This window comes from Sorex araneus, chromosome 4 (assembly GCF_027595985.1).
Source record: "Sorex araneus isolate mSorAra2 chromosome 4, mSorAra2.pri, whole genome shotgun sequence".
In the NCBI taxonomy this organism is placed as follows: Eukaryota; Metazoa; Chordata; class Mammalia; order Eulipotyphla; family Soricidae; genus Sorex; species Sorex araneus.
Genome location: NC_073305.1, coordinates 171,956,122 through 172,028,210, shown reverse-complemented (window position 1 = coordinate 172,028,210; position 72,089 = coordinate 171,956,122). Strand labels below are relative to the sequence as shown.

The 72,089-nt window shown below is 39.7% G+C and overlaps 1 non-coding gene across 1 annotated transcript; it reads left to right on the top strand.

Moving 5' to 3' along the window:
* Positions 1-36,014: 36,014 nt before the first annotated feature.
* LOC129404742 (small nucleolar RNA ACA64) lies at positions 36,015-36,139 on the top strand. Its single transcript, XR_008630098.1, has one exon. It is a non-coding gene; the product is annotated as a small nucleolar RNA ACA64 (small nucleolar RNA).
* Positions 36,140-72,089: the final 35,950 nt, after the last annotated feature.

The following is a 72,089-nucleotide window of genomic DNA, read 5'->3' as shown; positions in this document are numbered from 1 at the left end:
GAAAAACATTGCACTGAGTGTTGCAAATATCACCAAACCGAAAGCCAAGAGAAAAAGCAGATATTAGAAAGAAGATCTGATGATCATGATTTCAGTGTTCTAAATTACTTTTGATATGTTATATGAATGTTAAAACATGATGGTGTCAAAAACATTAAAGAAATCAGTCTGGTGTTGACTATCAATTCTCACTCAATTTCTTTCATGCAGTTGGTTTAGATATAGGCTAGGGCTACAGTTTTCTGAAGTCCTCACAGCCAAGGTAACTCATTCATATTGTGACAGTTGAATATAAAGGGAGACTGAATTTGACAATTTTCTGAGTAAACTATATAAGTGTGTAGGTAAAGCTAAGTCTAGCTTATTTCATGAACATAAGTGAAAATTAATTTATTTATGTCCCCCATGAACTTAAAAGAATGTTAGGTGACCTTTGTGTCAAGTTAATATTCAAAATCAATGCTTATTGTTTAGGAACCCCCAAATGTAGTAGCCAATCATTTAAAATCATTGAAACAACTTTCTCCTTTTTTCTCTCTAATCTACACTGCAACTTCATTGTTCTAAGTTCATACTAATTATTTTTTAGAACTCCCAATTTGCAAACTGTTCTTATGGATACAAGAAATCTTCACCAAATACTATTTATTGATCAGGCATCTCTTGTTTCACTATTTTTGGATTTGGATGACATGTGAGGAACTTAATACTGCCTTTTGGCCCAGAGCTCAGCTTGGTCAGTCTCTTGACTAGAGCCATTTGGCATGGTCTCTTGACTATTGTTGCATCAGCATGGTCAATCATGTAAAGTCATTGCTTTCTCACTGGTTTCCCTTTGGCTTATCATTCCCAAAATGTCAGGCAGGAGCTGGAAAGCATTTTAAACTACATCCTTGAAAATTACATAGTACGATTCACATATGATTTTTTTTTTACTCAAATAAACAAAAGCTTGTGCAGACTCAAGGAAAAAGAATTTATATTCTGCATGTCTACAAAAGAAGTACTAAAGAATTTACATTAAGTTCAAAATTTATAAACATAAACATAGATTTTTAAATAACAATAGTTAACATGATATTAGTGGAAATGGTGGTGCTTAAAAACACTGCAAGTTCATCTTTTATACAAACAAAAAGTATTGAGCAAAATAGTCAGTATAACATTTTTGAAATGCTAGAAATTAGCCAAAGATTTTTAAACTTGGAAAGCAGTTACTCACCCCTAGAATGGTATAATTTGAATAAGCTGAGCAAGTCATCAGAATTTTAACTTTTTCCAATATAATGCTACTCGCCTCAGCTGCTGGGAAGTACGAATTCCCAAATAATAGGATGCATTTTGGAACAGGTTTTCTTCTGAACCTTTCTGAAAATGTTTTGTTTGCTTCCACAAAACCTTTACCATTAAATTCTTGCCTCATTCTTTTTACCACCAACACTTGGAAGCATTTTCCCACTCACCCCTATGTAGAGTGTCCCGGCGGGACCTGTGGATGGAGGCTCTTCTTTTCATTCTCCACTTGTCAGTGCTCTGATCTACCAGCCTTTCGATATTCTGTTAGTATAGATTCACTCAGGATGCAAATCATCCCTTCTAGGATAAATTCAAACCAACGTGACTTGTTTTTTTCACTGGTGTCAGAGTCCTCATGCAGTCTGTTCCATGCTGCCTGATCCTTGTCTGCACAGACCCTCTAATAAAGTCGGTAATCCGGACAATGCTCACACAGGCTAATCAAAGCTTGTCATGGTTTCCTGTCACTTGCTTATTTTCAAAGGTCACGAGTGGCTTCATGTTGTTGTTGCCATAATGACGAGGAAAATAGATCTTTGCTCACGTTTCAAACAGGCGAACTTCAAACAGGCTAATCATGGAGAGCAGGAGCTGCTGCCTCAGGAGAAGCCGAGTCTGGGTGACGTGACGTCACCACGGAGGGCATTAGAGATGTCCTTGAGAGGGTCGTCTCATGTTGTAACCTCCGTAACCTGGGAATGTACTTCAAATGTGCTCCTTGAAGTGTTCCAGACTCTGCCTGGCAAGACAACATGCTAGGGAATTTCCATTTCTGTGTCCCCAGCCAACTGTCTGAATATGCCTCACCCCCCATCAGATATTCTATAAAACTGAGCTCTCCTCTTTATCTGGGGCCCAGACTTTGGAGCAGGCCCTCTGCTGAGTTCATTGCCATAATTAAAACTGAGTTCTCTGACTTCTCAAACATGTCACTTGGTTTTTTGCTGGCTCTTGGTAAGAATTTCTGATGCAATAATAAGTGTATTAGAGGGTGTATAGGTGGTAGAATTTGAAGCTAGTGACCACGACGAACCTCTGGGAAATCAGAATTTCTATTTTTCTTTATTTCCTGGTATCTGAAATTGAGTAGCGCTATGTACTATGGCACTATGGTCCCATTGTTCATCGATTTGCTCGAGCGGGCACCAATAACATCTCCATTGTGAGATGTGTTGTTACTGTTTTTGGCATATGGAATACGCCATGGGTAGCTTGCCAGGCTCTGCTGCGTGGGCGGGATACTCTCGGTAGCTTGCCAGGTTCTCCGAGAGGGATGGAGGAATGGAACCCAGGCAAACGCCCTATGCACTGTGTCATCGTTCCAGTCCTGAGTACTATCAAAAAAAATCTCAGGTGCACAAATCATTGTTTTAGCATTGTTTTTAAAGTGGTAATTTCATATTTTACTGAGAAAGGTATCTGAAATTAATGCTGAATTCCCCCCCCCCAATTCTGCACGTATATATGTATATATTTAAAATTTTTTATTGAATCACCATGAGAACAGTTACAAAGCTTTCCAGTCTAAGTCTCAGTCAAACAATGATCAAGCACCCATCCCCTCACCAGTGCACACCCTCCACCACCTAGAGCCCCAGTATACCCCCCATGCCACCCCTCCCCCCCGCCTATGTGGCAAATGATTTCCACCTTACTCTCTCTCCGCTTTGATCACATTCAATACTTTGACAAAAGATCCACCATTATTATTTAGAATTTTCCCCAACAATCAGACCTGCCGAAAAGGCATCATTAGATCATTTGTTTTCTATTGCTGATATGAAGAGCATTTTGGATTTCTGATATTTCAGTAATAAGCCTAGAGGGATTTCTGCCAAAAGCCACTGGGTTCTGAGATTGTTTTGTGTATTTCTGGGATCATGGCCCTTCAGGAGCCAGGGGCCATTCGTGGGTAGCAACTCAAGGCCTTGTTGGGGCAGGGAGAGGGGCCAGTTCCACCGACCCCCATGCCATGAGGCCCCAAGTGTCATGTCACTGCAGTCTCATATCTGACTATCTAATAGGCTTGAAAAGGTGGTGGCCACTCCACTGCCCGGGAGAAAAGGCAGAAGGGACAAACACCTTTCCCCACCCAGGCACAGCGCCGTAGTTTAGTGCTCAGTCCAGATGCATTTCTGCCAAAAGCTGCTGGGTTCTGAGGTTTGTCTGTGTGCCACCAGGATCATGGTGGTTCAGGAGCCAGGAGCCATTCTTGGGTGGTAACTCAGGGCCTCGTCAGGGCAGGGAGAGGGGCCAGTTCCATCCCCCATCCCATGAGCCCCATGTGTCACCGCTCTCTATCTAGTTTCGCGCAGGGGCAGACGCTAGATCATTTATTTTCCATTGCTCACTTTGTATATCAGGAAAGGTAAGAGGAATAGTCCTGTGGACATATACCAGAGCCATGCTTGTAGAAGCTCATGGTTGCCGGGATTCCATCTGGAGATGGTGGGAGACTGCACCTGCTCCACCTGGGGGTCCCGGAGATATCAGCTCGGTATGGAGCCCAGAGAATTCTCTGGTGTTGTGGTGCCCATGGGTTTCTTCACTGCTGAGTGCGGCAAGACCTGCACCTATATTTAGTATCTCAGTAACATTCAATTTGGCGGTACTTTGGTAGTTCATTTTTCATGTTCATTTTTTTTTTTTTTTTTTTTCTGCCAAGGGGTAGGATATTCTTGGTAGCTTGTTGGGTTCTCTCTTTTTTTTTTTTTCTTTGCTTTTACCTTTATTTATTTATTTATTTTTTATTTATTTATTTTTTTTTATAGTTTATTTTTAATTAGTGAGTCAACGTGAGGGTACAGTTACAGATTTATACATTTTTGTGCTCATGTTTCTCCCTTACAGAGTTTGATAACCCATCCCTTCACCAGTGCCCATTCTCCACCACCAGTAAACCCAACATCCCACCCCCCCTTCCCAGTCCCGTCTCCCCCCACCCCACCCTGTCACTATGGCAGGGAATTCCCTTTTGTTCTCTCTCTCTGGTTAGGTGTTGTGGTTTGCAATAAAGGTGTTGAGTGGCCATTGCGTTCAGTCTCTAGTCTATATTTGGCCCGCATCATCTTTCCCCCACATGACCAACAACCACATTTTACTTGCTGTTCCCTTCTCTGAGTTGCCCAGAGTGAGAGAACAGCCTCCAAGCCATGGTGACAACCTCCTGGTACTTATTTCTACTATTCTTGGGTGTTCGTCTTATAGTCTATTATTCTATATTCCACAGATGAGTGCAATCTTTCTATGTCTGTCTCTCTCTTTCTGACTCATTTCACTTAGCATGATACTTTCCATGTAGATCCACTTATATGCAAACGTCATGACCTCATTTTTTCTAACAGCTGCATAGTATTCCATTGTATATATGTACCAGAGTTTCTTCAACCAGTCATCTGTTCTAGGGCACTCGGTTTTTTTCCAGATTCTGGCTATTGTAAACAGTGCTGCGGTGCTTCTGCACCGCAAAAGAAACAGCGACCAGAATACAAAGACTATCTACAGAATGGGAAAGGATATTTACACAATACCCATCAGATAAGGGGTTGATATCAAGGGTATATAAAGCACTGGTTGAACTCTACAAGAAGAAAACATCCAACCCCATCAAAAAATGGGGCGAAGAAATGAACAGAAACTTTACCAAGGAAGAGATACGAATGGCCAAAAGACACATGAAAAAGTGCTCTACATCACTAATCGTCAGAGAGATGCAGATCAAAACAACCATGAGATACCACCTCACACCACAGAGGCTAGCACACATCCAAAAGAACAAAAGCAACCGCTGTTGGAGAGGATGTGGGGAGAAAGGGACCCTTCTACACTGCTGGTGGGAATGCCGGCTAGTTCAGCCCTTTTGGAAAACAGTATGGACGACTCTCAAAAAACTTGAGGTTGAGCTCCCATTTGACCCAGCAATACCACTGCTGGGAATATATCCCAGAAAAGCCAAAAAGTATAGTCGAAGTGACATATGCACTTATATGTTCATGTTCATTTTTAATTAAAAACAATTCCATTGAATTTTTAAAAATCTAAACTCTGAGATTATACAAAAGGAGATGAGAAAATAAATTTTATTTTATTTATCTTTTTTTAAGTACTATTGCCAAAACTTTGCCTTGCATGCTATCAATGCCACATTTAAAGCTCTCAGTTAAAAATCTTTCGTTATGGATGCTGAGATAGTTCCAGGTATGTAGGAGTTTCTTCTTTGACCCTTGTCCCCAACGGTCCCTCCAATATCACCAAGAGCACAGAACCAGGCATAGGTCCTGAGTACTGATGGATGTGAACCTCAGAAGAAAAACCCATTACTTTTATGTTTACCCATTACCTGAAGGAGATTGGTACAAATATTCAAATACTATTTCTGGAAGTTGGCTGTTGACTCTGGTTTATTTCTTTTATTGCTCTTCATAGAATTTTACCAGTCACATGGAGTTTATTTTGGTTGTGTGTGTGTGTGTGTGTTGTGTAAATTCAGAATTGTTCAGGGCTTACTCTTAGTTCTGAACTCAGGAACCACTTTTGGTCATTTTGAGGGACCATATGAGGCTGAGGATTGAAGCCATGTTGGTTGTATACAAGAAGCGCCGTACCTATTGTACTATATCTCTTACCCCAAGTCAGAACACATTTTTAAAGGCATTTCAGCTAAGTGTCAAAACATCACAATCATAAATATATATAAAATATTTTTTTTTACTTAAAAATTCTCCTGACATGGAATCTGAAGAAGAAAAACCCTTCAATTCCTGTTGGTAGAAATTTAAAATATTTTACCTTCTCTTTAAAACAATACGAATATTTCTCAAAAAAGTTAAAAATAGAGCTACCATATAACCTATCAGCTTTGCTCCTTGGTACCTATGTAAAGAATTAAAAAATGTTTATTAAAAGTATATGTACATATCTATGTTCATTGCAATGCCATTTCCTCTAGCAAAAAATTGAAAATAGCTCAAATGCCCAATGACAGATGAGTGGATAAAGAAGTGACATTTTTATATTCAACTGAATAATACATCACTCTAAGATGAGTAACCCTTCGCTACAAAAAGGATGGAACTAGAGGGGATCATGCTAAATAAAATATGTTAGCAGGGAAAATACAGTTATAGGATGATCTCATTCATATGTGGTATATAAAGAAACAAAGCAAGGAATAGACAATGGCTAGTGAAAACAAACCATAGACTCTCATTATAGAACTGGAGTTAGCAATGGGTAAGGAATGAAGTGGTCTGAAACAGTCCTATAGACAGTGAAAGAGGGGAATTTGTATTTTGATAATGGGCATGCTGTAGTAACATTGTACACTGAAAACATAGAAACACACTCTTGTAAGCCTCAGTAAAAATAAATTTTAAAATATTAAAGTATTGAATTATTCGATATGCCAAAAACAGTAACAATAAGGGATCTCATTCCCCTGACCCTGAAAGAGCCTCCAATATGGCACCATTGGGAAGGACAAGTAAAGAGAGGCTGCTAAAATCTCAGGGCTTGGACGAATGGAGACATAACTGGTGCCTGCTCAAGCAAATTGATGAACAATGGGATGACAGTGATACAGTGATTAAAGTATGGTTTAACTCTCATTTAAAAGAAGTTTAAACACACCATTTATCTTTCCTCTCACTCTCTCTGTCTCTATATCTGTATCTGTCTCTGTCTCTCTTTCTTGTGCTATGGGGCAGAGAATTAAACTGAGTCTTAAGCATGCATTTATGAGTAATGTTGGCTCTGAAGAAACTTTTAAAAACTTAGTTGACAAATTTTGGATCCACTAAAAATAAGCATGATTCCTAGAACCTATGAATACCTTTGTTCTCAGTATTGGCATTCTTTGTGTAATCTATTTCTTATTAAGAGGCATTTTTTCCCAATAGCAAACTCCCCTGTGGTAACTGGGTAGTAGGATTAGTAGGAGGAAGATTATTATTAGTAGTGGGATTACTCTGGTACCTCAGGTGACTGACCAAGCAGTATAGATCTGACAGGTACTTGTTCTTGCTAGCAGTGTTGCTCCTGCTGGCAATATTCATGGTCACCAGTGTCACTCTGATAGTTGTAGAAGCACATGTGCGTGTGGTACAGGTAGGACTGATAGAACTCAAAGATAGGACCTTATGGAAATACAAAACTGAAAAGACCAAGCATGGGATGGGGGTTGGAGAGAAGACTGAAGAGGCTGACTAGAAGTGATGTAAGGACATTGGGGGAGGGTAACGGGCTCTTCAATGGTGCTGAGGTGCAGTAACTGTACATCAAAATCATAAGCGTGACACCACTGTAAACTTGTTATCTAAATTAGAACAACAGCAATGTTCCTAAATTTATGCTGTAAACATGTCCTCACAGCATATAGGAAAAATTTTCCTAACATCTTTGCAAACACTTAAAAAATTTCTGTTGACTTGGGATCAATTAAAAATGGTAATTGACGGGAAAACACTTTAACATCTGGAAGTGCAACAAAACACTGGTGAATAACATCTTGCATCAAAGAGGAAATCAAAGAAGAAATAAAAAGAAATTTTAAACTAATGAGAATGAGAAAACAAACTACAGACTCTATGGGACACATCAAAATGGGGAATTTATGGCAATATAGACCTTCATCAGGAATGGAGAAAAAGCTGAAATAAACAATCTAAGCATGTCTTAAACACCTGGGGAAGGAACAACAAATGAATCCTTGTTAGTCGAAGAAAGGAAAAAGTAAAAACTAAACCTGTAATTAATGATGTAGAAATCAGAAAAGCAAAGAATCAATGCAACCAGGAGTTGGCTCTTTAAAAATTTCAACAAGATAGACAAACCTTTTACTAGATTAACAAGGAAAGAAAAAAGAAAATCCCAAATAAATAGAATCAGAATCAAAGGGGAGAAATTACAACAGATCCCTTAGAAATTAAACATATCATGGGAGGATACTATGAACAACTTTAGTCTGTTAAACTGGAGAACCTGGAAGAAATAGACAGCTTCTTAGAATTATATAATTTTCCAAAACTGAGAAGGAAATAGAAAACCTATAAAGGTCAATCACAAATAAGGAAATTGAAACGGTAATCAAGAATATCCCCAAGAACAAAAGTACTGGCTCAGATGGGTTCACTGGGAAAGTCTATCAAATCTTCAATGAAGACTTATTACATTTACTCCTCAGGCTCTTCCAAAATATTGAAGAAATAGGAAGTCTTCTTAACAGCATCTATGAAACCAACATTACACAAATATCTAAAGTGGATAGAGATATTTTTTAAAAAAGAAAATTTCAGACCAATGTCCTTGATGAATATCAGTGCAGAATTCCTCAACAAAGTATTGGCAAATTGGATTCAATAGCATTTCAAAAATATAAACCATAGTCAAGTGGAAGTTACCCAAGAGATGCAAGCATGTTTTGATGCAAATCAATCCATATGATGCATCACCATATCAGTTAAAGGAAAGATAAACATCATAGAATTATGCCCATTAGTGCAGCAAAAGCTTTGGACAAGATTCAACATTTGCTTGTGATGAAAACCTTCAATAAAATAGATTAGAAAGGAACTTTCTCAAATAGTAAAGCCTAACTATAACAAACCTGAACCCAATATTGTCACGGTGAAAAAACTGAAAGCATTTCCTCTGAGAGCAGACACAAATAATGATGCCCACTGTTTCCACTTTCATTCAATTAGTACTAGAAAATAGTAATAAGGCAAGAAAAAGAAATCAGTATGGTTCAAGTAGGAAAGAAGAGAACAAGCCATCACTCTACTGATGGAGGAAAGTTCATTTTGGTAGTGAAACGGTATGCCTGAAACTCAATGAACAGCTTTATAAATCATAGTGCCTATATTAAAACTATACATATTAAAAATATCCCTTGTTACAAAATTTCATTTATCAGACTTTTTCTCTGACACCATTTTATGAGTTTTTATTGTGAGTAGATGAGAGTGTTCCTAGTATATTAACAAGTACTTGTGCATATTTTTGACTCTTCTTTATTTTCTTAGTAGTTTCAAGCTGTATATAACTAAACTATTGCCTATGAGAAACATTGTTAATATTGAAGGATGATGCTATTTTTAGCCACCAACACATTCATAAAGTATTTTCTCTATACATATATAATATTAAAAATATTTTTTGATTGAGAAAAGGACAAAAATCCAAAATCTAAAATTTTGGCAATTGAATATTGCCTGTCTGTTCCCAGAACTTCATCACAAATAAGAAATTATTCCTTATGGTTGCTTGTCTTTGAGGGCTCTCATTTAACTTATAAGTAAAATAAATTATATTCTTTTGGGTATTAGTTGAGATTTTTATTTTATTTTATGTTTTTGCTTTTTGGGTCACACCTGGTGATGCACAGGAATGGCTCTGCACTCAGGAATTACTCCTGGTGCTGCTCAGGGGACCATATGGGATGCTGGGAATTGAATCCAGGTTGGCCGCGTGCAAGGCAAATGCCCTACCCACTGTGCTATCGTTCCAGCCCCTAGTTGAGATTTTAAACAGCTCATATTTTAATTCTTTGGTTCTTTCCATTAATTTGTAGCATTAGTTTAATAAGTATGATAATACCAACAAATATAAAGCAAGCAAACAAAACAGAAAAATGGACTGTATTGCCTTATACTGTGGATAAAGTGTATAATTATTATTTTCTTTATAAATTTTTAGTTTAAAAAAATTTACAGTACCACAAGATTACAGTGTGCTAGTTTTGGGGGTATATTATATTTGAGAACCTAATAATCGAAAATATTTTATTGGCACATCATTTGTGAATGATAAGCTCCATTCTTTTGATTATGAATTCTGCTGTACTGAATACATTATAGGAATGTAGTTTTAAGTAAACATTGTTTTTATTCGAAAGAAACCCTTTCTTAAGGATAACTCTGCAGTCCTAGGCACCTAGGTAACTCTAATTTAATGAAAAGAAATGTTGAAGCAAAAATATATGGTGTCTGCCCTATAGTCTTTCAAATGTTTCTCTCCTCCCACCCTTCTTCCTTAGCAGACAATAAGATTTCTGCATTGTATGCAAATATTAAGGTCCTGCCAAGTAACTTTCTTCCCTCACTGTGTTTGCAAAACAACTTGCAAAACCATCTGCCCTAGCTAGAAAAGAAAAAACACTTTCCTCAAATAAAGCATTAATGTGCATAATAAAATATGTGTGCATGGTCATACAGCATAAGTGCTCATAAATAGAATGACAGAATTCTATTTAATGTGAATAATGGCACCTTTTTCTAAAAACTGTCAGGGTGAGTTGCTTACCTTGAATGATACTTAACGTTTACCTGAAGAGAGACTCATTCATCAGGACTCAGTTACATAAAGAATGAGGTAGGTGGGGATTAAAAAAATGATTAGTGTGGGCCAGTCTGAGGGAGATGAGTAAATGTTAAGTACCTGGTCATAAAAAATACAATATACAGATTCAAAATCATAAAGAATAACTTAAACACTAAAGGAAGCATGGTATAAAATGAAGGAGGATGATATATATGATCACTAATTTAAATAACGATCTCATTTAGATCTAGAGGAAAATATAAATTTACACATGTGTGCTGTAATTTTGAGGGCCTAACTATCAGAAAAACAGGAATAAGATGCTCAAAATCCCTACTTCTAAAGCATGTAAAGTGGAAAGAGGAAAAAAGAAAAATATATGTCAATGTCAAAAATTAGGGAGAAAAACAAAATTTATAGAAAGTAAGATAAAATTGAAATTAAAAAAATTAGTGCTGGGTATTGAACCCAGGATATCACATTTTCATGACAACTGCTCTACCACTAAACTAAATATTTATCTATAATCTGAAATAAGGAGAAACACTTAAAGCAAACTCATTAAAAATTGAGAATAAATCATTAAAAAAAGAAACTTCAATATTAATGCCAATATTAATGATAAGAATGTGATTTCAGACAATTAAATTCAGAAAACCAGAATTCAAACCAAAGTTTTTATTGAAGAGGACAATTAATTAGTTATATCTTATGTTATATTGAAAAAGTGTACTCTGCCGAGAACTGCGTATTTTTCTTCATGTTTGCTTTATTTCACTCCTATAGTCTCTTAAGTGTTCTGCCTTCTCTCCTGATGCCCCAATTATAGCTTATTTCTAATAGAAAAGTCATCCCGTTGCTCATGGATTTGTTTGAGCAGGCACCAGTAATGTCTCTCATTGAGAGACTTATTGTTACTGTTTTTGGCATATCCAATACGCACGGGTAGCTTGCCAGGCTCTGCCACGCGTGCGATACTCTCCGTAGCTTGCCGGACTCTCCGAGAGGGGCGGAGGAATCGAACTCGGGTCGGCCACGTGAAAGGCAAAAGCCCAACAGCTGTGCTATTGCTCCAGCTTAGGAAAGTAAGCCTTTAAAATATCACTGTTCTATTCACCCTTCCATTGGGTCTCAGAATTCCCTGAGAGAACTCAATGCTTTACCAGCACCTGCCATGTCTGACCCTCCACCTCTGCCCAATCTCCCCATCACATCTCTATTAATCTCATATCCTAAAACTTTCCAGATTGCTCACCCTATTCTTGTCCACAACATGATTCTGCAACTCTTCTAGCTATACCCTTCCCACAGGTAGCTATCTATTTCCCTTCCCTATTTAAAATTGCTGCTAATATCCTTGACCCAACCCTAAACTCCAAATCTGATTCATTTACCTTTGCTTCTTACTCACTGGCTTTACAAGATCTCTATTAACTTGCACTAGAGATCAGACAAGAGTATTAACAGAAACTGGCTACCTCAAGTTGTCAGAGTTGGTGTAGGGTGAAATTCCAGGAACTGCACCACGTCAAAGACACTTCTATTCTCTGCTGAGGGAAATTTTTTTCAACTCCGTGAATGACACAGAGCAAAATTACCAAGTGTAGAGTAAAGCATTGCTTCTCTATTCAAAGTTTGATATTATTTGGAAGGAAATGTATATCAAGGTACTTTAACTGCTAGAAAAGAGGAAAGAATTCCTTTTGATCTATAAGGTCATCCTTTGACTGCATTTTGATGATCATTCAGATTTTTTTTAACCTGTAAACATATGATACTGTATAAAATAGTCTCTTTGAAGTCAATTAAGAAAAGGGATAAGAAAAAAAAACACAAACGTACATTATACATTGAGATGTCACATGTAAGATGTTTAAAAGATTAAAACATCAAATTCCATTTCAGTTTTTTTTCTTCTTTTAAGTTTTGTGATTTTATTCTTAAGAAACTCTAGAATAAAAGAATTTGCTATTTAAACTTTCATGTGCTATATTTGAAAGAAATACTCAGGAAAAAACTATATTCATGTATATTTTCTTCTTAGTGATTTCAAGAATGCAGAGTTATATTATTTGTCTTACACATTAAGCCTTTATTCTACCATCTCTGGATATGAAATTAATCCATACCATTAATCCATGTTAATTGTGCAATTGAATGTGAATCTGGTGTTGGGACATTGTAATGTCAAAGGAGAAAGTTGTATAGAGTTGGACAAGCTATATATGCAAAGAGAACAATATCACAACTGCCAAAATTTATTTATTTATTTAATTTTTATTTTTAGAACATTGCAAAGCCATTCATGATTGAATTTCAGTCATACGATATTCCAACACCCATCCCTCCACCAGTATATGTTTTCCAGCACCAGTATTCCCAGGATCCCTTCCATCACCTCCACCCCCTACTCCTTGCCTGCCTCTTTGGCAGGTGTTTCTCTCTCCCTCTCTCTCTCTCTCTCTCTCTCTCTCTCTCTCTCTCTCTCCCCGTCCCCCCCTTTTTTTAATTGAATCACTGTGAGATAGAGTTACAAGCTTTCATGTTTGAGTTACAGTCATACAGTGATCAAACACCCCTCTCTCCATCAGGGCACATTGTCCACCACCAATGTCCACAGTATACCCCCCCTATTCAACCCTCCCCCCTGCCTCCATGTCAGACAATTTACCCGATACTCTCTACTTTGGGGCATTTTGTATCACTGTCATTCCATTGATCAACGATTTTCTTGAACAGGTACCAGTAACGTCTCCATCCATCCTAGCCCTGAGATTTTAGCAGCCTCTCTTTACTCGTTCTTCCCAGAAGTGCCACATTGGAAGCTCTTTCAGGGTAAAGGGAATGAGACCCATCATTGTTACTGTATTTGGCATATTGAATATGCTACAGAGAGTTTGCCAGGCTTTTTGGGGCATTATAGTTTGCAATACAGATACTGCAACTGCCAGAATGCTAAGCAAACAGAGTGAAACAATAAGGGGGGGGAAATAATGACTGATTTTATCCCATCTTGACCAACTTCTGATTTAATTTTCTTTTCCATAGTCCACAGTGATTAGAATAAGCACTTACTCCTTCCACATAATATGGTACATATCCTGTAAGAGTTTATATTCACTCCTTCACTAATATTAGTAAACTTGATGGTGAAGACTACCAATACCAATTCTGGGTAAGAAAGTCTTTCTCCTTTTTTCATTTGTGGCAATACCCACCTCTCTGCTTGGGGTGAAGAGGTACTTCAGTTGTCTTGGGGTGGGGGGAGTGGGGGCACCGTGTGGTGGAAACTGGACCTTCTGGTTACAAAATATGAGCTTAACCCATTGAGCTTTCTGGGCTATTTCTCTGACCCAAGAAAGTCCTTTTTATTTTGTCAAAATCTTCATGAAACAACTATTACCCTGCTAGAGTGGGGAAAAATTAAACAAAACATCAAATATGACTATGAAATTCCTTTTTTTCCTTTCATATGAAATACAGTCTCTCCCAGAACAACAAAAATGATAAAATCTTAGGGAGGCTAAAACCAAGTGGCTAAAAATTAATCTATTAAAGAACATCATCGTAGATGGAGAAACTACATCAGAGATTTAGAAGAGACAGAAGAAAAGGTAAAACAAAAAGACGAGTAAGATGTGGAAGCATATTATGGAAAGACATGGGATTTTATTAAACATTTTACTTTGAAAAATCTACTTTTAAGCTTAATAAAATGGGCTTTTAATGAACTACGTAGGGTTCTAGGAGATAGTTTAGTGGCTTAGAACTGCCTTACAAGCCTCAAGCTGTGAGTTCAATCTCCCGGGGTGGTGCTTGAATTAAGCAGAGTTCTGATTGGTTCTAATAACTCTGCCATTTGTGTCTGGCCACTGCACTGACTGTGATTCTCAATTAACTTCTGATAAAAAAGGGGGCTACCACCAATGAGTACTTTACAACTAAAATTTAAGATATGTGAGCATCTCAGCCAGGAAGTGTGACTCCAGGTGAGAATATGTGTAAGCACCACCGTGATCCCAGGTAAGCACTATCACTGAAATGTTCATGAGTACCACAGTGAAAAGTGTGTGACTCCTAGTGATTACTGCAACAAAGTGTATGAGCACCACCATCAATCATGCTTGTGACTACCATCACTGCAGTAACGATGAAGGGAAAAATAAACAAACAATGATCAACATGTTACTATGATTTATCAAACATAAAAATACGTGACAACTATTTATTCTTATAAAAGTATGCACTGTAGCACTGTCATCCCATTGTTCATCTAATTGCTCCAGCTGGCACCAGTAACGTCTCCATTGTGAGATTTGTTACTGTTTTTGGCATATCGAATATGCCACGGGTAGCTTGCCAGGCTCTGCCGTGGGGGCGAGATACTCTCGGTAGCTTGCTGGGCCCTCCAAGAGGGGTGGAAGAATCAAACCCAGGTCAGCCATGTGCAAGGCAATTGCCCTACCTGCTGTGCTATCGCTCCAGCCCTGGCCTAAGCTACATTAAGGAAATCTCCGTTTTGTGGCATTTCCTTCATAAACAGGTACCGAATCTTGTCAAATGCTTTCACTGTAATTACTGATATTTACTTACAGATTTGTATCTATCCTTATATTCACCGGGTTTATATCACACTAATTGGCTTACACATATTAAACAATCCTTATATTCCTGGAATAAATTCAACTCTATCACATTGTAGAATCCTTTTAATGTACAGTTGAAATTGGTTCACTAAGATTTTGTTGTTGATCACCTACATCTATGTTCATCATATTGGACTAAATTTTTTTTTGGCTGAAGTATCCCTTTTTTTTGGTATTAGAGTAACACTGGTCTCTGAGAAACCATTTGGGAGGATTCCTATTCTCTGATTTTCTGAAAGAGCCTGAGAAAAATAGTTACATAGGTATTCTTTGAAGGGTTTGAAGAATTTACTAGTATACCCATCTGAGCCCAGGCTTTTTTTTTGGAGACTTGATACTTCTTTGTTAGTAATGATTATATTAGATGTTCTATTTCCTCCTGATTCAGTTTTGTGATGTTAGAGGATTTCAAACATTTATCCATTTCTTCAATTACATGGCATACAGTTTTTCCTAGTAATCTCAGAAGATCTTTTGAATTTCTGTATCTGTTGTAAATTCTCACTTTTCACTTCTGATTTGGCTTATTAAGAACTCCCTCTCCCCCCTCCCCACACACACCTTTTCTGATCCCAGCCTATGCTTTGTTGATCTTACTCAGGAGTAATTCCTGAGTGCAGAGCCATGAGTGATTCCTGTGCATTGCTGGGTATGACCCAAAAAAAAAAAAAAAGTTCATGGCTAGTAAGCCAGCTTTTCAAGAAATAATAAAGAGGCTGGAGTGATAGCACAGCGGGTAGGGTGTTTGCCTTGTACACGACCAACCCGGGTTCGATCCCCAGCATCCCATATGGTCCCCTGAGCACCACCAGGGAAATTCCTGAGTGCAGAGCCAGGAGTAACCCCTGTGCATTGCCGGGTGTGACCAGAAAAGCCAATAATAATAATAACAACAACAACAACAACAACAACAACAATAATAATAATAAATAAGCTCCTTTAAAAGGCAAACTTCACAAACACTCATAATTTCTCCAAAGTAATGACATTAAATTCCTTAATCTCAGTAATCTCATTTAGCATCAGTGGCCTGAACTCACCATTCAAAAAGTGCAGTGTATTTATGGATCAGAAAATTGAAACTACTTTCAGCTGTTTATAGGAGACACACCTAAACAGTTATGATAAACACTGAAAGTGAAAGTCTAGGAAATGATCTTTCAAACAGTCGGCAAAAATGGCCAGGCCAATGAAACTTCTATCAAAACAACATAGATTTCAGATTTTAAAATGTTAAAAGGAACAGGGATGATCATTTAGTGCTCAAAGGGTCTCTACATCATTAAGACTTTATACTCAGACATATATCCACATAATAAATGTAGGACTCTCAAAATCTGTAGAGCGACTGCTAGTAGACCTGGGAAAGATACAGCAGCACAATTATAGTAAGAGTCTTAACACTCCCTCCTCTCACCACTGGATAAATGAAGACAAAAAATTATTAAGAAAATGTTGACCTTAAAAGAAATGAAAGAGATGCATCCAATGGACTCGTTTCGAGCTCTTCACTGCAAAAAAGTCAAGTACACATTCTCCAGTGCACATGGAATCTTCTCCAAGCTAGGACTATGCTCATATACAAATAAAATTAAAAAAATAGAATGTCAACAGTCTTCTCAGATCACAATGCTTTGAATGTGGAAATTTGTAGAAGTCAGATAACTCAGATACTAAGAAACTAAACAGCTAAATACTGCTGAAAAAAAATAGCTCAAAGGAAAAAGAGATATTAGAATGGAAGCACAAACAGTCAGAACACATAGGACATGGCATAAACTGCAACAAGAAGTTTGTTCATGGCAGTGCAAGTGTTTATCAGAAGAGAGGAAAAGTCCTGAATAAATTACCCAACTACACATTGCATGATTCTAATAAAAGTCTATCAGGGGTGCCCAAAATAGGCCAAATCAACAAAATAATGGTCTGGTGTTTTGAAAATATATATAAAAGTATAACCAGGGATAAATATTTTAATGTACCCATGTACTAGTAATCAGTTAGAACCAACAGCATATAGAGTTGGAGGGATATAGTTCAGTGGACTGGAGCTCAACCTTTGCATGTAGAAGACCAAGCTCTACCTTTAGTACCAAGTGGTCCCCTGAGTACCATCAGGATTGACCCCCAAAGAATATCCCTTGTCCTGGGTGTGGTTCCCAAACTCAAACCAAATTAAAACAAGAACAGTGGCAGAAAATCCAATAGCACCTCTCTTGGTACTACTTTGTTGTCCATTTTGGCTTTATAATTTTAACCTACAAGGCATCTGAAGGAAATTTAGTTTTGAAGGGTACTGGGAAGAATAAGATAAATGTGACAAAATGTGTTGCTACTGTACTGTGTATAACTGGTGAAAGCCAAAAATAACGCATATCTAAGAATGGCGGTACTAGAGTTAGCTATGGTGTCAAAGACCGCTGAAACTCTTCATATGAACTGATCAGATGTCAATAGATTCCTGAAAAAGGAATTCCTGAATTCCAGTGATTCCAACATAAGGTACTCCCAGATCTTATATATAAAATATAAAATTTCTATATGGAGAATTCATTGTCTATTAAAGAAGAGAATGAAACAACAGAGGAAGAAAGGATTCCAATTATGAGAACATAAAAGTGCTGTTTCCAGATGTTTTAAACTAATATTTTAATACACTATTTAAATGTATTCCATCTACTGAAATAGTAGATTAAGTAGAAGTTCATCATCATCATCATCATCATCATTCTGTTGATCATCGAATTTCTCAAGTGGTCTCAGTAACCTCTCCATTCATCCTAGCCCTGAGATTTTAGAAGCCTCTCTTTACTCATCCTTCCCGGTGATGGCACACTGGAGGCTCTTTCAGGGTCAGGGGAATGAGACCCAGCATTGTTACTGGTTTTGGCATATTAATACACCATGGGTAGTTTGTGAGGCTCTCCCATGTGGGCAGGAAACTCTTGGTAGCTAGCCAGGTTCTCCAAGAGGGAGAACTAGGCTATAAGATGTCACTTCTGGGAACTTGGTTTTATAGTCTTTAGGTGTGGGCCATTGGTGGGATTACATGGCGAAGGGGGCAGTCCCTGGGTGTGACCGCCTCGCTACTGGAAAATGGGAAATCTGGTCAGAAGAGGCCCAGTCTTGATCGGAGCAGGCTTGGAGGTCTGAGCCCCAGGTCCCACACACCTGGCTTTCTCTGCTGGTACCTTCACACGCGAGGCTCATCCGAACGTGTGGAGAGGGGCCTTGAGCATGGCTGTGGCTAAGGCTCTGGAGGTCTTCGGTCGAGGGAGCGCTGCTTGGGGCGGGGAGGGAAGCTGGAGCCCACCCCCTCCAAAGGACCCCAGTGAAGACAGCCAGGTGCGTGGGCAAGAGACTTCTTCTTCACAAAGTAGAACACATATTTATTAAAGCAGAGATTTTGATTTATCTATTTAAGGTAGTATTCTAAAATATATAATAGGTATACTGTTAGATATTTTGTTTATATTAAAATATATTTGAAATTATATCACCTTATAATTATAGTGATTCAATATTCTATATTTTATTTAATTTATTTTAACAAATAAACTAAAATTTGTACACTAAAAGAATCTTTATTAGGGCTGGAGTTAGTATGGTGGATATGACACTGGCCCATCTAGTCTTATCTTTATTTAAAATCTAATCCTTTTAATTTATCATCACTGCCACATTTAAACTTATTTAGAATGTCACTATCACTGTCATCCCGTTGCTCATTGATTTGTTCGAGCTGGCACCAGTAATATCTCTCATTGTGAGACTTATTGTTACTGGTTTTTGGTATATCGAATACACCACAGGTAGCTTCCCAGGCTCTGCCGTGCGGGCACGATATTCTCAGTAGCTTGCCGGGCTCTCTGAGAGGGGCAGAGGAATCGAACACAGGTCGGCAGCGTGAAAGGCAAATGTCCTACCACTGTGCTATCGCTCTTTCTCCTTAACAAAGGTCCTTGAAATTGTAAAATAAACATCTTTAATTCGCTCCAACATTGCCCTGCAATTTTCTTCTCCCCTAGATTTTGTTTAAAAGTTATCCAAATCTATAAACCTGTAAGTGGACAACTTCCTTTATCACTTCTCCCAAACTATGGAACATCAGAGAGAAAAGGTTTGTCATTCAATATTAAGTAAAAAGCATGATGAAAAGAATTAAGGCTTTATGGACGAGACTGTGTAATATAATGTTTCACAAAATATCATGATTTATATTTGGTTGTTCTTGACCCAAGATCAAGACACTCTTCTTTTCTTTTTTAAGTTTTTGGGACATGCGAGTGATAGTACAGCAGGTAAGCCTTGCACGTGGCCAACCCAGGTTGGATCCACAGCATCCCATATTGTTCCCTGAGCTCTGCCAATAGTGGGTCTTGCATGCAGAGTGAGGAACAAGTCAGGTGTGATTCAACCCTCCTCTGCACCCTCAGCCCCCCCACCCCAGCACACACCAAAAAAGTTTGCATTTCTTTACAGTAATTTGCAAAGCTGCTGATAAAAGAGTTTATTTAATTTTTGTTTGTTGGATTTATGGCCACACCAGGTGATGCTCTGATGGGTTACTTCTGACTCTGAACTCAGGAATTACTCCTGGCAGTGCCCGGAGGACCCTACGGGATGTCAGACATCAAAGCCACCTGCAATGTAAGTAAATGCTACCCTCTGTACTATCACTCTGGACCCTGGCAACAGAGTTATCGGAGTCCTTCAATGTTCAAACTTCAAGCCGCCCACCACTGGAACACACTCTTCGTTTACACAACGTTATTTACTTACTATGTTTTATCTCCTATTGATGAAATGTGAATGAATTTGTAAGACACATACAGTGATACAACTGTAAAATCAGCCAGAATACTTACAAAACATCAAGGCTCAAAAAGAATTTGCTTAGGTATTGTTGGATATTAACCCTAAGTGTTTCAGGTTTCATCAGAGAATTGCCCCTTTTCCTTCTTCCAGAGAAAAGAAGTTTACCATTCTCTTCCTAGCATTTCTAATTAAGTTAAAGTCCATCTTTAACCTTTCCTTGTGTTGGATATCAACCCTAAGTGCTTTAGGCTTCATCAGTGACTTGCCCCTTTTCCTCCTCCTGAGAAGCTTATTCTGCTCTTGGTAGCATCCCTAATTTAGTTGAAGTTTATCTTTATCTTTTCCTTTGTATTTTACCTCTCATTGTCTCAGTTCCCCAAGTCAGTCTTGATTACTTATGAGTCAAAATTTTCTGGTAATTCTGAACTTTGTATTTGTACTGGTTTGTATTTGATGTGCTGTGTATTTGTACCTGCTTTTCTATTTCCCCTATAGCCTTTTTATATTTTACTATAGAGCAAGGTTCTTTGGTTAAACACAGAAAGACCAATAATGTTATGCTCCTAATATTTGGGAGTTGATGGACTCTAAAAAATATCTGCTCCTGGGCATAATTACTTGGTCATAATTACTTGACTCAGGCTTTAGTTACTATATATAGTTCCTAACACCCCAAAAGGAAGGTCCCACTGTGGGACTGGATGGACTCAAGGCGAGTGGCAAAGCTACCCCAACTTTGAGATGGGACAGCCTAGAAAGCATAAACGCATGGTCTTGATGCAAGCTGTTCCAACTTAAGGGACAGGACCCTCATGGAGAAGGACAAACTGAACTGGCCTGAGGACTTAGTCTGGGATTTATGGTAAAAGCCTTGCTTGCTCCCAGAACCCAGAGAACTAAGTGTTGGGATCTTTGTTTATTATTAATTTCTATTGTTTATTTTTTATTATTTCTGTGTTTATCCAAAGGCTGGAGTGATAGTACAGCATGTAGGGCGTTCGCCTTGCACGCGGCCAACCTGTGTTCAATTCCTCTGCCCCTCTCAGAGAGCCTGGCAAGCTACCGAGAGTATGTCGCCTGCGCGGCAGAGCCTGGCAAGCTACCCGTGGCATATTTGACATGCCAAAAACACTAACACAAGTCAGTCTCACAATGGAGACGTTACTGGTGCCTGCTCGAGCAAATCAATGAGCAACGGGATGACAGTGACAGTGACAGTGTTTATTCAAACAACTGCAAGTTTTGATTACATATACAACTAGAGGGAAAGGTAACAGCAGTGTAGATGTCCCTGGGAGACAGAGTGTCTCCTTGAGTAAATGATCAATTACACCTATGTCCCTCCCTCAACCCCTCTTAGATGTTCTATAAGTATGATACCACTCTGCTTAAATGGGCCATTTTCACCGTCAGGCTGTGATCCCCCATCTCCCTGTCTCTGTCTCTCTTCTGGGGAGGTCTGGGGAGTAGGGAGGCGGCTCTGGGCCACCATATGAATAAGAGTCGTCACAGCAGTCCCCTACTCCCCATTTTATTATGTGAACTCACAGGTATGACACAGAAGATTCAATTGTAGAACTATTTTAATAAACTATATACTTCATAACTCCTGCCCATGTAATTATTGCTGAAATAATCAGTTTCTTAAGCGAATGTTCAGGAACTAGCTAGATTCATGATCAACTTCTAGATTTTAATTACCTCATTTCTTTGAACAAATGTTCCTTACCTGTTATATAAAAATAGGATTCATTAAAAGTATATACAAAAAATCAATGAAGAGGATGAAGCTAGAGTCATAATTACAAGCAGGCACAAGCCTCCCAAATTATCAATGCAGCAAGGATAAAACATAATTTTTATGGTTCCAGTAGGACCATATGGTGAACAGTTTGCAGAAATTGCAGAACATTGTAAGCATATGGGCCTATTCCATTTGATATGAAGCACTTTTAGGAGAAAAGAATATGAATTTAAAGTGTATGTCCTCTTAGTGCCAAACAGAGAAATGTTAAATATTGCTGGTCTGCATGTTTGAGGTGGTAATGTACATGTGTGTGTATAAAAAAAAGAGAATATGAAAATAATTTGTAAAGTTTATTATATGTATTTGAATTGATTCTCAGGATTTGATCACATCCAAGTTATGGGGCAATTAAAGACTAATTTTTATTTCAGATATCTTACCATTTCTCTTTTGTAAGAAGCCAACAACATAGAAAAGAAATATGACCTTCACTTAAGATTATTTAAAAATTTTGATTTCTTTAGTATTTTAACTATTCATGTTTTATTTTAGTTTACCTGATCATATTTAATGTATCTGATCTAATTTTTTTCATCATTCACATTTGTACTTCATAAATGGATAAAAAATTAATCAGAGGGTTTAACACTAAATGCTTTTAGATGAGTCAATTTCAGTTAGCCATCTCAAATATACATTCTTCTAGACACAATGCTAAATATTATATTGCCACATTAGTGGTCTTAATATTTAGTGCAATGGGAATTTTATAAAATCCATTAGAGAAACATCAATTTTTTTCTCCAAATTAGCGTGTATTTTAAAAAATGTGAACTTCCCTTCCCTTTTCCCCCTGCCATGTTGGAGAATTAAAATATGAGGAATCTCAGGAGTTTTCAAAAATGTTTTTGCTATATGTTTTATCATTGTTCTTATGGAAACGCACATCAAAGTTTTTTTCAACCATTTTTCTAGTTTTTAAAGTTTGATTCCGGTTTCTATTCCTAGATGTCTAGCTGCCTTTGCTTTTAATTTTCTCTCATAACCTGTAAAAGACAGTTGTATACTTGTAGAAGTATTTTATTCATCGAATGACATAGCATGATCTTTGGGATATTTTAGTCCAGTAGAATCTTTTCCACTCACCTCATCTGAGGAATATTACACATTTTCTATTGGTAAGGTAGATTCAGTAGACTCTCATGTTCAGTGGTAAGGAACTGCATGGGAGGAAGAAGAGCTTTGAAAGAATAGTATGCCTGTTTTAAAAACCTACCCAAGAGATGGATTCTGTAGCCAATCATTCTGTAGACTAAGTATCACAGCGACAAATGCACTGTGGCTGTCTAGTTGGAGTAGTGGATCATCCCATTTGTGGCCACAGCAAGGATTCAGGTGTAGAGTCAGCTGATTTATGTGTGGTCTCTAAGCACCTCCAGGAATGATCCCTGAGCACAAAGCCAGGAGTAATTACTGACCATCATTAGGTGTTGTTTTTAGAAAAGATGATAGAACAGGCAAAAGTCAATTGAGAAAAATATTTCCTCAGGTTTTAGAAAACATCAGAAAGGTATGAGAATAAAATTGTTATGGAAATTTATTAATTTTAGCCCTGAGTTGCTATAATTAGAGCAACTTAAAGCCAATTATATTGGCACCCTGGCCAGGAAATCCACTTAATTATTCTTCTGGGAAGTTTTTCATCCTTTTTCATGAATGTACTGTGCTGTGGGGATCAAAAGGAAAAAAAAAGAAAGAAAGCACAACATACTTGCTGAAGAGAAGTTTTGCCCCAAGACTGATTAACTCAGTTCTCCATCTTTTAAAACCTATAAAATAGAAGAAAAAAGACCAATTGGTGCTGGAAATGCTAAAAGGGAAAGGCATTTAAGAGAATGCCAATTTTCAGTGACATATTCTTATGGTCATCATCATCATCATCCCGTTGATCGTCGATTTTTTGGAGCGGTCTCAGTAATGAACGCCTCCATTCATCCTAGCCCTGAGATTTTGGAAGCCTCTCTTTACTCGTCCTTCCCGATGGTGCCACATTAGAGGCTCTTTCAGGGTCAGGGGAATGAGACCATCATTGTTACTGGTTTTGGCATATGAATACACCAAGGGGAGCTTGCCAGGCTCTCCTATGGGGGCAGTAAACTTTCGGTAGCTTGCCAGGTTCTGTAAGAGGGAGAACTAGGATATAAGATGTCATGTGGCTGCGCACTTACAGGAGCTTGGTTTTATAGTCTTTGGATGTTCGCTGTTGATGGGATTACATGGCAAGGGGCAGTTTCTGGGTGTGACCACCTAGCTACTGGAAAATGGAGGATCTGGGTGGAAGAAACCCAGTCCTGATCTGAACAGACTTGGAGATCTCAGCCTTGGGTCCCACACACCTGGGGTCCTCTGCTGGTTCCTTCATGCATGAGGCTCGTCCAAACATGTGGAGAGGGGCCTTGAGCATGGCTGTGGCTGGGTTCCGGAGGTTTTCAATTGCCGGGGCTCTGCTTGGAGTGGGGAGGGAAACTCAACCCACCCCCTCCGAGGGGCCCCAGTGAAGACAGCTAGGCGCGGGGGCAAGAGATGAATTTCCTAGAAGGGACATAGGAAACTTCTTCTGATTACCTTAGACTTGAAATCCCCAAGAGAATAGAGACTCTGTTTTGCTCACCATTTGATTTCCAGAAACTAGTACAATGCCTAGCAGGGGAGAGGCACCCGATAACTACCTGTTACATGAATGAGTAAATTAACTATTGCAATAAGGTAAGCTTAATATCTTAGTGGACTTAGTTAGTGATTATAACATCCTCAAAGTGAAAACGTGTCCTCATTTTAAATTTAATTTTTTCATTTGTTTGTGTATTTGGTGTATAGACTGCATCTCTGCTGCCCCCAGTATTCTTATGTTATTCTTATGGTATAAAATCAAAAGACAGTTCTTATCAGTGTGGCATAGTTCTACAGTTTTACTGATTTCTGCCGGATTTGGTGCTGTTGAAAATTGAATAGTAGCACAAGCTTGAAGAGCTAAGTAGGCGGCAGCCAAGAAAAAGCCAAATGGAAATAAATGAAGAACAGCTAAAACCCCTGGGAAATCTTATCTAAACTCCAGCCTGCTCACCCACTCACTGAGACTCTTCTTAAGCTTCTCTGGAAATACCAACGTGCTCTTAACATGGCCTCAGCTGGCACGGAACCTGCTCAGCCATGGAGAGGGGTATAAACCATGTGGGAAAGGGGTGCATTTCCTCAACAGGGCACATTTTTGTCTTTAGAACATTCTGTAGGGATTGTTCTTATTTCCAAAAATTATGTGTGTGTCTATTTTCTTTTCTTCTCACAAAAAGAAATAACTCTGGGAATATATAGTCACCATAAAAAAGGAAAGAATTCAGTTTATATTTCTTGCAATTCCTAAAAGCAAACCATGCTCTTAATGTTGTTAGCCTAGTTTTTCCCATTAAAAAATTTAAATTTATTATTATTATTATTTTATTGAATGACCGTTAGATACAGTTACAAAGTTGTTCATAATTGGGTTCCAGTCATACATTTTCCCAGCACCCAACCCTTTACCAGTTACATATCCCACCACCAGTATCCCCAGTTTCCCTCCCATCACCAGCCCCCCAATCCCCATTCCTGGGGAGATTCTTAATTACTACTTTAATGTCTTTGCTTGTGATTGTGTTGGTCAATTTTGTAACAAATCGTCTCTGTTTAAATAACATGGTAATAAAAGCACACCCTGCATGCTCTAGACTGTGAATAGAAGCATTTGAATCAGGATTCCCTCAAGAAATATGGAACAACTTACTATTAAATAGTAAGAGGCTGGAAGAGGAGGGAGCTGCTTTGGACACCAGCAGCCCGCCAGCAACCTGCAGTATGTGACTTGAGCGTTTCCGCCAGGTCCCCCGTGTGGGGGCCCGGCGTTTCTCTTTTTTTTAATCTCTCTCTCTCTCCTTCAACTTCTCCTGAGCACAGCACAGCCTCCACCCCACTTCTCTGAGCACAAAATGGAGAGACGCACCCAAATGCGCGGCGCGGCTGGCGGGAGATCGAGGGCGGGGAAGTACAGGTTTCTGCCCACATCGGACACTTAAAGAGAGTGCAGCCACGTGGGCTTTCCCACTTCTCCGCGCCCGCAGCCCCAGTATGACGGAGGAGGACAAGGGAGCTTTCCCACTTCCGCCCGTGCGGGGGGGCCGGTATTTCTCTAGGTTTTCCCATCTTATGAGCACCATAAAAGGGTAAAAGATTGTAGTGATAGAATTTCAGACAGAATTTTCCCTGGACTTTAGACAGAAACCCCAAACTGCGCGGCCGCGCAACCTAATGTCATCTTAGTATCAGCAATATGTAATGGTTCCTTCTTAATGGGTCGGACTTTTGTGGGAGATCCTAACAAGAATAGTAAGTATTTTGTTGAAATATTGAAGGCAATCAAAGTGGTAGCCATCTCTCTAGACTGAACTAAGCTATATCCCCAAGCCGGCTGAGAAGAAATATCCTTCTTTCTCGGGAAGAAATGCGGCGTGGTGTCAAACATAGTGTGATGTCCATTAAGCAAACAGACCTGGTGGTGTGGGAATGGGATATAAGGGGAAAAATTATGTACATGGACCAGCGGGACGCTGGTGGTATCTCGAGCCGGAGCCGATATCAGCGCAAGACCTTTGGTTCCAGAAACTGCTTGCAGACACTCTACTAGACTATCAACTAAGCCAGAGCCCCACACCGGCTGATGACGGGAAATAACCATCCTCTTCGGTTTTTTTTTGTCAGACAGCATGGCGATTACTAAACAGGCGTGAACTCGGTGGCATGGGGCAAGGGGGAAAAAGAAAAGTTATGTAACAAACAGCGGGACTTAATATCTCTATATTCTTAGCAATGGAGAACTATCAAATGCCTCCTTGGCAATAGGACTGTCTTTTTATTTTTTGGGGGAAACCCCAGCAACGGTAGTGAGTTGTGTGTTGAAACATGGAATGTAATCAAGATAAGCGCGAATGAAGAGAAACTTATCACGTACAAGGGTGGGGACTGGGGAGGTGGGAGGGGGCGGCAGATATACTGGGGGGGGTTGGTGATGGAAGATGGGCACTGGTGAAGGGAAGGGTGTTTGAGTATTGTATAACTGACATAATCCTGAGAACTTTGTAACCCTCCACTTGGTGATTCAATAAAAAAATTAAAAAAAAAATAAATAAATAGTAAGAGGCTAAAGACATTCCCCGTCATCTCTGCATAGAATCCTCATCCATTAGACTTTCTGCCGTCTCTGAATTTTTCAGTTTGTTTTTGTTTTTGTAGGGGGTGAGAGGCAACTCCTGAAACTGGGATGAAGATCGATACAGAAAAAACAAATCTTTGTCCCAAAATCTAAAGAAACGGTGATTTATTCTGTTCAGCCTTCTCCTCAAAACCTAAACCTTTCTTTGTTCAGGTTACAGACAAAAAGTGTTTCAGGGCACCTGTGAACAGAGGGATTTCATTGTTCATTCTTAGAGCCGCTGGTCCCCACCTTTTCGTCCTGTTAAAACTCTTTTCCTTGTAAAAACCCATTCCTGTTGCCATGCAAATGAGATGGCCTTCTGGGTAGATAGACTGGAAGATGAGTGAGCCATCTTCCAATCTGCTGGCTTGTTGCTAACAAGGTTCTTTCTGGACCCTTCTCCTTGCCTCTAATTTGATTGGCACTCTAGTGGCAGTGAAACTGACTATGAGAGTAACACTCACAATGGTGCTCTGGGGGACTATGTGGCACTCAGGATCAAGTGCTCAGGGATACATTTGTGCAGCTGTATGTTGGGCTCCAGCTTTTGAGTCATCTACCTAGCTCTCTGCTTTGTATTTTATTTCTGCAAGTCACTAGGTACTCTAATATGCTATTTGGGTAATCGAAGAATTTTAGAAGGCCGGAGTTGCTTTTCTAGTCCTTTCTAAGACAAAAGGTGGGTTAGCAACCATTAAGTTTTCATAAGGAGAGCATTGAGGAAGCTCCAGATTGTGAAATGGGGCAAGATAATCTCATGGATCATGGTTTCAAGTCATTACATATTCTGAAAAAACGGGCATCATTTTTGCATCAAATCTACATCAAAAACAATGGCCGCCCTTCAGAAAGAGGTACTGACTTCATCGTCCTATAGGGCCATGCATTGATGTGGAGAGAAAACAGAAACGCCTTTAAGGTCTCGAAACGAAGTGTTTTCAATAAGTCCATTTGTGAGCAGTTGTGCTGGCAATTTCCAGCCCCGCAGGAACAGGGTTGAGGCTGAGGTTTAGATCTTCACCTGGGAGAGGTTGTGATGGCTCATGGCCACACGGCAGAGAGGGAAGTCTGTGTTCTGGAGGAAGGCAGACCCGAGAAGGTGGACAAGAAGAATAGGCACTAAATCAACTGCTTTGCAGTGAGGGTCACAAAAGCAGTTCCAAATGGGCTTGGGAACCTAGAGCGTTACCTGAGCAACAGATCGTGGGGATGTAGCTCCTACAGAGAGCCAGCAGCACAGCTGGTGGGAGGGCCAGAAGCTATTCTAAGTTAGGAGTGGTTTAGTCAAGAATAGAGTACTCGTAAGCTTCGCAGGTGCATTTTAGAATCAAAGAAGATAACTCACACGACAGTGCTTTGTACAATGAAACACAAACAGGGAGGTGTCATTATTGTCATTTACATCATTATCATCATCATCACAGAGCCCCAAATATTAAATCTACATGCAGGAAAGGAATGAAAATAAATGATCAGAAATCAATTCTTTACCCAATGATTTAGATGCCAAACTCCAGGCACAGGTATAACCAGAAATAAATGTATTGAACCGAGGGGTTGCAAGATATAAACTAAAAATGTCATCCCACTGTCCATGGATTTATGTGTTAATGGGTTATGACTCTGTGTTAGTGGCAGAGAGCTGAAGCAAGTGCAGCCATGGATTTAATATGTCCAAACTTGTCAGAGTGGAACTGATCATCCTTCTGGAAGCAATGTGAAAGACTGTATAGAAAAGCCAGCTTTATGGTTTAAGAGAAGCCTGCAAGTTATCAGACCACATGTTTTATTTGATTTTATTTTTGGTTTTGGGGGGGCACACCCAGCCATATTCAGGGATAACTCCTGGGGATGCTCAGGGGACCATATACAGTGCCAGGAATTGAGCTGGGATTAGCTCATGCAGAGCAAGGGCTTTAACCCCTGGACTATCTCTCTGGTACAAGACCACATATTTTAATGAATTGAATGCGTTCCATTTTTTTTGTTCTATTCCGAAAAATGAAACTGAAATTCCTTGAGGGCAAACTTTAAATTTCTCGAATCTTGCATGCTGCCCAGATAACTTACTCTGTAAATTATCTAGGGAGTTCTTTGGCAACAGTATCGAGTCTGGTATAATTTTGGCCAAGATTTTCCAGCTTTGTCCTTCCCAGCTTGAATGAAGTGAATGGGCAGAGGGCATAAGAAAGAGGAGACAAAGTAGGGTGTAGAAAGAGGAAACAGTGAACCAAATGGGGTCCTTGAAACATGACTTTACACATCCTTAAAAATCTGTAGGCAATAACCTAGACCTTTCTAAACAAGACATTAAGAAAAAGAACGATAAGCCAAAGGAAAAACTTGTGAAGATAGTAGGAATTGGATGAACCAAGAGAAGGGGAAGATATTTTCAATGCTTGGAAAGTTAGCAAGGAGAAATGACAGGGTGGAGTTTCTGTTGAGGAAGGAGTGCTCGGAGAAGTCTGACATCCACGTAGGAGTTGACAGTTGAGAGGAGCAGAGAAAGAAAGATGACATAGATGTTAATACGATGTTAAATAGACCATTTATCAGTCCTTCAAAGTTTGTTTGAAGCCAAAGAAGGAGGGCAGAGCTGAGGTACAGGGTATCCCATGTTTCACAGGGTGATGGTGGATAACCTATGCAGGAATTTAAAGGGAGGAAAGAAACTACAGTGGAGAAAAAAGAATCTAGGAGTACGTAGGGGACTGAATTTATAGAAAGGCTACTTTGGTTTTGTAGATGTTTCTTCAGAAGTGGCTCTTTGAGAGCTCATCATTCTCAGCTATCCCATTCTTCTTTTGTTTTCTTTCTTTTTGGGTCATACCTGGTGATGCACAGGGCTTACTCCTGGCTTCGCACTCAGGAATTACTCCTGGCGGTGCTCAGGGGACCATTTGGGATGATAGGAATTGAACTCGGGTCAGCCACGTGCAAGGCAGACGTCCTACCCGCTGTGTTACTGCTCCAGTCCCATGTATTCCCATTCTTGATGGGACAGAAAGAATGCCTTTACTTATTGCCCACAGAACAGAACTTCGATTCCATAGCAATTGTATGTGTGTGACTTCGCCATGCCACGCAGCCCCAGTTATTACCTGGGCTTCCTTATGCCCACCCAGCTACAGATGACATATTCTCACAACTGCCTCTTCAGAATACAGACAGTTTGCAAGTGTAGGTCATTCCCTCTGTTTCTCATCCGCAGACCGTCCACAGATTTCCCACAGCTGTGGCCCTGTGGCCCTGTGGAATGGTGCATGGTGCTGTCTGCAATCTGAATTCAACCCTCCTAGCTTTATCACTTTGGTAGAATTGATCATAACTGGGGTTTTGTGCAATTGAATTTAAGCCGAGCTTTTCTTCCCTCCCTGAAAAGCTAGAATTTCTCCACCTTCTCCAGGTAAACAACCCCCTTAGTTAGGTGCTTCCAAATATTCTCCTTCCAAAAACCTAATTTTTATCACTTTCAAAACTTTAGAATTCTCAGGGACTTGGGGGCTGTGAGCCAAGGATTTGTAGTGCCTATAATATATTTGACTGACCAAAGGTCTATTTCTTATGTTAAAAAAATTCATCTGAATCAGTTTAGCAATATAATTGGTCTTATTAAACGATTCGTGAATCAGACAGTATCCCATTGAGCAAAGAGGTGACATGAGGAGTTTTACAAATGAAAGGATATTAAAGTCAAGGAAAGAAAGTATATTATGGGCAAAAACTCCTTTCCCTTACTTGGAGGCAGTGGAGTGTTTTCATCCCAAAGACCAGGAAATTGCAAATTAATTGATTCAAAATTCTAACTTTGGGGAGAGGTTGAAATTATAGTTGGAACTTGGAATAAATGACTGTGTGTGCTTTTTATTAGCATGGACTAATTAGGATAGCATACCCTCTCCAAGGACTGGAGACAGCGCACAGTGGGTGGGGTGTTTGCCTTGTTCGATTCCTCCGTCCCTCTCGGAGAGAGCCCGGTAAGCTACCGAGACTATCCCGCCCACACGGCAGATCTTGGCAAGCTACCCATGGCGTATTCGATATGCCAAAAACAGTAACAACAAGTCTCACATGGAGACATTACTGGTGCCTGCTTGAGCAAATCAATGAACAGCAGGACGATAGTGCACTACAGCGCCACCCTCTCCAAATAAAAAGAGAGGTGGTCTTCCAGAAAGTCATGTGGGATCTTAATTTGCACATATTGAGTTTGTGAGATACAGGGATTGTTACTAGGTTCACATCTCAAAAAGTCTATTATGCAAGATGGGGCTGCCCAGCTGCCCGGGGCGTTAGGGCCTCCAGAACTGTTCAGGGAAGTGACTATTCCTGTGTAGGAAGTTGGTCTGGAGCTGTTTTGATCACCCAGAAGGATAATAAGATTGAGCTGTGGTGTTTGTTCATATGCCCGCTGGGGTCTAATTCATTCACTGTGGTGTTGGTGTGTATTCTGGGTTTGGTGTCCACTAGAGGATACACATGGTGCTATGCTCACACATGTTCTGTCTGGGGATCAGACTCCTGATTGTGGTGCTTGAATATCTCTTCTTTCTTTCTTTCTTTCTTTCTTTCTTTCTTTCTTTCTTTCTTTCTTTCTTTCTTTCTTTCTTTCTTTCTTTCTTTCTTTCTTTCTTTCTTTCTTTCTTTCTTTCTTTCTTTCTTTCTTTCTTTCTTTCTTTCTTTCTTTCTTTCTTTCTTCCTTTCTATGGCAAAACTCTATGGAGAGTGGTGTCCTTTCACTTGCAGTGCTTCTACACACCTGGCTGCAGTGCAAGCAGACACTGCTTACTGTGCCAAGGATCACAGACTACAGAACTGCGAGGATTGAGCTTAGCACTTCAGGGTGGCATTAGTGGATGCTTGCAAAGAAGGTATCTGAGTCACTGAGTCATCTCCCAATTCCTGAGCAACGGAGTCTTTATGATGTTTTCTCCTTCACGTCAGTCTTCAGGCAGATGATCTCTAGTCTCTGTTTGTAGAGGCATCATTTTAATGAAACTTGTTCAGCATAGGACCTTCAGAATAAGAGCAGTTCACTCTCTATGCATTGCCTTGTTTTTATGTTAATTGCTTCTTCAACATCATTGTTGATTTTGTCAGCCCTAATAAAATAGAAAATTGATAAGGCATAAAAAACAATCCCTGGCATTTATCACCATATTTAAATTGTCATGGGATTCTTCACAATATGAGGTAGAAGCAGTTGTTGAAGTAAAGGTGGGGCTCAAAGAAGCAGGACCCCAGGGGAGCCAGACAGTGGGGTCCCCAGATGCTGTCCTCTCATTCTGTTGCCTTAGCAACAGTCAGAGGCAAATCTCAGCATCTATTGTGAAAACACATTTCCCTGCATCCTATAACTATAACAAGTACAACAGGATGCTCATTTATTTAACATGACAATTCTGACAGAAATTATGCATTGCTCCTTACTGATAGAGGCAATGGTGTGTATGAGAAATGAGCAAGAATCCATGCCTCAGTCTAGTTTGACTCAAACTAGTCAAATTCTTCATTTTGAATTCTGATTAAATTCAATACAGTTCTGGGATCCATGAGAGAGGTAAAATAAAAATCATATCCCATTCTTTAAAAAGATTAGAAGTCAATTAAAGGTTCAGCATCAAAATCAGTGATCAAGAATAAGGATAAGGATGATTAGAATGCAGTGAAATGGAAACATCAACAGCACCGTTATCTACAGAACCAGTTGACATGCCCCATTTGTGAATTATCTGCTTGTTTTCTCCCTTTCCCCTCAATATAATTGCATTTGATTAAAAAGGTTTGCAAGCTGTCAGTGAAATTTCAGAGTCACCTATTCAAGATATTTACCCAGGATGTGTACAAATCATATGTACTTGGATCTCCAGCTGTGTATTGAGTCAAAATAATGCTATTCCCTGCAAAATCTCTCACTGGCATGTATGTCATCATGACCAAAGAAAGGACAAAATCACAGATACCAACATTGTATCTGTGAGGGTGGGTTTTTTTTTGAGGTTAAACCATTTCCTTATTATTCTATTACCTTTGAAGTAAAAGTCAGAATATTGAACTCACATAGCCATGTATTTATTTATTTTTTATTTTTTATTTTAATGAATCATCATGAGATACAGTTACAGACTTACAAATTTTTGAAATTACATTATAGTCATGTATTTAAACCTTAACTTCACTTCCCACTATTTTCTTGAGCAAAGTTCGTGTCTTCTTAGATTTAACTGTTTATTAGATGCTTATCTCTTAAGCCTGTTTATCTCTTGATCACTTAACACGAAAATTAAGCCAACTATCATTATAAAGTATTGAACTTTTATAGAATCATGTACTGGAAGTTGTTATTATAAATTAAAATAATTCTGTTTAGATTTTTTTTTAAAAAAAGTTCGTGTCTTCTTTGGGCTGAGTATAAAGTGATAAATTCAACACAGTTGACATATGTGGGTCAATGATTTTTGGCCACGGGGCTTCAGCATGCTATCTATGTGAGAAATTTCCATACCAAAATGTTTTAAACTTGGTAGTCATATGTTGTATTTTAAGTTTTGAATTTTGAGCACTCCATCCTTCTCCTTTCAAACTTAACTGAATTCTTATTACCTCTATCACATCTCTTATCCCAAAATGATAACATCCATATTATTTTGCCTGTTTACTTAAACTGTATATAATTATGACTCCACTCTTTTAAGTAGATATTTAGCAAATATATTTTCCTAGTGAATGTTTTTAATGATAAATCATTCATTTCATGACACTAGGATAACAACAAAGGAATATTTTTGATAGTTGCCCATCACTGTATCACGTCATCCCATTGATCAATGATTTGCTCGAGCGGGCTCAGTAACGTCTCCATTTGTCCTAGCCCTGAGATTTTAGCAGCCTCTCTTTACTTGTCCTTCCCAATGGTGCCGCATTAGAGGCTCTTCAGGGTCAGGGGAATGAAACCATCATTGTTACTGTATTTGGTATATGAATACGCCACAGGGAGCATGCCAAGCTCTCCTGGGCGGGCAGTAAACTCTCAGTAGCTTGCCAGGTTCTCCAAAAGGGAAAACTAGGCTATCTGGTTCCAGCAAAACAATAATTTCAAAGTGTGCAGGGAGATGGCTCAGTGGGAGAGTGTCTTGCATGTGTGAGGCCATAAATTTGATCCCCAGCAATATCCCACATCAATGAGTATGACCACACTGTGGATGCAACCAACCACACCACAAGTGTGACCTCTTGCTCTGTAAACAAGTATGTGACTGTGTTACACCACAACTGTGACCCCTGACAAAAAACAATAGCAACATCAAAACCAAAAAACAAAACTGCAATATTCAATTGGAGGGACCAGAGTTAAGAATCTCGCCTTAATGCAATCTATCTTGGTTCAATCCCTGGCACTACATATGGTCCTGCAAACACAAGTGACCTGGAGCACAGAGGCAGAAATAGCTCTCCAACATGCTCCACCACCCCCCAAATAATTCAAGTTGAAAAGGTATTTTTGTGCCTTCTTACTAATAAATCGTGAAAATTTCCCAAGAATTCAGTGATAATTCACCCATACTTTTATGCACTGAGTTCCTTTACTGAAAGAAACTACCAAAACCAAAAAACAAAAAAAGAATCAGAGGGATATAGCAAACCACAACACCCCCCAAAAGTGAGAGAGAGCAAAAGGGAATGCCCTGCCACAGAGACAGGGTGGGGTGGAGGGGACAGGGTGGGGGTAGTGGGAGGGATGCTGGGACCATTGGTGGTGGAAAATGGGCACTGGTGGAGGGATGGGTACTCGACCATTGTATGACTGAAATGCAAGCATGAAAGTATGTAAGTCTGTAACTCTACCTCACAGTGATTCACTAATATAAAATTTTTAAAAAATACAACACATGCACACATACACACAAGAATCAGAGGATAGTACAATGGGTAGGGCATCTGCCTTGTATGCAGAAGATCCAGGTTCCCTGGGGCTCGGGAAACCATATATATATAAGTTTCTTTAAAAAAAACCATCCAAATTATTCATGAATATTGTTGGTGGAGCCTGGGAGGTGGTAGTCTCAATAGCGACAGTGCTTTGGACTTTCTGCTTTATTCACCAGTGACGTGCCAAGACGGATTAGTACTGGTGATACAGCAAACTGACTAGCTTCTGGGTGGGTTCTCGGGGAACCATGCATAAAATTGGCACGCAGCATCTCGGATTCTGTATATAGTTTCTGCATATAGTATCTTTATTTTGCAGCTTCAGTAAGTTTGATTCTGCCATTGGCTTTAGTCTCCAGTATGAATGTCTCATCTATGAATTCTGGTCTCGCCTCTCCATATTCAAGGTCACGGTCTGAGACCTGTTATCCAAGTCACTGCGTTCCTGTGGCCTGCCTCCCTCTGTTGTTTGTCCCTTTGGCTTTTCCCTTGTTCTCTGGCCATGCACCTGTTCGTGAGAACTGCGGCTTCTCTGCTGTCCATGCAGGGAGAGCTGAGGGCTCAGGAAGGAAATTCCTTTCCCCAGGCCCTCTTTTTTACACCTAAGTTATCTCCACCCTGAATGCTTGCTCAGGAAAGTGAGGTTTTAAATGACTGACTGAGTGAACTTAAGCACCTGGGTTCCCTCTCAGCCCCCAACTCCCCCCTGTAACACTGGGAGAAAGTCTGCTACGAACACCTGTGTCGCATGTCACTTGGGGTCACACCAGTCCAGGAAGGGGGGGCTACACCTGAGGTCCTCGATCTCCACGGGGACAGGAACAGATTTCCACTACCTGAGTTTTGGGGGAGTTTGGGGGATCCACGGCTTTCAAGCTGAGGCAAGGATTTGTTCTTGGCAGAAAGGAAAGTCAGACCTGACTTCTCCCAGAGCACCCAACTTCGTCATTTAGTAAAGAATTTCAGGAGTCTGCAAGCTGATCGAACATCACCGTGGCTTTGACTGTCACTGTGGTTAAGCTGGGCTGCCAGGGCCAGGTGGGACCTCAGTTCAGTGCTCACTCTCCAGACTGTGGAGGTCAAACGCAGGCCCTGACATGCTCAGGCACTGCCTGTGACCTCTGACCTCAGGCTTCTCTTCCTCTGCATGATACCTGAAATCCTCAAGCCTGAGATAAGTTGCTGGAGCCGTGGAGGAAAGGCAAAAGGGTATAGCTTCCCATCAACAAAAAGTTATTGAGCAAGTAAAAAATAAAACACTCAGGGGACATAAGTAATAGTTTTATTAAGAAAATATGAATGAGAAGACATATCACTTGTCATCCAACTTTGCTCGGGCAGGTGCCAGTAACGTCTCCATCTGTCCCTGTTGTGTGCTAGTGTAGCTCAATGATATCTGCTTGTTCCAGGAACAGGAAGAGCCTCAAATCGTTCATTCAGGGTTTTGAAAAAGAAGTCTGACCATCTCATTGGTGGCGGCCACGTGGTCTTTTGTCATCCCATGGAATCCAGTCCATAACAGCTCTAGTCCAGTGGTCGTCTCTGAATTGCATTATGTGTCTGGCCCATCTGATTTTTGATGCCTTGGCAAACAAGACAGCGTCCCTGATTCTTGACCATCGACGAAGGTCGAAACTCCAGATTCCTTCTCTCACTTGAGTGAAACGTGATTCACCTAGCATGGCTCTTTCGATTCCTCTTTGGGATACCCAAATAGCGTTCTCATCCTGTTTTCAAAGGGCCCAGGTCTCTGAGGCGTATGTTAGTGCAGGAAGAATGGTGGAGTCGAAAAGATGTGCCCGGAGCCAGAGGTTCTTCATCCTCTTAACCATTTCTTTGACGCTTCAACACATGTACTCTGGCATCAGAAGCATCCATTGAGAAGACATAGAGAAGAGGAAATCCCAGAAAATAAAGCAATGATGTATTGCAAGTGGAAATGTGGGCTGTTCAGAAGTGGAATGTTTTAATCCTTCAAGTATTGCTTGGTGTTTAAAATTTGGTCTCAGTGGGTTTCCACAAACTGCCTCAAGCTTGGGGTTTCTATGCCAAGCTGAGGCACTTGTTAGAACATTGTTAAAGGAAAAGCCTTTGACCTTTTAGTGGTCTGCTTTCATGATTGGATGATGGAATTTGGTCTTTGTTGGTTTCCCCTGTCCTGGGGGATTCTGCCTTCTGTGGGTTGGCGCTGGTGTCATTCAGGTCTTAGCAGGCCTCAGTTCCAAAGGGTGTCCAGCCTTCACACTCTAGGGCTTGCAAACAACATGGTAAGAGACCAGATTCTTTTTTTTAGCTCTTACCTTGGGTTTAAGGTAAGGAGAGGCTGCTAAAATCTGAGGGATGAGTGTAATAGAGACGTTACTGGTGCCCGTTGGAGTAAATCAATGAACAATGGGATGACAGTGATACAGTGATACCTTGGTTTCAGTATTTCCATAAATTCATTATCCTGAGCCCTGCCTGACTCCTTGCCAACTGCTGAAATGTATATTGTCTTTGAGTTGGGGACCTGTTATGCTCAGAAGACTTTTTTTTGGATATTAACTCTAAGTGCTTTACACTTCATAGTGAATTACCCCAGGGAAACTTATAGTACTCTTATGAGCAGCCCTAACCCAATGAGTTTATCTTTAACCTTTCTTTTGTGTTTTACCTCTTGTCATAATTCCCCAAGTCAGTGTTGGTTACTTATAAGTCAAACTTTCTGGTAACTCTGGACTTTGTATTTGTAGTAAGTGTATTACCTGCTTTTCCATTTCCCCTATAAACTTTTCATATTTTACTATAGAGCAATGTGCTTTGCTTAAACACAGAAAGACTTAATGCTATTCTCCTAATATTTGGGAGTTAATTGATTGATTCTGAAATATATCAATTCCTGGGCATCTGTCTTAATTACTTGACTCAGATTTTGGCTGCCACAGCTGTGAAACCCCAAAAAAGGGGTCCCATTGTGGGACTTGGATCGACCTGGGGCAGGCAGTAGAGTGACTCTGGCACCAAAATGGGACAATCTAGAAATCATAAAAACATGGTTTTAATGCAAGCCATTATGACTTAAGAGACAGGATCCCCAAGGGCAAGGACAAGCTGAACCTGCCTGAGGATTTAGTCTGGGATATATGGTAAAAGCCTTACTCACCCTCTGAGCCCAGAGAACTAAGGTTTGGAATCTATATCTCGTACTGTGTTTACCCAAATAACTGCAAGTATTAATAGGAAGTAAATTTAATTGTTTAATATGTACGACCAAAGGGAAAGAGAAAAGCGGTATAGATGTCTTTGGGAGACAGAGTGTCTCCTTGAGTTAATCCCCACAAGAGAATTGCCTCTGTCATAGTGCTTTACTTCTGTAAATAATCAGTCACATCTATGTGCAGTCCTATACTTTGAACCCCTTCACATGCTCTACAAGTATTCTAGCAGCCCTGCATTAAATGGGCCCCCATGAGTCCCCTGTCAATTTGTTCCTCTTCTGGGGAGGCCGGAAGATGGTTCTCAGCCATTGAATGTACACATCATGCATCCACATTTTGAACTCACAGGCTTGAGGATGAATTACTACTTAGAGGGCTATGCTAGTCATGTCACAGTGGCCTTAAATCTCAGCTTTAAAAGTTACCATTTCTGGGATCTACATTGATTACATATGTGTTTCATGAAAGAAATGTAAACAAGGGCCAGAATTTCACTAGTTTATATAATAAGAAAATTGACAATTCTTCTTATTATTTTTGTGTGTGTATTTTTTATCATGATTACATTTAAGTATCATGGGTACAATAGTATTAATATGTTTTGTTTTTATTTTGTTTTGTTTTGTTGTGCAAAGGTACTGTAACTTTACCACCTCCAAAGAGGCCTAGACTCCACAAATGTGGGCAATTATTCTTTGTCTATGCCTAACAACCCGAATTGGACAATTAAGCTTGAATAGATGTGGCTCACTGCCTGCAGTTTCTATCTTCGTCATCTACACACATGGAACTGGAGAAGTTCTGTAAAGAAGACCACACCTTCTACAAGATGTTGGTGATTTTAATGTCAAGATAGGACCAAGAAGGTGGACCGAAGAACTCCACATTGGGACCCATGGCCTAGAATGGAACGATCAGGGTGAGAGACTGTCTGAGTTCATCAGATAGACATCTGTCTGAGACAGATGGTCGACCAAGACCATCCATGGTAACTCACAGTTCCAGAAGGCTAAACGCTGGACATGGGAGTCTCCCGGTGGACAGTTCCACAATGAAATTGACCACATCATATTCAATTGAAGGTTTTGCCTGACTGATGTCGCTGTTGTTCCAAAATTCCAAATGGGATCGGACCACCGTCTCCTTCGTGCAAAATTCTACTTCACAGAGCTGGGAGAATGGTCTGCAAAATTTAAGTTGAAGAAGGGAACTCCCAGAATGACCATCAACTGGGAGCTCTTTGGCACCATTGCAGCAATGTGGGAAGATGCCATCCTTGACAACATTGACAAGGAATATGGTCGACTGGTTCAGCACCTCCATGACTCCGTGAAGAATGCTGAGTGAGAAAGCCACAAACAGATGCCTGTCTTTGGAAACTCTCAAGCTCATTCGTCAACGTGGTTTAGCGGGAGCCTCAGGCAACCACAAGCTAACATCCGAGCTCACAAAGCTGTGCAGAGAAGCAATAAATGAAGACCTCAAAGGGAGAAGAGCAGTAGTGTTGGCTGATGTAACAGAAGCCGGGAAAATTATTCACAATGCTCGCCTATCCCTCGCCAACTACAAGACCAAGATGACTGTCCTCTGATGTCCTGATGGATCTATCACATCTTCGAGAAAGTCAATGGAGAGGATTATTCAAAACTTCTACTCAGATTCTTTGACAGCCATGAGATCTGCCCACATACCAAATTCCACCTGCCCACATACCAAATTCCGAAGGATGAATATGTCGTTCCCAGTGTCCTCCCTTCCGAAATCCAACATGACATTTCGTTGTTAAAGATGCATACAACACCCAGTTCGGACAAGGTCAGACCCAAACACCTGAAGAATCTGCCAGCAGTAATCATCAATACACTGGCTTGGCTCTTCACACACTACCTGTCTGAATGCAAGGTTCTGTCTCAATGGAAAACCATCAGGACCGTTCTGTTGTACAAGAAGGGAGACATTTATGACATCAACAACTATTGCCCAATCTGTCTGTTGTCTATTGTCTACAAGTTGTTCACTTGTGTCATCCTGAATAGAATAGCAGAACACTAGATGAAGGACAACCATGTGAGCAAGCCGGGCTCAGAAAAGGATTCAGCACGATTGACCATATCTACATGGTGACCAAACTCATTGAAGTTTCACAAGAGTTCAAGATGCCACACTGTCTAATGTTTATCGACTTAAAGAAGGCTTTTGATTATGTTGAGACAGAAGTGGTCATTGAAACACTAGCCAAACAGGGCATTCAAACTCAGTACATCAAGATCCTCTGCAAGCTGTATTGTGGATTCACCACCAGGATCTCACCATTCTACAAGGAAGCGACCATTGACGTAAAGGGAAGGGTTCGGCAGAGTGATACCATTTTACTGAAACTCTTCAGTGCCACCGTTGAGAACATCATGCGATGACTGGAATGGGAAGGAATGGGAGTGAAGATAGACAGTCAGCTACTACACCACCACCGCTTTGTTGATGACATCGTTCTCATAATGTCAAACATTTGCCAAGAGGCACAAATGCTGGCCGACTTCAACCTTAAGTGTGGAAAGGTCAGACTGCAGCTGAATTTCAACAAGACAATGCTAATGAAAAACAAACTAGTTTTTCAAAACCTGACGCTCCATTTGCTCTCAATAGAATGAACATCTCCGAATGCAGCAGCTATGTGTACCTAGGTCGAGAACTCAACATGAGGAACGACTTGGCTCCAGGACTGCTCAGGAGGAAGAGAGCAGCGTGGAACGCCTTCAAGAGCGTCGAAGAAGTGGTTAAGAGGATGAAGAATCTCCAACTCCAGGCACATCTTTTCGATTCCACCATTCTTCCTGCACTAACATACACCTCAGAGACCTGGGCTCTATGCAAACAGGATGAGAACTCTATTCGGGTACCCCAAAGAGGAATTGACAGAGCTATGCTAGGAGTATCACATCTCACTCAAGTGAGAGAAAGAATCTGGAGTTCCGACCTCCATTGATGGTCAAGAATGAGGGACGCTGTCTCGTTTGCCAAGGCATCAAAAATCAGATGGGCCAGACACGTAATGCGATTCAGAGATGACCACTGGACTAGAGCTGCTACCTACTGGATTCCACAGGACGTCAAAAGACCGCATGGCTGCCCACCAATGAGATGGTCAGACTTCTTCGTCAAAACTCTGAATGAACAATTTGAGCCTCTTCCTGTTCCTGGAGCGAGCAGATATCATTGGTCTACACTAGCATGTGACAGGGACAAATGGAGACGTTACTGGCACCCTCTATAGCAAATCGAAGATCAACGGGATGACAAGTGATACAAGTGATTCTATGTCTGTCCTTCTCCCTCTGACTCATTTCACTCAGCAGGAGACTGTCCATGTCCATCCATTAATATGCAAATTTCATTACTTCATTTCTCTTGATCTGCATAGAATTCCATTGGGTAGATGTGCCATAGTTTCTTTATCCAGTCATCTTTTTCTTGGGCACTCAGGTGTTTCCAGATTCTGCCTACTGTGACTAGTGCTGCAATGAACATAGAAGTGCGCAGGGCATTTTTACACTGTGTTTGGTCCCCAGGATATATTCCCAGAAGTGGTATTGCTGAATCATATGGGGGGAAAAACCCAACAACAATGTGATATGATACTAATATCTGAGGACAGTGGAAACAGGGCCAGGATGAATGACCCATGTTTGGAAGCTTGCCACAAGTGGTGCTGCAGGAGGGCAGCTAGGATAGAGAAGGGACCACTATGCTGAGCACCTCCACTCTCCACACTCGCTGCCGTGCTCGAACTGGACATGCTCGAACGGAGATGGACTCCAGTGCTCAAACAAGCTTCATGCAGAAATTAATCTGTTGGAAAACTCACGTATGTGAGTTTTGTGGCTGAAACCTCTGGATGTGGGATGGGCTTCCTGTACTTCCTATACTTCCAAAAGCCCCAACAGTCATGCATATGCCCCATTCTGCTACCCAGTTAAAAATTTAAGACCAGATGTATCACCCTGTTAAAAAAATTTGGACTTCCTGGAGCACATGTCTGCATTTGTGCCATCATGACACCTCAAACTCTACACACTGACAAACCAGGAGTAGCAGATCAGATTGGATGGGATGTAACAGAGAAGGCAACCAATCTCAATCTCGATGAGCAAAATATAAATACAGAAGGCTTTAACCTGTAACAACAGCTTAGGATCTTTTATACAAGGGCTTAATGTCTCCATGACTAGACATAACAATGTTTGCTTTCTTCTAAGGAAAGATTTTTTTTTATCATTCTTTTAGCAAATCATTTATAACAAGCAATATGAAATAAAATATTGAGGGCCTGCTATGGAGGCAGGCTTAAGGGGTGGTTGGGAAAATTGGAAATAATTGTGATGTGATGGTGCAGTGTTACCGGGAATGGTGTTGGTGTATTGAATATTTGTAACACATTATCATGAACAACTCTGCAAACCACAGTGTTTATATACATGTAAGGGGAAATAAAATCTCAATAAAAAAAGAGAGCAAGAGGATAGAGAATGAGAGAGAGAGAGAGAAAAAACAAGAGACACAGATAGGCAGACAGACAGAAAGAAGAAAAGTGCTGCTATAGACATAGGATGGGGGGCAGGGTGTGGGAGGGAAACTGGGGACATTTGTGGTAGAAAATGTACACTGGTGAAGAAATATTGTACGAGTGAAACCTGACATGAACAACTTTGTAAACTGTGTATCACACAGTGATTCAATAAAAAAAGAGGCCCAGATATAGAATGACACATTCATTTGTGATATATAACACACACACACACACACACACACACACACACACACACACACATGAGTCAGAGTCTCCTGTCCCTACACTTGGCTGTCTTAGGCAGCTGAAGACCTCCGGAACTCAGCCACAGCCATGCTCAAGACCATTCTCCACATGCTCGGACGAACCTCACACATGAAGTAATGGGCAGAGGAACCCAGGTGTGTGCGACCCGGGACTGAACACTCCAAGCCTGCTAGCATCGGGACTTGGCCTTTTCCACCCAGATCCCCCTTTTTCCAGTAGCTTGGCAGTCACACCACAAACTGTCCCTGGTGCTGTGTAATCCCATCAATGACCAAGATCCAGAGACTATAAAACAAAGCTTCCAGACCTCTTATTGTCTAGTTCTTCCTCTATCAGGCAGGATACTCCAAGCTACCGAGAGTATCTTGCCTGCATGGCAGAGCCTAGCAAGCTCCGCATGGCGTATTCCATATGCCAAAAACAGTAACAATGATGGGTCTCATTCCCCTGATCCTGAAAGACCCTCCAATGAGGCACCATTGGGAAGGAAAAGTAAAGAGAGGCTGCTAAAATCTCAGGAATAGGATGAATGGAGATGTTACTGGTGCCTGCTTGAGCAAATCGATGAACAACGGGATGACAGTGATACAGTGATACAGTGATATATATTGGACTGAAGTGATAGCACAGCGGGTAGGGCATTTGCCTTGCATGTGGTCAACCTGGATTTGATTCCTCCGTCCCTCTTGGAGAGCCTGGAAAGCTGCCAAGAGTATCCTGCCCGCACAGCAGAGTCTGGCAAGCTACCCATGGCATATTCGATATGCCAAAAGCAGTAACAAGTCTCACAATGGAGATGTTACTGGTGCCTGCTTGAGCAAATTGATGAACAATGGACAGAATGACAGTGCTACAGTGCAATATATATGTATATTATATATACATATGTATAATATATAATATGTATACAAATATTAGAAGACTAATATCCATGGCCTGGGAAAGTGGGATTAGGAGGACTGGTCAATGGCTGGAATTAACCACAAGATTGTGTGGGGTTGAGGGTAGGTAAGATAGAGAAGAGACTGACAGTTGTATTTTTACTATATAATACCGGTAAGTTATTTGCAACTAGTTTAATCTTCTGGTGCTATTTTTGTTAAGTCAGTTATATTCCCCCCCTGTTGCCTTCAAGGATTAAATTCTCATCCTATTTGGCTCCTATTTTCTCTTGATCCCCCCACTACTCACCTTCAACCAAACTCAGGAACTCTTTACTTTGTTAAGGTCGAAGAGACCTTGAACAGATCTCTACCCGGGGAGGCACGAAGAGAGGAACGAGACCAAGGCAACTCTTTCTGCAAACGCACAGGGTTTATTCAAGCCAACATGCCGGGACCCTACAACTACAGAGCCGAAGGTTCCGAACCCAAAAACCAAACAGTTTTTGTACCATTTTGGAAGAAAAAAGGGGAAATCACACATATTGGATCAAAGGGAATTACACCTGTGCCACTTAATTTGCTTATCTCAACATTTGTTGACTCTTAACAGTTTCCTTGCAAATGTTTGTTTACAGTTCCTAGGGCAGTTTGTTGGCCCATTTGGTGACAGTTTCCTGCCCAGTGGTAGGTCTAGAAAACATCTTTCAAAGCAGCCAAGCAGTTACAAAAGCAAATTTAACCCTTAACCTGCCCTCCTCTTCAACTTGGCCATTTTTGCTTTGCTCTACTGCCCAGGAAAGATTTTGTTCTCCTCCCCACTTTGCTCCTCTCACCACATTTTCAATGCCTGTCATTTCATATTCAGTGCCCCAAGATCTTTCAGATTTTCCTACTCTTCCTCTAATTCTCCTCACTTAACCTTCATTTATATACCCAATCACATTATTCATTGATTTTCTAGGTGATTGTGGTACCAAGTACCCAAAATAACTCCTGATGTCAGCACCTACATGCATTCAGTTTTCGCTCTGAATCAGGACAGACCTTCGTGATAACTATCAGAGTAGGGCAGAAGCGAGAGCATGTGACTCCCATCCTAGGTCATAAAGGCATTGCAATTTCAACCTTGCTTTCTTAGGTCACTGACTTGAGAGGTACATAATAGGGACAGAGAGAAGTCCTTTAGAGAGTTCTGTATGGATAGGAACCAATTTTCCAGCACTGACTCGTGGGACATGTGAGGTGCCATCTGAAAAGTGGGCCCATTAGCTGCAATCTGGCAAGATGACTCCCCCAGCAGTGAGCTGGTCTAAGTGAATTCCAAACTCCCAACCTGCAGAAATTGGGAGAGTGGTAAATGATGACTATTTTTGATTTAATTTTGTTTCTACGGTGTGGTACGGGGTTGGCTGGGTCCCTCCTGATGGGGTCTCAGGGTTATTTCTGACTTTGTGCTTAGGAGTGACTGCGCCTGGTGGTCCTGCAGTGTTGAAGATCAAACCATGGTCGGTGTCTTGCAAAGTGGTACTATTTTTCTAGCTTGATGATTCTCTTAAGTCACTAAGGTTTGAGGTCATATTTTATTTATTTATTTATTTATTTATTTATTTATTTATTTATTTATTTATTATTCAGGAGGTATTTTATTTTATTTTTTAATTTTTTTTTTATTTTTTTGCTTTTTTGGGTCACACCTGGCAATGCACAGGGGTTACTCATGACTCTGCACTCAGGAATTACTCCTGGCGGTGCTCAGGGGACCATATGGGATGCTGGGGATCAAACCCAGGTCGGCCGTGTGCAAGGCAAATGCCCTACCCGCTGTGCTATCGCTCCAGCCCCCAGGAGATATTTTAATTGAATTTCCCCCTTTATTTAAACATGGTGGTTTACAGTGAGGTCATGTTTTAAATAATGAATAGGAAAATAGTGCATGACTTATCTCCCAATTGCAGGGCAAACTGTTTCTGCATAGAACACTTATTTGAAAATTTGAAATCCTAGTAATTATTTAGATACCATTCAATACTATGGCAGAAGTAGATATTTCTCTTGAAATTAGAGCAGGGAACTATTGTTTATTATTTCCCAGTAATGGAATATACATCTGTATGAGTTTCATATCCACCAGAATGGCCATATTCACAGATAGAGAACAAGATATTCTCAAAAGACACAGATATCGTACTTAGGCTGCAAAATTAAGAAGTCTTTTTCTTTCTTTCGTCCTCATTTCCCGGACTTATTTTTTTAAAGTGAGATGATTTATGTGAGATATTTTCATAAGCTATACAGTGTACTGTAGATGGAGACCTGATGGCTTGCCTTGATTTATCTTGCTGTTGAGTGATTTAAAGGGGTCAATATTTTTATCCTGGTATTCCTTTTGGTTTGTTAAGCCTCGAGTTAGACATGCCATTTTTATACAAACAATTCTGAATTTCTGAAAGAAGGCAAAGGAAAGAAGAAAGAAATGAGATTCTGTTACTGTATTGTCTTTTTGGCTGTGATGTGCCCAGCAGATGCTTATCAGAAATTGCAGCTGTCAGGAGCTCTTGTTTTGTTTTGTTTTATTTGATTTTGTTTGATTTGAGGTTCTGGGGAACATACTCAGGGACACACGAATGCAAAGAAAGTGTTCTACCACTGAGCTCCAGCCACAGTTCTATAGTTAAGATCTCTGAAAAGAACAAAAATGATCCACTCACATGGGTAATTGAAGAGAGTTTAGTTGGATTTAGAGAAACAAACATGAAAATAGAAACAGTTAAACGATTTCAAAGAGAGCAACATAGCAGTTAGAGAAGGTTCACCCCAAACCACCACTTCTTTAGAGAATGCATCCAAATAGTCTTATTCTAGACTAAAAGTGCCAAAGGAATCAGTTCTTGAACTTCACTGTCTTTGCCCATTTGGTCCACCTGTCTATGCCCTTTATTGTCTGAATGCAAACCGTAGTCAAAAAGAGGCTGTGTGATGCACTGCACAGCAGCCACCTTTCTGGGGCATGTGCAGGAGGGAGAAGAATAGAGAATTAACAGGATTCTGGAAATACAAATTTACATATCCCTCATTGCATTCCACATGCAATTAAAAAACAACCCCAACTGTGTGTGATGAGACAGAAAACACACACACACTCACACACACATATATATACTCTCACACACCTACATACACCAAGGTTAGCATGTCTTAATAAATATGCCTAGATATTTGCCAAATTCTATAATAGATCTCATTCCTATGAGGCAGGTTATCTCAAGACATAAGGGTTATATATCTAGATATACATATATATGTATAAAGTATGTAAATGCTTTAAGTTCCAAGTGAAATGAAAACGCTTTAAATTCTAAATGGGAATAATAAATAATAAACACATAACTATCTTAGTATCACTGCCACTTAACTGGTTAGATACAACTTCCAAGCTGTTTAGATTTATAAATATATGCCCTACTTAGTATATATTGAAAAACCGATGAAAAAAGCATCAAACACATCATTCTTTCTGTATACTTCTACAACTTCTTGACCTGATGTCATTTTTAGCATAATTTTAGTAACATTAATATGTATTTTATTTGAACAAAAGTTCATACTATAATAGCTGAGAGAACTTTAAAACATTTAATACTAGTAAAAGAAAATTGCTTCCAGACTCATAACTTGAGAAAACTGGCTAAATGGTATTTCAGTTCAACTTGTGATTTACAATTTTAAATTGTGATAATCCTTTATAATTATAGTAAAGCTGGTAATTTTCTTATATTTTGCATAGGTGTGCAGGACTTGTAGTAAATATGCATTTATGCAAGTCTTTTTTTTCAAATTGCACTCATTATGTCAATGTGACATGAGAAACCTATAAAATTTGCCTAAACTATGTGGCTGATTTTAGAGACTATTCCAGGCTTACATAATCCTTGACAGGAAACTCTTGGTTGTATGCTCAGAGATTGTATTTTCTTTAAGGCAGGTACTTTGCCTAATTTATTATGAATACCTAAAATTACCCAAATTAAGCATACACTTTAAATAATTTCATTACATGTCAATTGTCATAAATTCATCCTGACAAGCTTTATGAAGACAGTTTCACCGTAACCCAAATCTCCAATGTTCTTTAGTATCTGTTTAGCAATTTTCTTTTTTTAATCTTGTGAAACTTTACTGCTTAAGGCAGGGGTTAGACATTAACATTTGAGGCAATTTCTTACTCAGGAATAAAAAAACTAATGATGGTCTAGAAAAGTTCATTTAGCTTTGTCCCAGATTTTAAAACTTTAAAAATGGCCCTGACACTTATTTTTATATTCCTTAAAGCTCAGCTCCTTCTCATCATTATCCTTTCACTCACTGCCTTTGATAGTTTGCCACACTTCTTTCCCAGAGTGTATTAACCAAAGACTCCTTTGACTCTGGTGATCCTTTGGTTCACGCCTGCTACCCACCAGACCCCCATTTCTCTACTGCCTGGATTATTCCCAGGCTTCACTAAGACTTTTCTCTTCTCTCTCATCCTGTTCCTTCAAGCACCTCTTCTTGCTTTGCACTTTGCTTCTCTTTTCTCTCGCCATTTTTTCCTTCTGAAGTAGATAGTGAGGCATGGGTACTCTTGAAATTAATTTCAAGAAGCCATAAAATCAAGTAATGATCTGAAAAAAAAAATGAAGTTCTTGCTGCCAACCCTGACCCTTAGTTCAGGACCAAATCAGATATCCATCAAGAGACAATTCAGGGGCCGGTGTGCTAGTCCTCCAGCTTGCATGCAGCTGACCCAGGTTTGATCCCTGGCACCACAAATAGTCCCCTTAGCCCCACCAAGAGTGATTCTTGAGTTCAGAGTCAGGCATGAGCCATGAGCATGGTTGGATGCAGCCCAAACTTCTCCAGTTCCCCAGCCAAAATAAATAAATAAATAAAAGGAAGTCAATTCAGCAGAAACAAGACATTGTGACAAGACGTTGAATGAAGATCACTGAAATCTAAAGTCCTTTCTCTTGACTACATTTTAGCACTTTCCTTGGTTTGTTCATTTGGGGGCCATACCTAGCTGTGCCAGGCTTGACTTCTGGCTCTGTGTTCAGGTATCACTTGTGGCAGTGCTCAGAGAACTGTATTGGTTCCAGGAATCGAACTCAGGTCTGCTTCTATGAAAGACAAACACCAGCCCCATTATTGTAGCATCTTTATTTGCCCAGTTATCCCCTGAAAAGGAAGCTTGGAAATACCTTATATATTCAGAGACAGCTCAGGATACTTCATTTTTGGGTGACACACATCCTTCTACTCTGGGTATATAACTTTCCTGGAGCGATAACACAGTGGTGGGTAGGGCGTTTGCCTTACATGCAGCCAACCCCAGTTCGATTCCTCCACCCCTCTCGCAGAACCCGACAAGCTACCGAGAGTATCCTGCCCACACAGCAGAGCCTGGCAAGCTCCCCATGGCGTATCCGATATGCCAAAAGCAGTAACAAGTCTCACAATGGAGACGCTACTGATGCCCGCTCGAGCAAATCAATGAGCAACGGGATGACAGTGATACAGTGACAGTGATAATTTCATGGGGCATGGCCCAGGTGAACAGGGTTGAAACAGAGGTGTCACAGAGGATTAAGAAACTGAGACATAAATAAGATAAAAAGTGTGTGGTCAGAGGGCTAAACAGTCTTGTTAGCGGGAGCCCTGCCTATTCTTCACATTTATATTTATTGCTTTGAACCAGAAATCATTAGAAGGAGAATAACGTTCTTTGATCAGTTAGCTAACTAGTTTGAGTTATGAGTGATGCTCGGAGGGGTCCCCTGGTGACATGTGAAGTGGGGAGGACAAAGCGGCAGCCTTGAGAAAGGGATCTGCCCTTTTCTCTCTATCCACCTCTGCCACCCCACGAATGGGAACGGCTGAGGAAACCTAAGACAGATAAAGTCCGTGATGAACCCTTACAAGACATGGACCTCATGTCCCGCCAGCCCCCCACCCCCGAGGCAGCCAGCCATCAAGCTGCCTCTGACATCCACTTGTTCTGTGGAGTACAAGAATTGTTCCCTACCATGGATTTCTTGGGGAGCAGTAAACTCAGACTGGAGGGAGGAATTGCTCTTTTCAGGCAAGAAAGTCAGTCCTAGACCTTACCCAGGCCTTTTTCTCAGAAAAGAATTTCAGAAGGAGACGTGCAGAGAAGTGAAACAGGTTTAGAAATTTCGAGGAAGAGCAGGTTTCTCCAAAGGTAGAGAGAGTCCTCATATACCTCTTGTCATTAGACAAGAAAACATGAAGGTTCACCTTTCAAGCGAGGAGATGTGGGTGGCACATGTACTCGACACCAATTCCTGGTATCCGTACCGAGCACCGCCTGGAGTAGTTTCTGAATGCAGAAACCAGGTGTAACCTATGAGCATCACTTACCATGACCCAAAAAGACGTTAAATAAATAAAATAAAATGAGAAATTGTCTTTGCTACAGTGCTCTGGCACCCGTCCTCTTCCTTCCACTTCCATCATAACAATCACACGTCCCCTGTTGTGACTCTTCTCCCACTCTGGCACTCGCTCTTACTGCAAGATTTCTCAGAATTCTATTCATTTTAACATATTTCATTCCCTCCAAACTCCTACAGCTCAACACACTGGTGAGTTTATAATGTGTCAGTTGTTATAGTCATTTATCCATTCATCCAGTAAGTTGATACCATGTGCCAGACACTTTGCTGCTACATAAACTTTCAGTGTGAAAATACACTACTTAAATGTAACCCTAGGTTCAGCCCCAAGTCATATTTTATTGGCATACTTTGCATTGCCACTGGACATGGTTCTGTTTCTCTGAGCACTTCATTGAGCTTCCCCTTTCCTTCCTTTAGCAAATGACTGTTTCTTCTAGACTGGTCAGTGATTTTCAAATGAGCATAGAGTAGAATAATGTGAAGGACTTATTATAATAGTTATATCTATTGCTCAGAGTTTTTGATGCAGTAAATTGGGAATGTGCTCCAAGTTTCTGCATTTCTGATACTTTTCTAACATATGTTAATGTTGGTGATGAATTCTCACTTAGAGAACATTGCTCTCCTCCATCCCTGGGAGGTTTGAAGCCAATGATGACCAAAGACAATTATCACTTCCTACGTTTTAGACACATTCTATTTCTTAAGGAATTTGTTCTGATTCATTATCATTATTTGCAATGCATTCACACCTCCTGACCAGCTATCCCAGCTATTCTGATAGCTCCAAAATTGCCATTAGGGGAAGAAATTCTAGTCAGAAGAAATTCAGTCATAACAATTTTTATGCATGTGTGTGCATTTATTAGAGCACCTTATCAGACAATTCTTACTATCACTTTCATATGTAATGGCTACCTCTGTAAGAGTGGATTAGATGAAAGTGAATGCAATTTCTGTAGCATTCTCATTTTGAAATACTGTCATTAGATTCATAAATCTAGCATTAAGTAAAAATTTCATATTTGAAAATAAATTGCTGCTGACATTTCTCGTGAATTTGGTAAATAACTTAGATGCTTCTATGGTCACCTTGCCATGGCTACTTTTCTGTTGTGGAAGGAAAAAGAAAAAGTGGATTTTATTTGTTTTTAAAAGAATTTTTATAAAAAATATTTTCTACAAAAAAAAGCAGCTTTTGGCTTCTGGCTATGAATGTTATTTCAACATTCAACATAGTAAAAAAGCCCGGATTAATCTGAAAAAAAGGAGAAAATTATTTGCATATCTGCATAGTGTTAGAGAAATGTAAATAGAGTTTTAATAATATACAATGAAATGTGTGTCTATCTGTCAGACTCCTTCAATTATTTAATAGTTCCCCTTGGCATTTTAAATAAGCAGTTACTATTCACAAGTAGTCAATTACAAATGATATTGAAGAAGTGATTAGAAGTAAAGTTATGAACTAAGTACAACTACCCATACAACTTATAGTACAATAAATTATCTATGTATCTAAACCATATAATCAGCAGAACTAAAAGAATAAGATCTAACCTACAACAAACTTAAAAATGTGCCTGTCGAGGAGACAGACTGTGGGTGGGAGGAAAACTGGGAATAGTGGTGGAAGGAAGTTGACACTGGAGATAAGATTGGTGGTGGAACATTGCATGCATGAAACTCAACTACAAATAATTTTATAATTCACAGTGCCTTAGTCATTTTTTAAAAAATCAAAGAATGGTGGTATACTCAGAATTAGTTTTTCAATAATTTCTAAAATGACTATGCCTGATCCAAAGATTCTCTTATCGATTTTCCCATTTGGTTGTAGAACCAATAAAGTAGACACTAAACTAAGCAATGTCTTTAGAAATGAACTACATGAACTAAGAGTTCCTAGTTTTTGAAATTAAACACACACACACACAGTTAAGTATTTAGAAAGAGAGTTAAAAGGCTGATTTTTTAAAAAAGTGGCCTATAAGTGTGCCTCAGGAGATTCAGAAAACATTGTATATTCAACTCTAGCTTGCGCCTCTCCATGGTTCTAGGTTCTCCATGGATCTAGATCAGATATACCCATCCATATCTCTAGAGTCAGATCTGAAGAACTCAGACCTTGATTGTGAAACCTGGAATAATTCAGAGACTTGTTTTGAGTCATTTTCTTGCATTGTCTGGTGACAGTTCTGCTCATGCAAGGATCCATTCGGTGACTAAACTAAACACCAGTTCTCTTCAGGAACTCATAGCCCTACCTACTACAAAGTCAACTGCAGACTCTGGAGTAGATAGATTCATGTCTACTAAAGAAGATACTAACGAAAATTCCATTTGCTCAAGAACCAAGTAAGTCCTATGCCCACCACTATGAGTCTTTGTAATAAATTTTCTAACCATGTACTTCACTGTACAATTTCATCACCTGCACTAACAAGCAAGACTTCAATTATGGAGTTACTCTCCTCAGCTTAGGGGTCAGACGAGAGAAGATCTTTGATACCTGATTTTAGCCTGCTAAAACTGGAAGGAAAGTTCGCTTCTTCAAACTTTGAGAAACAAATGCAAGGTACAGAAAGAAGCAAGACAATTATGAAATCAAGGTTATAAGTCTCCAGTAAAGTGTTCAGTTCCAAAGAAATGGAGTTCAGTGATTTGAATAAGAACAGACTTAAGGAAACTGAATAAATGCGAATTAACAGAGATAAAACTGCTACACAAAAAACAGGGAAACAGTGCATAAACAAAATTTAAGTTAAATAAATAAATAGAATACATATATAAGTTGGAGTGATAGCATAGCGGTAGGGCATTTGCCTTTCACGTGGCCGACCCGTGTTCGATTCCTCTGCCCCTCTTGGAGAGCCCAGCAAGCTACTGAGAGTATTGCGCCTGCACGGCAGAGCCTGGCAAGCTAGCCGTGGCATATTGGATATGCCAAAAACAGTAACAATAAGTCTCACAATGAGAGACATTACTGGTACCTGCTCGAACAAATCGATGAGCAATGGGATGACAGTGACAGTGACAGTGACATATATAAGCAAACTGAAATCCTAGAGGAAAAGAATATACTGTTAGGTATATTGACAACCAGCACCTAAAGAATGACAAAACAAATTTAATAGAAACCTTTAGACAAAAACTTGAATGTGGGAAAAAAAGAGTGAACTCAAAGTCAGATCAGTTAGAAATGAGGCAGAGGAGCAGTAGCAACTAACCAGTGAAAAAGAGAAAAGAACCTGGGTGAGTTATCAAGAAAATGAGCCTCAAAAACTGAAAGAGAAAATTAATGGGCAAAAAAATATTTAAAGAAATAATAGGCCCATTTCTCCGCGCCCGCACCCCCAGAATGACTGACGAAGAGGGTGGAGCTGCTTGGGACACCGGCAGCCCACCAGCAACCTGCACACAGCATCTATCCCACTTCTGAGCACAAAATGGAGAGACGCACCCAAGTGCGCGGCGCGGCTGGCGGGGAATCGAGGGCGGGGAAGTACCGGTCTCCGCCCACATCGGACACTTAAAGAGAGTGCAGCCACGTGGGCTTTCCCATTTCTCCGCGCCCGCACCCCCAGAATGACTGACGAAGAGGACGGAGCTGCTTGGGACACCGGCAGCCCACCAGCAACCTGCAGTATGTGACTTGAGAGTTTCCGCCAGGTCCCCCGTGCGGAAATCTCTCTCTCTCTCTCCTTCAACTTTCTCCCTGGACTTTAGACAGAAACCCAAAACCGGCAGCGGCCGCGCGACTTAATGTCATCTTAGTATCAGCAGTATGTAATGGTTCCTTCTTAATGGGTCGGACTTTTGTGGGTGATCCTAACAAGAATAGTAAGTATTTTGTTGAAATATTGAAGGCAATCAAAATGGTAGCCATCTCTCTAGACTGAACTAAGCTATATCCCCACGCTGGCTGAGAAGAAATATCCTTCTTTCTCGGGAAGAAACGTGGCGTGGTGTCAAACATAGTGTGATGTCCATTAAGCAAACAGACCTGGTGGCGTGGGAATGGGAAATAAGGGGAAAAATTAGGTACATGGACCAGCGGGACGCTGGTGGTATCTCGAGCCGGAGCCGATATCAGCGCAAGAGCTTTGGTTCCAGGAACTGCTTCCAGACACTCTACTAGACTATCAACTAAGCCAGAGCCCCACGCCGGCTGATGACGGGAAATAACCATCCTCTTCGGTTTATTTTCCCTTTGTCAGACAGCGTGGCGATTACTAAACAGGCGTGAACTCGGTGGCGCGGGGCAAGGGGGAAAAAGAAAAGTTATGTAACAAACAGCAGGACTTAATATCTCTATATGCTTAGTAATGGAGAATTATCAAATGCCTCATTGGCAATAGGACTGTCTTTTTCTTTTTGGGGGGAAACCCCAGCAACGGTAGTGAGTTGTGTGTTGAAACATGGAATGTAATCGAGATAAGCGCAAATGAAGTGAAACCTATCACGTATAAGGGTGGGGACTAGGCAGGTGGGAGGGGGCGGCAGATAGACTGGGGGGGTTGGGAATGTAAGATGGGCACTGGTGAAGGAAGGGGTATTTGAATATTGTATAACTGACATAATCCTGAGAACTTTGTAACCCTCCACTTGGTGATTCAATAAAAAAAAAAAAAAAAAAAAGAAATAATAGCTGGAGGGGCTGGAGAAATAGTGTAACAGGAAATGTGCTGGGCCTTGAGTGTGACTGACCCACTCAAGGATCCATGGCAACCCATATGTTCCCCTGAGCCCACCAGGAGTGATCCCTAATTTCAGAGCCAGAAATAAACCCTGAGCAACACTAGGTGTAGCCCCTTCACACAAAACCAAAAAACCCAAAAGCCAAAACTAGCAAAAAACCCCAAAGAAATAATAGCTGGAAATCTAAAGTATCTTGTAATGCGTCAAGTTTATATTGATGCTATTTTTAAACAGTTTTAAAGGTTAAAAAAATGGAGCTAGAGAGAGAGTTCAGGAGTTAAAACACATCACTTCTTGGTCTTTGGGCTAAGATCAAGTATAGGAGTTAAACCACATGTCTTGCATATGGCCAACTCTGGTTCAATCCTCAACACTACATCCTGAGAACTTCCATGAATGATCATTGAAAATTTAGGCAGAAATAAGCCCTTAGCAAAGTTAGGCTTGTCTCCAAAATAAAAGCAAACAAAACGCAAGAAAAGAAAAGAACCAAAAAAATTGAGAACAAAGGTGGGAAGAAAATGAAGATTTGCAGAAGTTACTGGGGTTTTTTTGTTTGTTTGTCTGTTTTTCAGGGAAATATTTTTTTTTTATTAGTATCTGAGTTACTTCTGTACTTTATTCTTTTTTCGTTTTGTTTTGTTTTTGGTTTTGGGTCACACCCAGTGAGGTACAGGGGTTACTCTTGGCTCATGCACTCAAGAATTACTTCTGGCGGTGCTCAGGGACCATATGGGATACTGGGAATCAAACGCTGGTTGGCCGCATGCAAGGAAAATACCCTACCCACTGTGCTATAGCTCCAGCCCCTGTACTTTATTCTTTTAAACTTTTATCTATCATTCCATTCTCATTGAATACTTAGAGTTAGCTTTAGGAAGTCTGGCCTGAGAATGTAGTTAGACGGCACTAGTAATCAAATCATCTATCTAGAAGCCACAACAAGAAAGTAGATGAGGGGTCAGAGGGTCAGAGTGATAGTACATCGGTTAGGGTGCATGTGGTGGATCCTGGTTTAATCCCTGGCATCCCATATGGCCCCTGAGCACTGCCAGGAGTAATTCCTGAGCGCCAAACCAGGAGTAACCCCTGAGCATCACTGGATGTGACTCAATAAAACAAAACAAATAAAAAATAACAACAGACAATGGGCTGCTGTGTGTCTGCCCAACCACTGAATCTGAAAGAAGGATATGGTGAGTGAACTTTACAAATAATACATGCAAAAACAAATCCAACATCCTCTTAGGTGATACTTTGGTGTAAGCCTCTTTCCTCTGACACTGTCAGCAGCTTTTCTATCCACAGCAGCGGCAATTCAATTAAAATGGTCATCGGTGCAGAGCTGAACTGCACTAAATGGTTCCCATTAGTGTCATATTTAATTTAGCAATACAGTGGAAGATGTTCATTATTATCTTCTGTAAACCTTCATTCAAGTTGTAGGCATCAACTTTTATAGATTATATTTATATCTTTTAGGAAAAATAAATATCACTCTGCTTATGTTGTAATATAACTCAGCAGGTTTCTTAGATCCCTTTAAATCTGCAATTATAAACTCATCATATTTAAACCACGTTTAATGTTAAAGCCAAGTAATCTTTCATGAACTTGTAAAACGAGGGACATAAATTGTTTAAAAGCCACAAGTTAGATAATCAATTTGCTAGGAGTCGTATTTAAACATGTCTTCTAAGAAGCAAAGGATAAAATTAGAGCTGAATTATTTTGTTGAATTATCAGGATTGCCAAGTTGCTAGTCTTTTTACTACACATTTTCTAATCCGAGTATAGGAAGCTTTGATTTTAATTTAGGACAAAAAATTGATGAGGAGTGCCAGTTTTGAAATGACTCCAAACAGGTCATGGCATTAACTTTAGAATTAGTCTAGGCCTAACTCAGCACAGCTAATGAATGGTTTGCCTTAAATGATTGATTCAGTGTCTACAGTCTAATTCTGACATCTAATAAATTAAAAATTTTAGACAAATCTGTGCAAACACTAAAAAATTCTACATAAACAATAAAAATTAGTAATATAAGGAAATACATATCAATAAGAAAAATATGAAAATACTAAATTGGGCAAAATATGAGCAGATAAATCTGAGCAGGTAAAAATTTATGAAAACTTGTTCAAACCTAAGTGTAATCAGAGAAACAAATCAAGAGACAAACAGAGCCCATTAGTTCTGTAACAGTGTTATTTTGAGCACTAATTAGAAAGTTTTTGTTAGCTTTCTCCATTTACAAATCACCATCTTTCTCCCTATAAATAGTAACTTGAAAGAAAAGACATTTGTTAGCAGAATATACTACAAACCGGTGGGCTCTTGCCAACCTCTAAAAGAATTAACGTGGCAGAGCTAGAGCACATGAAATGGTATGACTTATTTTTCTAAACCACAAGTGGTAACAACTGTTGATCTCCAGGGATGGCAATCCTACTTTTATAGTTTTCTGTTTCCAGTTCTGCTTCAGGCTGTGATGTTGGTCTCCATGAGGCATCTTGTTCTTATAAGGCAAGGCCTATTAGGCCAGGAAGGAGGAAACTGGAGAGAGAAGGTGGTTAGGATTTGGACTTGGTTAGTTTTTCCTGCCCTGTGGTCTGGCTGATGCAAGCCAGCCCTGTAAATTGTAGCAGAAACTGTCACCCCACCCTAAGACCAAACTGCTCTCAGATGATCAATCTGTGTAGCAGATGTTCTCTTCTCAAACATCCTAAAAGCTCTGAGTAGTCAGTGAACATTTACCAATGGCATAGGGCAGGAGAAGCTCTTAGCACTGGTATGATACCCTGTCTAGCATTTTCTTTACCCTAAAACACAGAAACCATGCAAATATACTATTCTTCCTTAACTTTCTCCCACAGTGTTTAATATGATTTATGATTCTTGCCTAAATGTATTACTTTTCTTCTGAGTTCCAAGAAAAGTATATTACTATTCTTATGAGTGTCAAAGACAGGAGTGATAGCACAGCGGATAGGGCGTTTGTCTTGCACGCCGCTGACCCGGGTTCTATTCCTCCGTCCCTCTCAGAGAGCCTGGCAAACTAGTGAGAGTATCCCACATACATGGCAGAGCCTGGCCAGTTACCTGTGGCATATTCAATATGCCAAAAACAGTAACAACGTCTCACCATGGAGATGTTACTTGTACCCGCTAGAGCAAATTGATGAACAATGGGATGATAGTGCTATGAGTGCCAAATGATGCTTTCCTAATTACATTATTCTATATGCATTGTGACTCTCTCATCCTCCCCTTCATTCTCTTTTACTTTTTTATTAATTATATTAGCATTAATCTGCTAATTTTTATTTTACTCAATAACTTTTAATCTTTGTTAACATTACATTATTTTATCTGATGCTTAAATAATCACAGATTTGGAAATTGGATCTAATTCCCTTTTGGCCTGGCTCCACTGTTCTTTTAGCACTGCCTTACTTCCTGGCACAAAACTACATTCAAAAGTAAATTGACAACTCTTGAGATGTGATAAAGTTTATTAATGGAGACCTTAGCACATGAAATAAAAGGACTCGAGCTTCATTTTACCTTAGTCCTCTAATTATATAATGTTAGTCTAGTTAATAAACTTTTAAAATCTTCATATTAAGTCAGTTTGAGGAGTATAGTTCATTTATTTTATCTCTCTTTTGTTTTGGTGGTGGGCCATTCCTGGCAGTGCTCAGAACCGACTCTGAGCTCAATGTCTGTAGGTTGCTCCTGGAGATGATCTGGAGATCTTATGTGGTAATGGAGATAGAACCCAAGTCTCCTGCCTGCAAATAATGTGTTAATCACATTGAGATGGATAGAATTAAATAAAATTATCACATAACCTTAACATTGTGCCCAACACATGGTAGACCCTAAGATCAAATGAATTTGACCATAAACAGAAAGAATAATAGACAATATTATTAAATAATAAAACTATTAAAAGGCACATTCACATGTATAGAAGGCTCTTGGTCTTGCTGGCTTTTGTTTGTTTGTTTCTAGCCACATCCCTGGTGTTCATGACTTACTCCAGACGGTATTCAAATGACTAACTACCATGTCAGCAATTAACTTAGGGTATACCTCATGCAAATACCATAATTCTTATACATTCTTTGCAGCCTGCTCTTTGCCATTCCGATTTTCAGGACTTTGAAAAGATCAGAAGATCCTGATAATACTATGGTTTTGATATTAAAATTAGAGCAAGTCAACTGAAAAATAAATTTAGGAAAGTAACAGATGGTTGTAAGACATAAAGACATAAAGATGGGTACCCATATATACTTGGCAAGTGCTCCATAAATGACAAATGCTTTTGTTTTGCCATTAACTTATTACCTAGTATTTTATCACTTTGGCCCGTAGAGCTCTCTTTCCATACCATATGTTTCCATAGGCTTGACAGAAGTAAAAAAAAAAATCTGTTATTAACTACTGGTATACTATTATAGATATTATATTAAGTGTCATGGCCAGTATGTTATTAAATTATTAAACTCTTAATACAGTTTAAAAGTACTTTATTGGAGACTTTGTAATCTAGCAGTTTTACGTTCTATGGAAACATTCTGTCCAGTTCCAATCTTAGATTCTTCCAACTCCCTTTAAGCAGTGAGCAATTCCTGTCCTCCCTCTCCCCAAGTCTCTTTAGTTAAGCAGTTTTTAGTCAAGTACAACTGGACAGCTTGACCAATATGAGGCAATCTGATTGCTTCCAAGAAAGAATGCATGAGATGAGAAGAATATGTTCACTACCAAGTATTACATGGTGTCTCACCAGGTAAGTAACCTCCTCTATGGCCAAGATCCAGAGACTATAAAACAAAGCTCCCTGAGGAGAGAAACACAATTTTTCCTCTAGCACATGGCCGCCTTTGTGGCCGCACAACCTCTTTATTTTTATTTTTCAATTCTTTTTTTCCCCACATGGCAGAGCCTGGCAAACTACCCATGACATATTTGATATGCCAAAAACAATAACAAAAATGTGCTCTTCATGTTCCTGGAGTGAGAAGATGCCATCGGGCTACACTAGCACATAATAGGGTTATGAAGACATTACTGGCACCCGCTTGAGCAAATCTATGAACAATGCGATGACAGTGATACAGTGATAACAAGTATAATACCCACTAGTGTTCTGCTTCCTTAGGATATTATCTTCATTAAGAAAAAAACACCTTAATTATGAAATGTAAAGGCCTCAAAACAATGAGATGGGGAAAAGCAATGCTCAAATCTTATAAAAAAAAAGACTAGCCTTTCTATTATCCTTGAAAACTTCCTTTCCGTCAAATCTGCTCAATCATGAAGGAAATCTCTATCTGTGTATGAACACTCATAGTCTCTTCTTCCCAGCCAGCTTATATCCAGACCTGTTTATAGGTAGAGAAATGACCCGGCATCACAGATTTGAGAGAAATCATGCCAGGTATACTGTTCCAGGCTGAGAATTCTGGGGCCTTCTCAGAATCAGGGGGGACAGATTCTCTTTGTTCTTTTCTTTTGTGGGGCTCACAACTGGAAGTGCTCAAGATTTTCTCCTGGCTTTGAACTGAGGGATCATTCTTGGCAAGTATCAAGGGATGAAACCCGAGTAGCTGTGTATGACTCAAGCATCTTACCTGTTGTACTATATCTCTGACAGTGAGAAAAACAGTCTTAAGGTTATCCTTTTTTGTTTGTTTGTTCTTCAGAATATATACTAAAAGCAGAAATAAAATGTTAAGGGCAAACATCTGGAGAGGATCGAATGCTTTGCCAACCATGAAAATCAGTCTTAATCCCTGAACACACTCCAGAATTAAGAGTAATTGGACACTTGAGATAAGAAATACTTGAGTCAGAGAACTGCTTAAACTATTTTAGAATACAGCAAAGTATAAAATAAATAATTTAAAGTTATTTCTTGAAATGTTCTCCACAATATGAAGAATGCACATAATATTAAAAACGGATCTATTATCTGACCTAGTAATTCCTCTCCTTAGAATCTTTCCCAAGAAGGACACAGGGTTCTCTGGCTGGCTTCTGTGAAGCAGGGAGTGACTGCCTCCAGAAATGAGTCTTTTGCTTCCTTCTCTAGCCACCTTTGTCCCCCTGGTTAGTGCCTGGGATGTTTCTGACTTAAATCTTCTCTGAGCTCCTTATATCTCACCAATCCCCCGCCCCCCCCAGCAGTTCTCCAACTGCACTTGAGTCACGCTTGTTCTCAGGGTGGGAAATGATCCTTGTAATACCCGGTTTCTTGGGGATCCATGGAATTCAGACCGAAGTGAAGAATTGTACATTTTCTTTGCATAGAAGTTTGTGCTGTCTTATCCAAGCATTTCCTGGTCGGTTGCTTTCCTTCACAGGAAATAATTTTAGGAGAAAACTAACTGTGAAGTATAAGAAGACAATTTTGGGTTTTGTTTTGTTTGGGGCAAAACCCAGATGTTCTCAGGGGTTACTCATGGCATTGTACTCAGGAATCACTCCAGCGGGGAGGAGAGAGAGAGAGAGAGAGAGAGAGAGAGAGAGAGAGAGAGAGAGAGAGAGAGAGAGAGAGAGAGAGGAGAGAGACAGAGACAGAGAGGAGAGTTACTCAAGAGGACTTCTCCAGAGTTGGGGGAGGGGGAAGTACTTTCCTGGGATGAGGAAATAGACCCTAATTTATATCTAGTTTTCCCGAAGTCCATTGCTAGTGGTTGCCAAGGGACAGACAAGAGTTGATGCTGGTCTTCTATTCTTAGAATGTTCCAGCAGTGGAGCCCCTCCTCCCGGGGTCCAATCTGGCTCTAGCCTTGGAATTTGGCATCTCAGGAGTTTTACAGACTTGGCTCCTTGGATCAGTCCTGTGTCTCAAAAACCTTGAAGTGTTTGGGATGGTTGAGGTTTTGCAGTGATTTTCTCCACCTACATTACCAGGATTCCCTCAGCCCAAATCTCCCTGTCTGCAAGACAAAAAAACCCACAAAAGCAAATTCCTAAAAGTATGCACATCCCTATATTCATTATAGCTCAGATTGCACTAACCAAGACAAGGAAACAACCCATGTTTTTAATGACAAAGAAAATGTGATGCATTTATCCAATGGAATGCTACTTGGTCATAAGAAAAAATTGAAATTCCTTTTTGTCTCAGCCAACTAAAACAAAAGCCTGATTTATCAAAGGTAGTTTATATAAAGAGGAAAATCTCCCTCTTCCCAGAAGTAGCCACTGCTAACAAGTAGTATTAATTTTTAACAACATGTATTTGATTTATTCATCAATTTCCAAAGACTCTTGACATTTATTGGTATGGAGTGATAGCACAGAGGTAGGGAGTTTACCTTGCATGTGACCAACCACAGTTTGATTCCTCCACCCCTCTTGGAGAGCCCAGCAAGTGATCAAGAGTATCCTGCCCGCATGGCAGAGCCTGGCAAGCTCCCCATGGAGTATTTGATATGCCCAAAACAGTAACAACAAGTCTCACAATGGAGACGTTACTGGTGCCAACTCGAGCAAATAGATGAACCACGGGATGACAGTGATACTGCTACTACAGTGCAGTAATGGAACCTAGAGGGGGTCATGTTAAATGAAATAAGCAGGAGAAAGACAAATTCTTGCATTTCATCATCTTTCTCTTCAACTCTCAATTACATTTTTCCCCTCTCACTATCAACTAATGACCTGTAGATATATTTTGAAGAGGAAATGTATAGAAGTTTTTTTTTCATTACAAGTGTAACACATACATGTAACATGCACATCTATTTCCCATGGGTTTATCACTGGAAGGGATTCTAAGACACTCTTCCTTGCCAAAGACAGCTCTGCCTTTTGGCAGATGGCCTAAATTCAAGCTCTAATCACACATTCATGCTAAAAAACAGCCTTTTCAGTGAATTACTGTCTAGAAAAAATAGTTTCCTCAACTGAATCAAAGAAAATCTAAGAAAAAAATTATTATTTCTTGAAGATTGCAGCATCTCTTAGGTTTAAACATGCTCAATTTTATATTTCAAATAGATAGCCATTGAGGTAGGTGTGAAGCAAGAAATATTATTAATTTTGTTTACTTTTCTTCTGTATGTATAACTACTACTTAATTATGCTCCATGGAGCCAGAGAGGTAGTACAGTGGGTAGGGTGTTTGTATTGTATGTAGTCAAACCAGGTTTAATCCCTGGTATTACATCACTTGTATCACTTGTCATCCCCTTGATCTTCAATTTGCTTAAGCAGGTGCCTGTAACGTCTCTATTTGTCCCTGTTGCATGCTAGGGTAGCCCAATGGTATATGCTCGCTCCAAGAACAGGAAGAGCCTCAAACTGTTCATTCAGGGTTCTGATGAAGAAGTCTGACCGTCTCGTTGGTGGGCGGCCATGCGGTCTTTTGACGTCCTGTGGAATCCAGTTGGTAATATCTCAAGTCCTGCAGTCATCTCTGAATTGCATTACGTGTCCGGCCCATCTGATTTTTGATGCCTTGGCAAATGAGACAGCGTCCCTAATTCTTGGCTGTCGACAGAGGTAGGAATTTCGGATTCCTTCTCTCACTTGAGTGAAATGTGATACTCTAGGCACAGCTCTTTAGATTCTTCTCTGGGATACACAAAGAGAGTTCTCATCCTGTTTGCATAGGGCCCAAGTCTCTGAGGCGTCTATTAGTGCAGGAAGAACAGTGGCATCAAAAAGATGTGCCGGGATCTGGAGGTTCTTGGTCCTCTGAACCATTTCTTCGATGCTCTTGGAGGCGTTCCACGCTGCTCTCTTCCTCCTGCAAAGTTCTGGCACCAAGTCATTCCTCATGTTGAGTTCTCAACCCAGGTACACATAGCTGCTGCATTCGGAGATGTGGAGATGTTCATTCCATTGAGAGCAAATGGAACGTCAGGGACTAGTTCGCTTTTCATGAACATAATATGGTACTACATATGGACCCTAAAACCCAGCAGGAGTGATCTCTGAGTGCTGAGGTAAGAGTAAGACCTGAGCAGAGCTGGGCATTGCCCCAAAATATACAAAAATATTATGTTACATATCATCACCCTATATTTTATATGTCATAAAACAATGAAAAGAAAATCCAACTCAGTGGATTGTCTTGCATAAAAGGGAGCTTCTTTATAAACAAATCTCCACATAATGTTTTCATCCACTTTTATTGGACATAAGCTCATCTAGGACAACATATTTGATAATTGAAAAAAAACAAACATATTATGTACACAGATAAAAATCTCTCAAGAGCAATTTTCTAGCACATTAAGAAACTATTTTGCAAATGAAAGAAAATGTCTTTTATTATTTTGCATTATAATACGCATGCTTTGTCATAATGGGTACTATTTATTTGTTCATAATTCCAATGAACATTACTAAGAAACATGAAGTATTAAGGAAAGTATAATAAATTGATATTAGGTGGATGCAACGTTTAAAAAAAGAATTTCTCTTTAAATAATGCATTTTCTATGGCTTTGTTTATTGGGATATACTTTATCAACAGTAAAATGGACACAATTTAAATGTTCAAGGCGGTTGACCTAGATAAACAGCAGACAAAAACAAGATACAGAACTTTGTGGCCAATCATCTCAACAGATCTCCTTACATTTTTCAGTCAATTTCATCTCAACATAAATATCTGCTTTTTGACTTTCAATCTCCATAGATGGATTTTACTTTTTTATCTACATAAATAAATGCCGTCATCTAATATTTACACTTTATGTAGATATTGTTTTGCTTAAAGCAATGTTTTCAAAAATCATCCAGGTTGCCACATTAATAGCTCACTTCTTTAAAGTGGTGAGATATGTTGAGTTCTATGAATGTGCCATATTTACTCATCTCATCACCTTTTCATGGACAGTGAGATTGGTTTTGACTATTGTGAATAAAGCTGCTGTGAAAATTTTACTGGGCTAGAGAAAGCACAGTGGGTAGGCTCTTGCATTGCATGTTGTTGACTTGGGTTTGATCCCCACCACCCCATGTGGTACCCCGGGCCCTCCAGGAGCGATCTCTGACTGCAGAGCCAGAATCAGGCTCCTGAGCATTGCTAGATGTAACTCCCAAATCAAGAAAGAAAGAAAGAGAGAGAAAGAAAGAAAGAAAGAAAGAAAGAAAGAAAGAAAGAAAGAAAGAAAGAAAGAAAGAAAGAAAGAAAGAAAGAAAGAAAGAAAGAAAGAAAGAAAGAAAGAAAGAAAGAAAGAAAGAAAGAAAGAAAGAAAGAAAGAAAGAAAGAAAGAAAGAAAGAGAAAGGGAAGGAAGGAAGGAAGGAAGGAAGGAAGGAAGGAAGGAAGGAAAGAAGGAAGGAAGGAAGGAAAGAAGGAAGGAAGGAAGGAAGGAAGGGAGGGAGGGAGGGAGGGAGGGAGGGAGGAAGGAAAGAGAAAAGTAAATTTATGTATAAGCCATTATGTGGTCTTGTTTGCTCTTTGATAGTGACCTGAGAATAAAACTGTTGGGTTATAAACACATTAAAATTTAAAGTACTACTAAATAATTCTCCAGATAAGTCACATTATTTTACATCATTACCAGAAATGTTTAAGCATTTTTGCTGTTCTATGAGCATGTCAATATATAGTGTTGAAAAATTTAAAATTTTAATCATTGTAAAATATTCTTTTAAAGGAGATTTCATGGGATTTTCTACTTTACAATCTTAAGACTATATTTGACAGTTGAGAAGTGGTAAGTATGGACATCTGTGCTTTGCAGTCTCAGGAAAATAGGATTATTGTTTTACCAGTAAAAGTAAATATCAACTGTAATTTTTTGATAATGCCTCCACAGTTAGGAAAAGATTTTACTTCCAAGTTGCCTGAATGTTATTTTTAACACACAAAAAAAGATAATATATTGGATGCTGTTTTCTTTCCCAAAGCACTGTTTTGTATTTATGATGTTTTTCTCCTTGATTCTGAAAGGCTTATTTTAAAATATGAAAAAATCCTTGTAATCTTGCCATAAACCTCACTTGGCTATGATACTTTCTACTAAAGTATACTACATTATATGTAGTTAGCAATGATTTGTTAAAGTCTATGATCTGAGAAGTATTTTTTCTTGTTATATCTTAGTTGAATTTTAGTGTCACTGTCTTGATATATCTGACTCAAAAATTAGTTACAAAATACCATATCCTGTATTCTGAAAGATTTTACATAGTAATAGTATTTGTTATTTTTTTATTATTTTTTTTAATAAAAATTTTATTTTATTAAATCACCGTGTGGAAGATTACAATGCTTTCAGGCTTAGGTCTCAGTTATACAATGCTGAAACAACAATCCCTTCACCAGTGCCCATATACCACCACCAAAAAAAAAAAAACCCACACAGTACACCTCCCATCCCGCCCCCCCACCCCCTACCTTGTAACTGATAAGTTTCATTTTACATTCTGTTTACTTTGGTTACATTCAATATTTCAACACAAACCTCACTATTGTTGTTAGGAGTACCCCACTAGATTCAGACCTACTGTGAAGACAAATAAGGTTGCGCAGCCGCTACTGCGGCCACGTGGTTTTGAATTTCTGTACTTTGACACAAAGTCCAGGGAGATTTCTTCCAGATATTGGATCATTGCAGGCTTGAAAACCCAATCTGTGGTCGTCTTAATATGGCGGACACCGCGCCCTTCATCCCCGGAGAGAAAGAGGCGAGAGAGAGAAATACCTTTCCCCTCCAGGGCGGGCACGGGGCCGAGGCTTAGTTCTCAGGCTGGAGACATTCCGCGAGGAGTTGCCCATGCCAAAAGAGGTTTTCTTGGTCTGGATTCACGCTTGTGCAGCTGCGGAGAGGCCGCACATGCGTGCGGCCCCCGGAATCACATCTCGGCGGTGGGAGGGGCCGGTGCCTCCCAGTATTTGTTATTTAAATATTGGTAGAACTTAAAGTAATATGGGCCTGCTTTGATTTTCTATTTCTTACCTCGTGTTGATAATTTGTGTGTACAAGGAATTTCAAGACATTTATTCCATCTAATTTATTGAATTGTCATAAAGTGTATAGTATCCTATTATTTTAATATGCACAGTGATACAATGATATATACATGCATCATCTGTGATAAAATCTCTCATTCATTGCTTTTTTTCTTTATAAATATATTTGATAAATATTTATCAATTTTCCCAGCTATTTCAAGATACCAGTATTTTATCAAGCTGGTATAGTGCCTTCTTTTTCTTAAAATTTCATAAAATATATACTCCCTCTAGATATTTATTTATTCATGATACCAAATTTACCATTGTGGTAAATGAACATAATTTCTGATGTTTGTTGTTTTTTGACTATAATTTTTTTTTTTTGGCCACTCAGGATTTACAGCTGGTTTGGTGCTAGCGGATTTTTCTTGTAGACTTTAGAAAGTGTCCTTGGGGATACATGTAGTGTCATGTATAGGATTGAACTCAAGCCTATAGCATGCAAAGGAAGTATTCTTACTCTCTAAGCTACCTTCCCAGCCTATTTGGGACTTTTTATGAAATATTCAAATCGTCAATACTTCACTGATGTTTCACATACTATTGCAAAAACTATTAAAGTTGTTGGGTATAAAGACTAGTTACATTAATATTGACAAAATAATGAAAGTTGATTGCATTATTCAAATATTCCCTAGTTTCCCTGTTTCTTTTTGTTTTACCAATCACTGAGACAGACTTTAATCTTTATGCAGTAGATAAGCACTGTAGCACTGTCGCACTGTCGTCCTGTCATCCTGTTGTTCATCGATTTGCTCGAGCAGGCACCAGTAACGTCTCCATTGTGAGACTTGTTGTTACTGTTGTTACCACGGGTAGCTTGCTAGGCTCTGTGCATGGGCAGGATACTCTCAGTAGCTTGCCGGCCTCTCCAGGAAGGATGGAGGAATCAACCTGGGTTGGCCTCGTGCAAGGCAAACACTCTACCCACTGTGCTGTGACTCCACTACAACTCTATTAGCTCTAATAATTTCTGGACTTTGTTGCTAACAAATAATTTTTGCTAGGAAGAGGTGATACCTAATTGCCATTTTGATTTGCTTTTTCATGATAATCAGTGATGGTGAACAATATTTTTATATGCTATGTCTTCTTTGAGGAAAAAGAAATGTTTAGCTCTTCTCCCCAGTGTTTGTTGCTTTGTTGATGTTGATGCTATTGTTGAGTTTTCTGAATGCTTTAAACGTCTTGAATATTAGAATGATGTATGATGTGCAAATATTTTATCCCAATATGTAACACTGTAGCACTGTTGTCCTGTTGTTCATCAATTTGCTGGAGCGGGCACCAGTAATGTCTCCATTGTGAGACTTGTTACTGTTTTTTGGCATATCAAATATGCCACGGGTAGCTTGCCAGGCTTTGCCATGCGGGCGCGATACTGTCAATAGCTTGCCAGGCTCTCCAAGAGGGGTGGAGGGTATTTTTTTATTTTAGGCCTCATTTCTTTTATTGTGCAGGATTTTTTTAGTTTACTATATTACTAATCTGTTAATTTCTTATTTTGTTTGCCAGTTGGGTTATTTCATTGAAGACTCTTCTGAGGTGCATATAAAGTTTTGCCTATGTGTGACTCAATATTTTTTATAGAAAGTTTCAGTATCCAGGTGTTTAATTCATTTTGAATTAATTTTTGTGTATGGTGTGCATATGGGCCTACTTGTTTTTTTTTTTTTTTGACCTAAAATAATTAGTTTTCCAAGCCCTCTTTGTTGAAGGACTTGCCTTTCTTCACTTTATGCATCAGTCCCTTTGCTGTCCCCTGGCTTCTCAACTTCGATTTCAGTTGATCTGAGTTTGCCCTTATTCCAGTGCCACAGTTTTGATATACTTTATAGCTACATTTAAGCGCTTTATAGCATAGTTTAAATGTAATTAGCCTCCTACATTTTTTTCTTACATATGACTTGACTGTTCTGGGAGTTTTATGGTTCCATGTGAATTTTAGAAATATTTGCTCTATGTCTTTGAAGAATATCAGGTAAATATTTATGAAGATTGCAATAAACCTGTAAAATAAATTGGGTAGGGTGGTCATTTTACTAATATTGATTCTTTGACTCCATGAACAAGGGGTATGTTTCCATTTCCTTGTATCATTTGTATTACTTGTCATCCCCTTGGTCTTCAATTTGCTCTAATGGGCGCCAGTAACATCTCCATTCATCCCTGTGGTGTGCTAGTGTAGCCCAATGGTATCTGCTCGCTCCAGGAACACGAATAGCCTCAAATCGTTCATTCAGGGTTTTGCCAAAGAAGTCTGACCATCTCCTTGGTGGGCAGCCAAGCTGTCTTTTGACATCCCATGGAACCAGTCAGTAACAGCTCTAGTCCAGCAGTCGCCTCTGAATTGCATTACATGTCCGGCCCATCTGATTTTTGATGCATTGGCAAACAAGAGAGTATCCCTGATTCTTGATTGTCGATGGAGGTCAGAACTCTGAATTCCTTCTCTCACTTGAGTGAAATGATATACTCCAAGCATAGCTCTTTCAGTTCCTCTTTGAGATACCCGAGTAATGAGCATTCTCTCCTGTTTGCATAGGGCCCAGGTCTCTGAGGCATATGTTAGTGCAGGAAGAACGGTGGAGTTGAAAAGTTGTGCCCAGAGCTGGAGGTTCTTGGTTCTCTTAACCACTTCTTTGACGCTTTTGAAGGCGTTCCTTGCTGCTCTCTTCCTCCTGAGCAGTTCTGGCGCCAAGTCATTCCTCATGTTGTGTTCTCGACACAGGTACACATAGCTGCTGCATTCAAAGATGTTCGTTCCATTGAGAGCAAATGGAATGTCAGAGAGTAGTTCATTTTTCATGAACACTGTTTTGGTGAGATTCAGCTGCAGTCCGACCTTTCCACATTCATGGTTGAAGTCGGCCAGCATTTATGCCACCTGGCTAATGTTTGGTGTTGTTAGAACGATGTCATCATCGAAGTGGAGGTGGTTGTAGTTGCCGACTCTCATTCCTTCCCATTCCAGTCGTTGCATGATGTTTCCGAGGGTGGCACTGAAGAGGTTGGCATTTCAGTGAAATGGTATCATTCTGCTGAACCCCTCTCTTTACGTCAATACCATTTCCTTGTATCTTCTTTTATTCCCTTCCCTTAATTTCCCTATTGAAATGTGTTATTTCACTAACTACACACTTTGCCTTTGTCAGGCTGACTCCTAGTTACTTGAATCTTTGACAATTCCATAAATGGGATACATGAAAAATACTTTCTCTTCTACATCACTGATTATGTATAAGACTGCAACAGATTTCTGTGTATTGATTTGTGGCCTGCTACTATACTATGAAGATTTATTGTTTCTAGGAGATTTTTGTGTGTGTATGTAGTCTTATGAATACATGCCAACTGAAAATAGTGATAGCCTGACTTCTTTGTCAGTTTGTGTCTTTTTAATTTCTCTTTCTTACCTAGTTGTTGTGACTTCTAATACTATGTTGAATAATAGCAGTTAGAGGGAACATCCTTGTCTTGTGTGTGATATTAGAGGAAAGGCTTTTGTTTATTCCCCACTATGATGCTTACCGTGGTTTTATTGTATATGGCATTTTCTATATTGGGATAAATTCCATCAGTCCTCATTTTGTAAGGGTTTTTATCATGTATGGGTATCTCATTTTGTAAAACACTTTTTCTACATCTGGATAATTGATAAAATGGTTTTGTTTTTTTGATGTGTTATATCATGTAATTGATATGTGTATATTGAATCATCCTTTCATAAAATCTAACTAAATTGTAGTAATGATTAATTTTATTTAAAAAATTGTTTTGCGAGAATTTTATTGAGGATTTCTCTATCTCTGTTCATGAGGAATGTTGGTTTGTAATTTTCTTTCTTTTTTTAATCCATGTCTCTGCTTTTGATATCAAGATAACATTGGCTTCATAGACACTGTTTGGTAGGGTTCTTATTTCTTTCATTTCTAGAAGACGTTGGAAAATATGAGCAACAGGTCCTCTTTGATGGCTTAGAAATATTTACCTGGGGCTGGAGTGACAGTACAGCAGGTTGGGTGTTTGCACGTGGCTGTCCTGGGTTCGATCCCGGCATCCCATATGGTCCCCCAAGCACTGTCAGGAGTAATTTCTGAGTGCAGAGCCAGGAGCAACCCCTACTCATCACTGGATGTGACCTACCTCCAAAAGAGAAATAAATAAACAAATTAAAACTCTTTAAAAAATAAAAGAATCACAGTATGCCCCCATCCCCCACCTCCCCAGTCCCCTACCCCGCCTGTGTAACTGGTAAATTTCACTTTACTTTCACTTTACTTTGATTACATTCAATATTTCAACAAAAAACTCACTATTATTGTTTGGAGTTTCTCCCCCCTAAAGTAGGACCTGCTGGAAAGGAAGTATTTGATAATTTGTTTTCTATTGCTGAGAATGAAGAGATATGAGGTCGAGTGGCCGCTGTGATTCTTGGTGGTGGAATATGTGCACTGGTGAAGGGATGGGTGTTCGAGCATTGTATAACTGAGACTTAAACCTGAAAGCTTTGTAAATTTCCACATGATGATTCAACACAAGAATAAATTAATAAAAAATAAAATAAATAAAAAATAAAGCAGTGTATCAAACACACTAAACAAGAAGAAAAGAAAGAAAGAAAAAGAAATACTTTCCAGTGAACCAACATCACCTACACCTTTGTTTCTTTACTTCCTGCTCTACCTATTGAGGTAGTTAAGGGATGGTGTCTAGGTCAGAGTCACTGTCCACCCTGGCCCGGCGATAGACCATTCCCTGCCTGCCATAGACAAGGCTAGACAAGGAATGGGGTGCAGACAGATCACCAGAAAATAATCAGCAACCTTTATTCCCAATCCCACAGACTACATATAGGTTAGAGCGACTGCCAGAGAGTGGGGGGGGGGAGGTGATTGACTGGGAAACAATGCAGGGAAAGTGTAGCACAAAGAAGTTTAATGCAGGCACAGGGAATTGTGGGTAGCCCTGGGGAGTCCCTGAGCCA